Source organism: Salmo salar, chromosome 02 (genome assembly GCF_965601325.2).
Source record: "Salmo salar chromosome 02, fSalSal1, whole genome shotgun sequence".
Taxonomy (NCBI): domain Eukaryota; kingdom Metazoa; phylum Chordata; class Actinopteri; order Salmoniformes; family Salmonidae; genus Salmo; species Salmo salar.
The window spans coordinates 10483783-10555871 of NC_138292.1; the positions used below are offsets into that span (position 1 = coordinate 10483783).

The window sequence follows — 72089 nt, forward strand, 5'->3', positions numbered from 1 at the left end:
ATTTTGTCTTGAATAAAAGTAATAACGGAGAAGAATGGCAGGGTCTTGACAAGTTAATTTCATTGTGTAGGCTCACGTTTAATTTATGCTGTGACTAAATGAATATTAACTTGATAATGTACTTTATTGCTGGAGAACAGATGCAATAGGTAGGCCTGAGAAGATTTGATGTAAATATAGCCGAAGAATGGCACATGATAAACTGCGGGTTTAGATTCACGTGCAATTGATCAACTGTGGCGCTATCCATTGTGCTGAATCTCCGCTACAGCGTAACTGTTAGATTATCAGAGATTCAGATTTGTTTCCTCTGACAAAATCATCACAATAACCGAAGTATAAACAGCCACAACCTTCCCAAATTCCCTTGATAGCCAGGTGTAAGGGGAGAGGAAAGGACCAAAATGCATCTTTCAGTGAAAGGTAGGCTACTGTAATAACCTCATATTTGACCCGTCGGCCAACAGTGCCTCATAGACCGGTTAAAACTAGGCTACATCAATGAAATAGTGTGGTGACTTTGAGTTGATTAAATAGCAACAAATACAAGAACCCATTAGTGTATATTTCTCCATGTAGAGTGGTATAATCATGTTGGATTTTATTCGCTGCTTAACACCCTGCATCCCACAGCTGGCTTGCTTCTGAAGCTAAGCAGGGTTGGTCCTGGTCAGTCCCTAGATTGGAGACCAGTTGCTGCTGGAAGTGGTGTTGGAGGGCCAGTAGGAGTCACTCTTTCCTCTGGTCTAAAATAATATCCCAGGGCAGTGATTGGGGACATGTGCTGTCTTTCGGGTGGGACGTTAAACAGGTGTCCTGACTCTCTGTGGTCACTAAAGATCCCATGGCACTTATTGTTAGAGTAGGGGTGTTAACCCTGGTGTCCTGGCTAAATTCCCAATCTGGCCCTCATACCATCACGGTCACCTAATCATCCCAAGCTTACTATTGGCTCATTCACCCGCCCCATCCCCTGTAACTATTCCTCAGGTCATTGCTGTAAATGAGAATGTGTTCTCAGTCAACTTACCTGGTTAAATAAAACATATGCTTCTAAATAGCACTTTCGGTTTGAACGGGAAGCCTGGTAATTTCTTGCAATTTCCTCAGGAAGGAAAATTGGTAGGTTCTCTGGAAAAGATATGTCTCTACATGACCAATGAGGCCTACCCTCCTCCCCCAGCCATTGGGATGAACTTTGCGGGACCCCCACCCGAATACTCTACCAGGTACGGACGAGACATGGAGACAACTGTTCCTTTAATGTTTTGTACTCGTCTCATTAAAAATGGATTCATACTAAAGACTAGGTCAGAATACATTTGGACTCCCTTGCTCTTTGTCTTTCCCTGTCAAATCAACTCTTTACCGTGAAATGCTTGCTTACGAGCCCACCCCAACGATGCAGAGAAAAAAACTATAGAATATATATATATATATATATAGTACCAATCAAAAGTTTGGACACACCTACTTATTCAAAGGTTTTTCTTTATTTTGACTATTTTCTACATTGTAAAATAATAGTGAAGAACTCAAAACTATGAAATAACACATATGGAATCATGTAGTAACCAAAAAAGTGTTAAACATATCAAAATCTATTTTATATTTATATAGACTCTTCAATGTAGCCACCCTTTGCACACTCTTGGCATTCTCTCAACCAGCTTCACCTGGATTGCTTTTCCAAAAGGACAGATTTCCACCGGTCTAATGTCCATTGCTGGTGTTTCTTGGCCCAAGCAAGTCTCTTCTTCTTATTGGTGTCCTTTAGTAGTGGTTTCTTTGCAGCAATTTGACCATGAAGGCCTGATTCACGTAGTCTCCTCTGAACAGTTGATGTTGAGATGTGTCTGTTACTTGAACTTCACAGCAGAGGTAACTCTGGGTCTTCCTTTCCTGTGGCGGTCCTCATGAGAGACATAGCGCTTGATGGATTTTGCAACTGCACTTGAAGAAACATTCAAAGCTCTTGAAATGTTCCGGATTGACTGAACTTCATGTCTTAAAATAATAATAGACTTTTGTTTCTCTTTGCTTATTTGAGCTGTTCTTGCCATGATATGGACTTGGTATTTTACCAAATAGGGCTATCTTCTGTATACCACCCCTACCTTGTCACAAAACAAGTGATTGGCTCAAACGCACTAAGAAGGAAATAAATTCCACAAATTAACTTTGAACAAGGCACACCTGTTAATTGAAATGCATTCCAGGTGAGTACCTCATGAAGCTGGTTGAGTGAATGCCAAGAGTGTGCAAAGCTGTCATCAAGGCAAAGGGTGGCTACTTTGAAGAATCTCAAATCTCAAATATATTTTGATTTGTTTAACACTTTTTTGGTTACTTCAGGATTCCTTATGTGTTATTTCATACTTTTGATGTTCTACAATGTAGAAAATTTTAAAAAATAAATAAAGAAACCCTGGAATGAGTAGGTGTGTCCAAACTTTTGACTGGTACTGTATATATTGTAACACGAGAAATAAAATACCCAAGAATAAAGCTATATACAAGGAGTACAGGTTCCAGATCAGTGTGCAGGGGTACGAGGTATTTGAAGTAGATATGTACAAGAAGGCTGGGTAAAGTGACTAGGCATCAGGATTGATAATAATAATAATAATAGCAAAATAAAGAACAGAGCAGCAGCTGCAAATGATGAGTGTAAAGTTGTGTGTTTGTGAGAGTGTGTAATGTGGATGCATGTGTGTTTGGGTTGTGTCGGTTTGTGTGTGTGTGTGTGTGTGTGTGTGTGTGTGTGTGTGTGTGTGTGTGTGTGTGTGTGTGTGTGTGTGTGTGTGTGTGTGTGTGTGTGTGTGTGTGGGAGTGTGTGTGTGGGAGTGTGAATGTAGTGTGTGTGAGTGTGCATATGCTTTGTATACAGTCTAGTGATTGTGCGTAGGGTCAGAGCAAGACCCTTTAACTTTTTGAGGATGCGAGTGCCCATGCCACGACTGTGCGGGTGTGTGTGGACCATGTTAGGTCGCCAAGGAACAGCCCTGTTGATGTGGATGGGGACGTGCTCTCCCCTCTTGCTCCTTTAGACCACGATCAGCTCCTTGGTCTTACTGGCATTGAGGGAGAGGTTGTCCTGGCACCACAATGCCAAGTCTCTGACCTCTCATCGCCTTCGTGTCGTCAGCAAACTTGACACACTGGGTCCCGACACACTGGGTCCCAACCCACTGGCTCCAACCTCCTGTCTCCAACCCTCTGGATCCAATCTCCATCTCTTCATTACTTGGTTATGAAAACCCCCTGGCCCCAAAGCACTGGCCCAACCTCTCTTCATTACTTTTTAAGGCAGACAGGTCCAGAGGGTGCGCCCCTGGCTGTCCCTCACGTCTAGATCCAGCAGAGACTGAACCAGGACCTCCATAGCATGGTGGTGGCTGTGGTACGCCTGAATAGAAACACAAACACAGTCTCAAGCAAAGTCCAGTGGTACGCCTGAATAGATATATATTCGATGTCCTATAGTAGACCAGTGGTACGCCTGAACAGAAATACAGTGCTAGACCTCTAAAGTAGACCAGAGTCTTTCAATCGGGAGCCCATTTTTGCTCCCGCCCAGCATCAACATCGGAGGTCCCTGCCAAGCGTGGGATTGAGAAACAAACACTCTACTTCTCCTCTGAGGTTGATTAACTCAAATGGCAAAATAAGGAAATCATCCTCATCATCACTGTGTAGAATATGCATGTATTTTACACGAATCAGGAATAGATAGGAATTTGGTGTGTGAGTCTGTCTGGACAGTCAACTTCCTGTGGAAAATCAACACCATGCCTGCTTCCCAGATAGCACCCTATTCCCTATGTAGTGAACTACTTTTGATCAGGGCCTATAAGGATCTGGTCAAAAGTAGTGTACTAAATAGGGAATAGGGTGCCATTTGTCATATGGAGACCACTACAGGAGCAGGTAGGCTTTACTCACAGCGAGGTGTAGAGGGCTGATGGGAGCTCTGACATCAAAGTCGTTCAGGATGTCTGTCCCTGAGCTTTCAATTAGTTGAGGAAAGACAAGGACGGCCAGTTCAGACTTGTAACATATTTACTTGGAAGGTTAGTCTAGTAGCATGTGTAACATGGTAAATCTCAGTGACCAGCCCCTGCAGACATACTGGGGTGTTGCATCCATACCTTAAACAAGCAAGTGTGAGGAAAAGTTACCAACTGGCACTTACCACATCTAAAGGTGTTTCACTTGCAATCTGGAAAAAGAACATCAAGAGTGACGATGCGTCCACGACAAACATGCAGCCACACCTTAAAACCTACTGTTGGGTTCTGAGAATATGAAATATACTAATTCATGTCACTGAGGGAGAGAGCTTAATGTATAACGTTTACATTATGTCAGGTTAGGGGTCACATCCACTTGAATGTCCTTCATATGACGAACCTCCTACAGAGCAAATGAGGAAAATATGATATATTATGATTTATGTTAGTAACAATACAATATGGGAATTTTATCCCAAAGCTACCTACAGCTAACATATATATATTTAAGTATGTGATCTATGTAAATAAATAAATATATCACAGCTGTAAAACTGTATGGTGGAGGCCTACCCATTTCCCAGGAGCATTGGAAAAAGTGGATTTGGGTACAGTGTTTATTTCCCCCTAATATCTTTGAAGATTCTGAGACCATTAGGGTTAAACATTACAGATATAAATGCAATATATGGAGTAGAAAAGATTGCCTGCCCACCAAAGAATCAACATATGTTCTACATGGTCTATTTCTATCTGAATGTAACACCTCAATCAAGCTTGTTAATTGATCGTTAAGTCATGTTTGTCAGGTAAACGGTCATTAGTGGCCTATATAAGCCTCATACAGGCCATGGGAAGACATTACCTGTTGATAACACAGACTATTCTCATGATCATGGGAGGTGTGAGAGAATTGCTGCTCTTTGTGATGACTGTGGGGGTTGTCAAAGGTTGGTTCACTAACGTTTTATTTGGATTGAAGGGATTTGTTTGGGAAATATGCTTAACTTTATAAGTTGGAGATTCAAATTTGACTGTCTGTTTCTTCCGCATTGGTCATCTATTATTAATATATGTAGCTATTTTGTGTGAACTCAACTTCTGTCAACACTTTCTCCTCAGTTTCTTGTTACCCTGTTGGAAAGTCCCAGAAGCAAGATCAAGTCTCTCTGCAGAGGAGACTTGGAGGTAAGTGTTTCTTTCCACAACCCTTCTAGCTATGTTCTTTGTCACTGTCTATGGTGCTGCTGTGTTTGACACTCATTCAACACCATAGAGTAACTCAGTCTAAATAACGTTGTCAAAGCCTTTGATTTGGTAATTTTGCTTGTGTACCTTAACCTACGTTTTTCAGAGCTGTCATCAAATGACGTCTCCATTGAGCATGCCCTGGCCTTGCTCCGATCCATAGGGTCTGACGCTAAACAAGACAGAGAAGGTACGGCCTGAAACATATACTTTGAAAACTGTTGGGTTCAACATTCGACTGGCAATTCGGCCTAGACCGTGTGGAACAGATGTGTTGCTGTAGAATACCCAACTGTTCCTTTTGTTTTTTCTATAGAGTATTTAGAGACTAACGAAGTAGAATCCCAAGCTTCTCCAAACCATGGTAGCTCTCAGGCAAATGATGCCCTGTCCTCTGAGGAGAAGCTGAGGCGCATGTCCTCTGACGACGCTGCGACTGGCCCGTCTGACGACGCTACCTCTGGAGCTGCGACTGGCCCGTCTGACGACGCTACCTCTGGAGCTGCGACTGGCCCGTCTGACGACGCTACCTCTGGAGCTGCGACTGGCCCGTCTGACGACGCTACCTCTGGAGCTGCGACTGGCCCGTCTGACGACGCTACCTCTGGAGCTGCGACTGGCCCGTCTGACGACGCTACCTCTGGAGCTGCGACTGGCCCGTCTGACGACGCTACCTCTGGAGCTGCGACTGGCCCGTCTGACGACGCTACCTCTGGAGCTGCGACTGGCCCGTCTGACGACGCTACCTCTGGAGCTGCGACTGGCCCGTCTGACGACGCTACCTCTGAAGCTGCGACTGGCCCGTCTGACGACGCTACCTCTGAAGCTGCGACTGGCCCGTCTGACGACGCTACCTCTGAAGCTGCGACTGGCCCGTCTGACGACGCTACCTCTGAAGCTGCGACTGGCCCGTCTGACGACGCTACCTCTGAAGCTGCGACTGGCCCGTCTGACGACGCTACCTCTGAAGCTGCGACTGGCCCGTCTGACGACGCTACCTCTGAAGCTGCGACTGGCCCGTCTGACGACGCTACCTCTGAAGCTGCGACTGGCCCGTCTGACGACGCTACCTCTGAAGCTGCGACTGGCCCGTCTGACGACGCTACCTCTGAAGCTGCGACTGGCCCGTCTGACGACGCTACCTCTGAAGCTGCGACTGGCCCGTCTGACGACGCTACCTCTGAAGCTGCGACTGGCCCGTCTGACGACGCTACCTCTGAAGCTGCGACTGGCCCGTCTGACGACGCTACCTCTGAAGCTGCGACTGGCCCGTCTGACGACGCTACCTCTGAAGCTGCGACTGGCCCGTCTGACGACGCTACCTCTGAAGCTGCGACTGGCCCGTCTGACGACGCTACCTCTGGAGCTGCGACTGGCCCGTCTGACCACGCTACCTCTGGAGCTGCGACTGGCCCGTCTGACCACGCTACCTCTGGAGCTGCGACTGGCCCGTCTGACCACGCTACCTCTGGAGCTGCGACTGGCCCGTCTGACGACGCTACCTCTGGAGCTGCGACTGGCCCGTCTGACGACGCTACCTCTGGAGCTGCGACTGGCCCGTCTGACGACGCTACCTCTGGAGCTGCGACTGGCCCGTCTGACGACGCTACCTCTGGAGCTGCGACTGGCCCCCCGTCTGACGACGCTACCTCTGGAGCTGCGACTGGCCCCCCGTCTGACGACGCTACCTCTGGAGCTGCGACTGGCCCCCCGTCTGACGACGCTACCTCTGAAGCTGCGACTGGCCCCCCGTCTGACGACGCTACCTCTGAAGCTGCGACTGGCCCCCCGTCTGACGACGCTACCTCTGAAGCTGCGACTGGCCCCCCGTCTGACGACGCTACCTCTGAAGCTGCGACTGGCCCCCCGTCTGACGACGCTACCTCTGAAGCTGCGACTGGCCCCCCGTCTGACGACGCTACCTCTGAAGCTGCGACTGGCCCCCCGTCTGACGACGCTACCTCTGAAGCTGCGACTGGCCCCCCGTCTGACGACGCTACCTCTGAAGCTGCGACTGGCCCCCCGTCTGACGACGCTACCTCTGAAGCTGCGACTGGCCCCCCGTCTGACGACGCTACCTCTGAAGCTGCGACTGGCCCCCCGTCTGACGACGCTACCTCTGAAGCTGCGACTGGCCCCCCGTCTGACGACGCTACCTCTGAAGCTGCGACTGGCCCCCCGTCTGACGACGCTACCTCTGAAGCTGCGACTGGCCCCCCGTCTGACGACGCTACCTCTGAAGCTGCGACTGGCCCCCCGTCTGACGACGCTACCTCTGAAGCTGCGACTGGCCCCCCGTCTGACGACGCTACCTCTGAAGCTGCGACTGGCCCCCCGTCTGACGACGCTACCTCTGAAGCTGCGACTGGCCCCCCGTCTGACGACGCTACCTCTGAAGCTGCGACTGGCCCCCCGTCTGACGACGCTACCTCTGAAGCTGCGACTGGCCCCCCGTCTGACGACGCTACCTCTGAAGCTGCGACTGGCCCCCCGTCTGACGACGCTACCTCTGAAGCTGCGACTGGCCCCCCGTCTGACGACGCTACCTCTGAAGCTGCGACTGGCCCCCCGTCTGACGACGCTACCTCTGAAGCTGCGACTGGCCCCCCGTCTGACGACGCTACCTCTGAAGCTGCGACTGGCCCCCCGTCTGACGACGCTACCTCTGAAGCTGCGACTGGCCCCCCGTCTGACGACGCTACCTCTGAAGCTGCGACTGGCCCCCCGTCTGACGACGCTACCTCTGAAGCTGCGACTGGCCCCCCGTCTGACGACGCTACCTCTGAAGCTGCGACTGGCCCCCCGTCTGACGACGCTACCTCTGAAGCTGCGACTGGCCCCCCGTCTGACGACGCTACCTCTGAAGCTGCGACTGGCCCCCCGTCTGACGACGCTACCTCTGAAGCTGCGACTGGCCCCCCGTCTGACGACGCTACCTCTGAAGCTGCCACTGGCCCCCCGTCTGACGACGCTACCTCTGAAGCTGCCACTGGCCCCCCGTCTGACGACGCTACCTCTGAAGCTGCCACTGGCCCCCCGTCTGACGACGCTACCTCTGAAGCTGCCACTGGCCCCCCGTCTGACGACGCTACCTCTGAAGCTGCCACTGGCCCCCCGTCTGACGACGCTACCTCTGAAGCTGCGACTGGCCCCCCGTCTGACGACGCTACCTCTGAAGCTGCGACTGGCCCCCCGTCTGACGACGCTACCTCTGAAGCTGCGACTGGCCCCCCGTCTGACGACGCTACCTCTGAAGCTGCGACTGGCCCCCCCGTCTGACGACGCTACCTCTGAAGCTGCGACTGGCCCCCCGTCTGACGACGCTACCTCTGAAGCTGCGACTGGCCCCCCGTCTGACGACGCTACCTCTAAGGAACTGTTCACCGCTTCATCGGAGCCCCCGTTGACCACAAACATGGATATCTGACGTGGGACATGGTGCTCGGGGTCCATGCAAGAGTTCATGGGTACTCTAGTCCAGGTTGTCTGTGTGTGTAACTGCATTTGCTTGTTTTGGCTCAATTAAACATTAACTGTAATACTTGTGTCCTCAGTATTGTTTTGGCGGTTCCTACTTGGCAACATTTATTTTGCATTATAACCATGCTTTGGCCTCAGCAATATATTAATACTTTGACCCCTGTGTTTAAGCTACATTTGCTCAGTGTTGGTCAATTTATGCTAGTAGCATCACATGATGTGGAATGGGTTCTAGTTCATTTTAACTTGATGGTTGTGGAACACAGTGTCTGGGGTTGGTACATATGAGGATGTTGCTAGAATCGGGGTTTCAGTGCTAACTAATATCACGGTTGTCAACTTGCATTTAAATTACTCTGCTGGGTGTCTTCTCTCCTGACTGACTTGGTTTCCTATTAGTGAATGCTTACATGTGAAACCAGCTCTCGTCTCATTAGCCCATCGTTTTGGCGGTTGGTCTTCATATCCCAGTGACAATCCAAACTTTCAGGTTAAATAAGTCAATGCTAACCTGCTTTAGCTGGCAGGCTGCTATCAGGTCCTAGCTCTCCCAGAGTTGCTTGTAGCGCCTCTAACCTAGGGTTTGATGGGGGGGAACAGTTTTACCAGGATTTCCCACCCACTCCGATTACATGGGAGAAATTAACCGGTTAATTTCTATGAAAAGCGTGAGGTGAAGTCTGTTCATACAGGCCTTCTCTATCCGCATGATCAACGCTCGGGGTGTGCGTCGTACTTATAGTCGCCATGAATTCAAAGAGCATGTACACGCAACCTTTAAATGCAGTTAATACAGCAACAAAATTGGCTCCAACTTTTGAGCTACCGGTAGGTATCTGCTTTAATTCAAAACAATTTCTGTGGCACCGCTTTACTCACTTATGCCAACCTGAATTCAGCCTGTTTTGAAGCAAGTTAAACCGTTACGGCCTATGCAAATATTTTGTTTGCTACAGGGTAGGCCTTCCAGGTTATTTTATGTAGCAGAGGCGAAAATCTGATATTAACTTTGGAGGGGACAATTACATGACATTTTCTGAAGAGCAATTCCTGAGGGGGACACCAAAAGTAGTGCTGTAACACACAGCCTACGTTGTAATATGGTAAATGTATATTGAGGAACCAAAGAAATAAGGTGTTTGCCGTACTCCTAACTACCGGTACCCAAAACTACACAACTAATCACAACAGCAATACCATTGCCTTTAACAGATCTTAGTTCAGTCGAGAGTGGGGGTATCCATGGCATTTTCCAATTATGTTCCTATTTTACAAGTCAAAAAAATGGAGAACCTTTCATAATGTTGCCAAACAAAGACAAACTTACCTGAGACTCCCTGTCTCTGCCAGTCTGTCCCCAGCTCTCCTGTCTGTGTGCCATCTGTTGCCTGCTCTGCCTAATGACATCATTGTGAAACATTTTCATTAGCATTTCACTTCTTTCTTATGAACATTTTATCAACTAGTCTTTGAGATATTAGGTTATAGGGTTCTTATTTTGCATTTTGGTGTACTGAAAAATACTCTGATGTCCGTCTTTTTTCTTTTTTCTGCCATTTTTCTACCTGGCTGGCTACACACAGTGTGTAGGTTATTTACAGTAGGAGATGGGCTTCTATCATATCTTCTATCATTCTATATGGGCTTCGATCTAAAAGGTAGCTAGCAAATGTGAAACGGATTGCAGTGACAAGAGTTGACAGCTGTATGAGTTCACCATTTACACAACATATGCTGCAACCTTTTGTAATTTTAACCGTTTGTTTCAAATTGGCTGGCTTCCAACAATAGCTGAATTTGCAAAGCTAGCGAGCACAAATTCCGTTTCAGTGGTGTTTGCTATAATCTTTGCTACCCGGGTTAAATAAAGGTGAAATAAAATAAATAAAAGTTCCCTTGAGACAATTTAGCTTTTGCAACGAGACCATTACATATATTTAAGACAATGGTAGAAGAGAGTGTAGTTCTGTTCAGTTTGGACTTCAGTTTATCGCTAACCTTATCACAGGGACTTTGAAGCACTAACTTACATTGCTGATCTTGGAATAAATTGACGATAGCAAAGATTCCATCTTTGACGACGCCACATAAATGGAATAGGTACTAGCTAGCTTAATAGTTAATATTTGCGCGCTAGCTCTGCAAATTCAGCTAGTGTGTGTGTGTGTGTGTGTGAACCCTGCCAACATAAAACAAATCATTGCTATGGCGCGATTGACTGGATTAACCTCATGTCAGTCACGTGCATTGAGTGCCTTTCAGACAGTAGATACGAACCCTCTGTTACCTTGCCAACTAAGGAACTGGCAGTGGATCAAACCATTGTGAGGCAAAGGGTGGGGGGTCGCAATCTTTTGAAACTTAAAAAAGCTCTATTAAGTGTCTATAATCAGCACAATTGCTTTCATTGCGTATTATTCATATTATTTAAATTACAGAGTTATGTTTACAGTGATATATTGGGGGGGACAAATCATATTTTTCCCAGGATGGGGGGGTCGTGTACCCCCCGTCCCCCCTGGGATTTCCGCCCCTGTTATGTAGCCTACGTTTGTGTATTGAATGTTATTCTACATTTGTTTGTCTGGGTCTTGAGAATGAGTTACCCTTTCTGACCAAGTCTGTAAAATAATGCGAGAACTGGGGGTATTTTGTCTTGAATAAAAGTAATAACGGAGAAGAATGGCAGGGTCTTGACAAGTTAATTTGATTGTGTAGGCTCACGTTTAATTTATGCTGTGACTAAATGAATATTAACTTGATAATGTACTTTATTGCTGGAGAACAGATGCAATAGGTAGGCCTGAGAAGATTTGATGTAAATATAGACGAAGAATGGCACATGATAAACTGCGGGTTTAGATTCACGTGCAATTGATCAACTGCGACGCTATCCATTGTGCTGAATCTCCGCTACAGCGTAACTGTTAGATTATCAGAGATTCAGATTTGTTTCCTCTGACAAAATCATCACAATAACCGAAGTATAAACAGCCACAACCTTCCCAAATTCCCTTGATAGCCAGGTGTAAGGGGAGAGGAAAGGACCGAAATGCATCTTTCAGTGAAAGGTAGGCTACTGTAATAACCTCATATTTGACCCGTCGGCCAACAGTGCCTCATAGACCGGTTAAAACTAGGCTACATCAATGAAATAGTGTGGTGACTTTGAGTTGATTAAATAGCAACAAATACAAGAACCCATTAGTGTATATTTCTCCATGTAGAGTGTTATAATCATGTTGGATTTTATTCGCTGCTTAACACCCTGCATCCCACAGCTGGCTTGCTTCTGAAGCTAAGCAGGGTTGGTCCTGGTCAGTCCCTAGATTGGAGACCAGTTGCTGCTGGAAGTGGTGTTGGAGGGCCAGTAGGAGTCACTCTTTCCTCTGGTCTAAAATAATATCCCAGGGCAGTGATTGGGGACATGTGCTGTCTTTCGGGTGGGACGTTAAACAGGTGTCCTGACTCTCTGTGGTCACTAAAGATCCCATGGCACTTATTGTTAGAGTAGGGGTGTTAACCCTGGTGTCCTGGCTAAATTCCCAATCTGGCCCTCATACCATCACGGTCACCTAATCATCCCAAGCTTACTATTGGCTCATTCACCCCCCCATCCCCTGTAACTATTCCCCAGGTCATTGCTGTAAATGAGAATGTGTTCTCAGTCAACTTACCTGGTTAAATAAAACATATGCTTCTAAATAGCACTTTCGGTTTGAACGGGAAGCCTGGTAATTTCTTGCAATTTCCTCAGGAAGGAAAATTGGTAGGTTCTCTGGAAAAGATATGTCTCTACATGACCAATGAGGCCTACCCTCCTCCCCCAGCCATTGGGATGAACTTTGCGGGACCCCCACCCGAATACTCTACCAGGTACGGACGAGACATGGAGACAACTGTTCCTTTAATGTTTTGTACTCGTCTCATTAAAAATGGATTCATACTAAAGACTAGGTCAGAATACATTTGGACTCCCTCGCTCTTTGTCTTTCCCTCTCAAATCAACTCTTTACCGTGAAATGCTTGCTTACGAGCCCACCCCAACGATGCAGAGAACAAAACTATAGAATATATATATATATATATATATATATAGTACCAATCAAAAGTTTGGACACACCTACTTATTCAAAGGTTTTTCTTTATTTTGACTATTTTCTACATTGTAAAATAATAGTGAAGAACTCAAAACTATGAAATAACACATATGGAATCATGTAGTAACCAAAAAAGTGTTAAACATATCAAAATCTATTTTATATTTATATAGACTCTTCAATGTAGCCACCCTTTGCACACTCTTGGCATTCTCTCAACCAGCTTCACCTGGATTGCTTTTCCAAAAGGACAGATTTCCACCGGTCTAATGTCCATTGCTGGTGTTTCTTGGCCCAAGCAAGTCTCTTCTTCTTATTGGTGTCCTTTAGTAGTGGTTTCTTTGCAGCAATTTGACCATGAAGGCCTGATTCACGTAGTCTCCTCTGAACAGTTGATGTTGAGATGTGTCTGTTACTTGAACTTTACAGCAGAGGTAACTCTGGGTCTTCCTTTCCTGTGGCGGTCCTCATGAGAGACATAGCGCTTGATGGATTTTGCAACTGCACTTGAAGAAACATTCAAAGTTCTTGAAATTTTCCGGATTCACTGAACTTCATGTCTTAAAATAATAATAGACTTTTGTTTCTCTTTGCTTATTTGAGCTGTTCTTGCCATGATATGGACTTGGTATTTTACCAAATAGGGCTATCTTCTGTATACCACCCCTACCTTGTCACAAAACAAGTGATTGGCTCAAACGCACTAAGAAGGAAATAAATTCCACAAATTAACTTTGAACAAGGCACACCTGTTAATTAAAATGCATTCCAGGTGAGTACCTCATGAAGCTGGTTGAGTGAATGCCAAGAGTGTGCAAAGCTGTCATCAAGGCAAAGGGTGGCTACTTTGAAGAATCTCAAATATAAAATATATTTTGATTTGTTTAACACTTTTTTGGTTACTTCAGGATTCCTTATGTGTTATTTCATACTTTTGATGTTCTACAATGTAGAAAATTGTAAAAAAAATAAAGAAACCCTGGAATGAGTAGGTGTGTCCAAACTTTTGACTGGTACTGTATATATTGTAACACGAGGAATAAAATACCCAAGAATAAAGCTATATACAAGGAGTACAGGTTCCAGATCAGTGTGCAGGGGTACGAGGTATTTGAAGTAGATATGTACAAGAAGGCTGGGTAAAGTGACTAGGCATCAGGATTGATAATAATAATAATAATAGCAAAATAAAGAACAGAGCAGCAGCTGCAAATGATGAGTGTAAAGTTGTGTGTTTGTGAGAGTGTGTAATGTGGATGCATGTGTGTTTGGGTTGTGTCGGTTTGTGTGTGTGTGTGTGTGTGTGTGTGTGTGTGTGTGTGTGTGTGTGTGTGTGTGTGTGTGTGTGTGTGTGTGTGGGAGTGTGAATGTAGTGTGTGTGAGTGTGCATATGCTTTGTATACAGTCTAGTGATTGTGCGTAGGGTCAGAGCAAGACCCTTTAACTTTTTGAGGATGCGAGTGCCCATGCCACGACTGTGCGGGTGTGTGTGGACCATGTTAGGTCGCCAAGGAACAGCCCTGTTGATGTGGATGGGGACGTGCTCTCCCCTCTTGCTCCTGTAGACCACGATCAGCTCCTTGCTCTTACTGGCATTGAGGGAGAGGTTGTCCTGGCACCACAATGCCATGTCTCTGACCTCTCATCGCCTTCGTGTCGTCAGCAAACTTGACACACTGGGTCCCGACACACTGGGTCCCAACCCACTGGCTCCAACCTCCTGTCTCCAACCCTCTGGATCCAATCTCCATCTCTTCATTACTTGGTTATGAAAACCCCCTGGCCCCAAAGCACTGGCCCAACCTCTCTTCATTACTTTCTAAGGCAGACAGGTCCAGAGGGTGCGCCCTGGCTGTCCCTCACGTCTAGATCCAGCAGAGACTGAACCAGGAACTCCATAGCATGGTGGTGGCCGTGGTACGCCTGAATAGAAAGACAAACACAGTCTCAAGCAAAGTCCAGTGGTACGCCTGAATCGATATATAATCAATGTCCTATAGTAGACCAGTGGTACGCCTGAACAGAAATACAGTGCTAGACCTCTAAAGTAGACCAGAGTCTTTCAATCGGGAGCCCATTTTTGCTCCCGCCCAGCATCAACATCGGAGGTCCCTGCCAAGCGTGTGATTGAGAAACAAACACTCTACTTCTCCTCTGAGGTTGATTAACTCAAATGGCAAAATAAGGAAATCATCCTCATCATCACTGTGTAGAATATGCATGTATTTTACACGAATCAGGAATAGATAGGAATTTGGTGTGTGAGTCTGTCTGGACAGTCAACTTCCTGTGGAAAATCAACACCATGTCTGCTTCCCAGATAGCACCCTATTCCCTATGTAGTGAACTACTTTTGATCAGGGCCTATAAGGATCTGGTCAAAAGTAGTGTACTAAATAGGGAATAGGGTGCCATTTGTCATATGGAGACCACTACAGGAGCAGGTAGGCTTTACTCACAGCGAGGTGTAGAGGGCTGATGGGAGCTCTGACATCAAAGTCGTTCAGGATGTCTGTCCCTGAGCTTTCAATTAGTTGAGGAAAGACAAGGACGGCCAGTTCAGACTTGTAACATATTTACTTGGAAGGTTAGTCTAGTAGCATGTGTAACATGGTAAATCTCAGTGACCAGCCCCTGCAGACATACTGGGGTGTTGCATCCATACCTTAAACAAGCAAGTGTGAGGAAAAGTTACCAACTGGCACTTACCACATCTAAAGGTGTTTCACTTGCAATCTGGAAAAAGAACATCAAGAGTGACGATGCGTCCACGACAAACATGCAGCCACACCTTAAAACCTACTGTTGGGTTCTGAGAATATGAAATATACTAATTCATGTCACTGAGGGAGAGAGCTTAATGTATAACGTTTACATTATGTCAGGTTAGGGGTCACATCCACTTGAATGTCCTTCATATGACGAACCTCCTACAGAGCAAATGAGGAAAATATGATATATTATGATTTATGTTAGTAACAATACAATATGGGAATTTTATCCCAAAGCTACCTACAGCTAACATATATATATTTAAGTATGTGATCTATGTAAATAAATAAATATATCACAGCTGTAAAACTGTATGGTGGAGGCCTACCCATTTCCCAGGAGCATTGGAAAAAGTGGATTTGGGTACAGTGTTTATTTCCCCCTAATATCTTTGAAGATTCTGAGACCATTAGGGTTAAACATTACAGATATAAATGCAATATATGGAGTAGAAAAGATTGCCTGCCCACCAAAGAATCAACATATGTTCTACATGGTCTATTTCTATCTGAATGTAACACCTCAATCAAGCTTGTTAATTGATCGTTAAGTCATGTTTGTCAGGTAAACGGTCATTAGTGGCCTATATAAGCCTCATACAGGCCATGGGAAGACATTACCTGTTGATAACACAGACTATTCTCATGATCATGGGAGGTGTGAGAGAATTGCTGCTCTTTGTGATGACTGTGGGGGTTGTCAAAGGTTGGTTCACTAATGTTTTATTTGGATTGAAGGGATTTGTTTGGGAAATATGCTTAACTTTATAAGTTGGAGATTCAAATTTGACTGTCTGTTTCTTCCGCATTGGTCATCTATTATTAATATATGTAGCTATTTTGTGTGAACTCAACTTCTGTCAACACTTTCTCCTCAGTTTCTTGTTACCCTGTTGGAAAGTCCCAGAAGCAAGATCAAGTCTCTCTGCAGAGGAGACTTGGAGGTAAGTGTTTCTTTCCACAACCCTTCTAGCTATGTTCTTTGTCACTGTCTATGGTGCTGCTGTGTTTGACACTCATTCAACACCATAGAGTAACTCAGTCTAAATAACGTTGTCAAAGCCTTTGATTTGGTAATTTTGCTTGTGTACCTTAACCTACGTTTTTCAGAGCTGTCATCAAATGACGTCTCCATTGAGCATGCCCTGGCCTTGCTCCGATCCATAGGGTCTGACGCTAAACAAGACAGAGAAGGTACGGCCTGAAACATATACTTTGAAAACTGTTGGGTTCAACATTCGACTGGCAATTCGGCCTAGACCGTGTGGAACAGATGTGTTGCTGTAGAATACCCAACTGTTCCTTTTGTTTTTTCTATAGAGTATTTAGAGACTAACGAAGTAGAATCCCAAGCTTCTCCAAACCATGGTAGCTCTCAGGCAAATGATGCCCTGTCCTCTGAGGAGAAGCTGAGGCGCATGTCCTCTGACGACGCTGCGACTGGCCCGTCTGACGACGCTACCTCTGAAGCTGCGACTGGCCCGTCTGACGACGCTACCTCTGAAGCTGCGACTGGCCCGTCTGACGACGCTACCTCTGAAGCTGCGACTGGCCCGTCTGACGACGCTACCTCTGAAGCTGCGACTGGCCCGTCTGACGACGCTACCTCTGAAGCTGCGACTGGCCCCCCGTCTGACGACGCTACCTCTGAAGCTGCGACTGGCCCCCCGTCTGACGACGCTACCTCTGAAGCTGCGACTGGCCCCCCGTCTGACGACGCTACCTCTGAAGCTGCGACTGGCCCCCCGTCTGACGACGCTACCTCTGAAGCTGCGACTGGCCCCCCGTCTGACGACGCTACCTCTGAAGCTGCGACTGGCCCCCCGTCTGACGACGCTACCTCTGAAGCTGCGACTGGCCCCCCGTCTGACGACGCTACCTCTGAAGCTGCGACTGGCCCCCCGTCTGACGACGCTACCTCTGAAGCTGCGACTGGCCCCCCGTCTGACGACGCTACCTCTGAAGCTGCGACTGGCCCCCCGTCTGACGACGCTACCTCTGAAGCTGCGACTGGCCCCCCGTCTGACGACGCTACCTCTGAAGCTGCGACTGGCCCCCCGTCTGACGACGCTACCTCTGAAGCTGCGACTGGCCCCCCGTCTGACGACGCTACCTCTGAAGCTGCGACTGGCCCCCCGTCTGACGACGCTACCTCTGAAGCTGCGACTGGCCCCCCGTCTGACGACGCTACCTCTGAAGCTGCGACTGGCCCCCCGTCTGACGACGCTACCTCTGAAGCTGCGACTGGCCCCCCGTCTGACGACGCTACCTCTGAAGCTGCGACTGGCCCCCCGTCTGACGACGCTACCTCTGAAGCTGCGACTGGCCCCCCGTCTGACGACGCTACCTCTGAAGCTGCGACTGGCCCCCCGTCTGACGACGCTACCTCTGAAGCTGCGACTGGCCCCCCGTCTGACGACGCTACCTCTGAAGCTGCGACTGGCCCCCCGTCTGACGACGCTACCTCTGAAGCTGCGACTGGCCCCCCGTCTGACGACGCTACCTCTGAAGCTGCGACTGGCCCCCCGTCTGACGACGCTACCTCTGAAGCTGCGACTGGCCCCCCGTCTGACGACGCTACCTCTGAAGCTGCGACTGGCCCCCCGTCTGACGACGCTACCTCTGAAGCTGCGACTGGCCCCCCGTCTGACGACGCTACCTCTGAAGCTGCGACTGGCCCCCCGTCTGACGACGCTACCTCTGAAGCTGCGACTGGCCCCCCGTCTGACGACGCTACCTCTGAAGCTGCGACTGGCCCCCCGTCTGACGACGCTACCTCTGAAGCTGCCACTGGCCCCCCGTCTGACGACGCTACCTCTGAAGCTGCCACTGGCCCCCCGTCTGACGACGCTACCTCTGAAGCTGCCACTGGCCCCCCGTCTGACGACGCTACCTCTGAAGCTGCGACTGGCCCCCCGTCTGACGACGCTACCTCTGAAGCTGCGACTGGCCCCCCGTCTGACGACGCTACCTCTGAAGCTGCGACTGGCCCCCCGTCTGACGACGCTACCTCTGAAGCTGCGACTGGCCCCCCGTCTGACGACGCTACCTCTGAAGCTGCGACTGGCCCCCCCGTCTGACGACGCTACCTCTGAAGCTGCGACTGGCCCCCCGTCTGACGACGCTACCTCTGAAGCTGCGACTGGCCCCCCGTCTGACGACGCTACCTCTAAGGAACTGTTCACCGCTTCATCGGAGCCCCCGTTGACCACAAACATGGATATCTGACGTGGGACATGGTGCTCGGGGTCCATGCAAGAGTTCATGGGTACTCTAGTCCAGGTTGTCTGTGTGTGTAACTGCATTTGCTTGTTTTGGCTCAATTAAACATTAACTGTAATACTTGTGTCCTCAGTATTGTTTTGGCGGTTCCTACTTGGCAACATTTATTTTGCATTATAACCATGCTTTGGCCTCAGCAATATATTAATACTTTGACCCCTGTGTTTAAGCTACATTTGCTCAGTGTTGGTCAATTTATGCTAGTAGCATCACATGATGTGGAATGGGTTCTAGTTCATTTTAACTTGATGGTTGTGGAACACAGTGTCTGGGGTTGGTACATATGAGGATGTTGCTAGAATCGGGGTTTCAGTGCTAACTAATATCACGGTTGTCAACTTGCATTTAAATTACTCTGCTGGGTGTCTTCTCTCCTGACTGACTTGGTTTCCTATTAGTGAATGCTTACATGTGAAACCAGCTCTCGTCTCATTAGCCCATCGTTTTGGCGGTTGGTCTTCATATCCCAGTGACAATCCAAACTTTCAGGTTAAATAAGTCAATGCTAACCTGCTTTAGCTGGCAGGCTGCTATCAGGTCCTAGCTCTCCCAGAGTTGCTTGTAGCGCCTCTAACCTAGGGTTTGATGGGGGGGAACAGTTTTACCAGGATTTCCCACCCACTCCGATTACATGGGAGAAATTAACCGGTTAATTTCTATGAAAAGCGTGAGGTGAAGTCTGTTCATACAGGCCTTCTCTATCCGCATGATCAACGCTCGGGGTGTGCGTCGTACTTATAGTCGCCATGAATTCAAAGAGCATGTACACGCAACCTTTAAATGCAGTTAATACAGCAACAAAATTGGCTCCAACTTTTGAGCTACCGGTAGGTATCTGCTTTAATTCAAAACAATTTCTGTGGCACCGCTTTACTCACTTATGCCAACCTGAATTCAGCCTGTTTTGAAGCAAGTTAAACCGTTACGGCCTATGCAAATATTTTGTTTGCTACAGGGTAGGCCTTCCAGGTTATTTTATGTAGCAGAGGCGAAAATCTGATATTAACTTTGGAGGGGACAATTACATGACATTTTCTGAAGAGCAATTCCTGAGGGGGACACCAAAAGTAGTGCTGTAACACACAGCCTACGTTGTAATATGGTAAATGTATATTGAGGAACCAAAGAAATAAGGTGTTTGCCGTACTCCTAACTACCGGTACCCAAAACTACACAACTAATCACAACAGCAATACCATTGCCTTTAACAGATCTTAGTTCAGTCGAGAGTGGGGGTATCCATGGCATTTTCCAATTATGTTCCTATTTTACAAGTCAAAAAAATGGAGAACCTTTCATAATGTTGCCAAACAAAGACAAACTTACCTGAGACTCCCTGTCTCTGCCAGTCTGTCCCCAGCTCTCCTGTCTGTGTGCCATCTGTTGCCTGCTCTGCCTAATGACATCATTGTGAAACATTTTCATTAGCATTTCACTTCTTTCTTATGAACATTTTATCAACTAGTCTTTGAGATATTAGGTTATAGGGTTCTTATTTTGCATTTTGGTGTACTGAAAAATACTCTGATGTCCGTCTTTTTTCTTTTTTCTGCCATTTTTCTACCTGGCTGGCTACACACAGTGTGTAGGTTATTTACAGTAGGAGATGGGCTTCTATCATATCTTCTATCATTCTATATGGGCTTCGATCTAAAAGGTAGCTAGCAAATGTGAAACGGATTGCAGTGACAAGAGTTGACAGCTGTATGAGTTCACCATTTACACAACATATGCTGCAACCTTTTGTAATTTTAACCGTTTGTTTCAAATTGGCTGGCTTCCAACAATAGCTGAATTTGCAAAGCTAGCGAGCACAAATTCCGTTTCAGTGGTGTTTGCTATAATCTTTGCTACCCGGGTTAAATAAAGGTGAAATAAAATAAATAAAAGTTCCCTTGAGACAATTTAGCTTTTGCAACGAGACCATTACATATATTTAAGACAATGGTAGAAGAGAGTGTAGTTCTGTTCAGTTTGGACTTCAGTTTATCGCTAACCTTATCACAGGGACTTTGAAGCACTAACTTACATTGCTGATCTTGGAATAAATTGACGATAGCAAAGATTCCATCTTTGACGACGCCACATAAATGGAATAGGTACTAGCTAGCTTAATAGTTAATATTTGCGCGCTAGCTCTGCAAATTCAGCTAGTGTGTGTGTGTGTGTGTGTGAACCCTGCCAACATAAAACAAATCATTGCTATGGCGCGATTGACTGGATTAACCTCATGTCAGTCACGTGCATTGAGTGCCTTTCAGACAGTAGATACGAACCCTCTGTTACCTTGCCAACTAAGGAACTGGCAGTGGATCAAACCATTGTGAGGCAAAGGGTGGGGGGTCGCAATCTTTTGAAACTTAAAAAAGCTCTATTAAGTGTCTATAATCAGCACAATTGCTTTCATTGCGTATTATTCATATTATTTAAATTACAGAGTTATGTTTACAGTGATATATTGGGGGGGACAAATCATATTTTTCCCAGGATGGGGGGGTCGTGTACCCCCCGTCCCCCCTGGGATTTCCGCCCCTGTTATGTAGCCTACGTTTGTGTATTGAATGTTATTCTACATTTGTTTGTCTGGGTCTTGAGAATGAGTTACCCTTTCTGACCAAGTCTGTAAAATAATGCGAGAACTGGGGGTATTTTGTCTTGAATAAAAGTAATAACGGAGAAGAATGGCAGGGTCTTGACAAGTTAATTTGATTGTGTAGGCTCACGTTTAATTTATGCTGTGACTAAATGAATATTAACTTGATAATGTACTTTATTGCTGGAGAACAGATGCAATAGGTAGGCCTGAGAAGATTTGATGTAAATATAGACGAAGAATGGCACATGATAAACTGCGGGTTTAGATTCACGTGCAATTGATCAACTGCGACGCTATCCATTGTGCTGAATCTCCGCTACAGCGTAACTGTTAGATTATCAGAGATTCAGATTTGTTTCCTCTGACAAAATCATCACAATAACCGAAGTATAAACAGCCACAACCTTCCCAAATTCCCTTGATAGCCAGGTGTAAGGGGAGAGGAAAGGACCGAAATGCATCTTTCAGTGAAAGGTAGGCTACTGTAATAACCTCATATTTGACCCGTCGGCCAACAGTGCCTCATAGACCGGTTAAAACTAGGCTACATCAATGAAATAGTGTGGTGACTTTGAGTTGATTAAATAGCAACAAATACAAGAACCCATTAGTGTATATTTCTCCATGTAGAGTGTTATAATCATGTTGGATTTTATTCGCTGCTTAACACCCTGCATCCCACAGCTGGCTTGCTTCTGAAGCTAAGCAGGGTTGGTCCTGGTCAGTCCCTAGATTGGAGACCAGTTGCTGCTGGAAGTGGTGTTGGAGGGCCAGTAGGAGTCACTCTTTCCTCTGGTCTAAAATAATATCCCAGGGCAGTGATTGGGGACATGTGCTGTCTTTCGGGTGGGACGTTAAACAGGTGTCCTGACTCTCTGTGGTCACTAAAGATCCCATGGCACTTATTGTTAGAGTAGGGGTGTTAACCCTGGTGTCCTGGCTAAATTCCCAATCTGGCCCTCATACCATCACGGTCACCTAATCATCCCAAGCTTACTATTGGCTCATTCACCCCCCCATCCCCTGTAACTATTCCCCAGGTCATTGCTGTAAATGAGAATGTGTTCTCAGTCAACTTACCTGGTTAAATAAAACATATGCTTCTAAATAGCACTTTCGGTTTGAACGGGAAGCCTGGTAATTTCTTGCAATTTCCTCAGGAAGGAAAATTGGTAGGTTCTCTGGAAAAGATATGTCTCTACATGACCAATGAGGCCTACCCTCCTCCCCCAGCCATTGGGATGAACTTTGCGGGACCCCCATCCGAATACTCTACCAGGTACGGACGAGACATGGAGACAACTGTTCCTTTAATGTTTTGTACTCGTCTCATTAAAAATGGATTCATACTAAAGACTAGGTCAGAATACATTTGGACTCCCTCGCTCTTTGTCTTTCCCTCTCAAATCAACTCTTTACCGTGAAATGCTTGCTTACGAGCCCACCCCAACGATGCAGAGAACAAAACTATAGAATATATATATATATATATATATATATAGTACCAATCAAAAGTTTGGACACACCTACTTATTCAAAGGTTTTTCTTTATTTTGACTATTTTCTACATTGTAAAATAATAGTGAAGAACTCAAAACTATGAAATAACACATATGGAATCATGTAGTAACCAAAAAAGTGTTAAACATATCAAAATCTATTTTATATTTATATAGACTCTTCAATGTAGCCACCCTTTGCACACTCTTGGCATTCTCTCAACCAGCTTCACCTGGATTGCTTTTCCAAAAGGACAGATTTCCACCGGTCTAATGTCCATTGCTGGTGTTTCTTGGCCCAAGCAAGTCTCTTCTTCTTATTGGTGTCCTTTAGTAGTGGTTTCTTTGCAGCAATTTGACCATGAAGGCCTGATTCACGTAGTCTCCTCTGAACAGTTGATGTTGAGATGTGTCTGTTACTTGAACTTTACAGCAGAGGTAACTCTGGGTCTTCCTTTCCTGTGGCGGTCCTCATGAGAGACATAGCGCTTGATGGATTTTGCAACTGCACTTGAAGAAACATTCAAAGTTCTTGAAATTTTCCGGATTCACTGAACTTCATGTCTTAAAATAATAATAGACTTTTGTTTCTCTTTGCTTATTTGAGCTGTTCTTGCCATGATATGGACTTGGTATTTTACCAAATAGGGCTATCTTCTGTATACCACCCCTACCTTGTCACAAAACAAGTGATTGGCTCAAACGCACTAAGAAGGAAATAAATTCCACAAATTAACTTTGAACAAGGCACACCTGTTAATTAAAATGCATTCCAGGTGAGTACCTCATGAAGCTGGTTGAGTGAATGCCAAGAGTGTGCAAAGCTGTCATCAAGGCAAAGGGTGGCTACTTTGAAGAATCTCAAATATAAAATATATTTTGATTTGTTTAACACTTTTTTGGTTACTTCAGGATTCCTTATGTGTTATTTCATACTTTTGATGTTCTACAATGTAGAAAATTGTAAAAAAAATAAAGAAACCCTGGAATGAGTAGGTGTGTCCAAACTTTTGACTGGTACTGTATATATTGTAACACGAGGAATAAAATACCCAAGAATAAAGCTATATACAAGGAGTACAGGTTCCAGATCAGTGTGCAGGGGTACGAGGTATTTGAAGTAGATATGTACAAGAAGGCTGGGTAAAGTGACTAGGCATCAGGATTGATAATAATAATAATAATAGCAAAATAAAGAACAGAGCAGCAGCTGCAAATGATGAGTGTAAAGTTGTGTGTTTGTGAGAGTGTGTAATGTGGATGCATGTGTGTTTGGGTTGTGTCGGTTTGTGTGTGTGTGTGTGTGTGTGTGTGGGAGTGTGTGTGTGTGTGTGTGTGTGTGTGTGTGTGTGTGGGAGTGTGAATGTAGTGTGTGTGAGTGTGCATATGCTTTGTATACAGTCTAGTGATTGTGCGTAGGGTCAGAGCAAGACCCTTTAACTTTTTGAGGATGCGAGTGCCCATGCCACGACTGTGCGGGTGTGTGTGGACCATGTTAGGTCGCCAAGGAACAGCCCTGTTGATGTGGATGGGGACGTGCTCTCCCCTCTTGCTCCTTTAGACCACGATCAGCTCCTTGGTCTTACTGGCATTGAGGGAGAGGTTGTCCTGGCACCACAATGCCAAGTCTCTGACCTCTCATCGCCTTCGTGTCGTCAGCAAACTTGACACACTGGGTCCCGACACACTGGGTCCCAACCCACTGGCTCCAACCTCCTGTCTCCAACCCTCTGGATCCAATCTCCATCTCTTCATTACTTGGTTATGAAAACCCCCTGGCCCCAAAGCACTGGCCCAACCTCTCTTCATTACTTTTTAAGGCAGACAGGTCCAGAGGGTGCGCCCCTGGCTGTCCCTCACGTCTAGATCCAGCAGAGACTGAACCAGGACCTCCATAGCATGGTGGTGGCTGTGGTACGCCTGAATAGAAACACAAACACAGTCTCAAGCAAAGTCCAGTGGTACGCCTGAATAGATATATATTCGATGTCCTATAGTAGACCAGTGGTACGCCTGAACAGAAATACAGTGCTAGACCTCTAAAGTAGACCAGAGTCTTTCAATCGGGAGCCCATTTTTGCTCCCGCCCAGCATCAACATCGGAGGTCCCTGCCAAGCGTGGGATTGAGAAACAAACACTCTACTTCTCCCCTGAGGTTGATTAACTCAAATGGCAAAATAAGGAAATCATCCTCATCATCACTGTGTAGAATATGCATGTATTTTACACGAATCAGGAATAGATAGGAATTTGGTGTGTGAGTCTGTCTGGACAGTCAACTTCCTGTGGAAAATCAACACCATGCCTGCTTCCCAGATAGCACCCTATTCCCTATGTAGTGAACTACTTTTGATCAGGGCCTATAAGGATCTGGTCAAAAGTAGTGTACTAAATAGGGAATAGGGTGCCATTTGTCATATGGAGACCACTACAGGAGCAGGTAGGCTTTACTCACAGCGAGGTGTAGAGGGCTGATGGGAGCTCTGACATCAAAGTCGTTCAGGATGTCTGTCCCTGAGCTTTCAATTAGTTGAGGAAAGACAAGGACGGCCAGTTCAGACTTGTAACATATTTACTTGGAAGGTTAGTCTAGTAGCATGTGTAACATGGTAAATCTCAGTGACCAGCCCCTGCAGACATACTGGGGTGTTGCATCCATACCTTAAACAAGCAAGTGTGAGGAAAAGTTACCAACTGGCACTTACCACATCTAAAGGTGTTTCACTTGCAATCTGGAAAAAGAACATCAAGAGTGACGATGCGTCCACGACAAACATGCAGCCACACCTTAAAACCTACTGTTGGGTTCTGAGAATATGAAATATACTAATTCATGTCACTGAGGGAGAGAGCTTAATGTATAACGTTTACATTATGTCAGGTTAGGGGTCACATCCACTTGAATGTCCTTCATATGACGAACCTCCTACAGAGCAAATGAGGAAAATATGATATATTATGATTTATGTTAGTAACAATACAATATGGGAATTTTATCCCAAAGCTACCTACAGCTAACATATATATATTTAAGTATGTGATCTATGTAAATAAATAAATATATCACAGCTGTAAAACTGTATGGTGGAGGCCTACCCATTTCCCAGGAGCATTGGAAAAAGTGGATTTGGGTACAGTGTTTATTTCCCCCTAATATCTTTGAAGATTCTGAGACCATTAGGGTTAAACATTACAGATATAAATGCAATATATGGAGTAGAAAAGATTGCCTGCCCACCAAAGAATCAACATATGTTCTACATGGTCTATTTCTATCTGAATGTAACACCTCAATCAAGCTTGTTAATTGATCGTTAAGTCATGTTTGTCAGGTAAACGGTCATTAGTGGCCTATATAAGCCTCATACAGGCCATGGGAAGACATTACCTGTTGATAACACAGACTATTCTCATGATCATGGGAGGTGTGAGAGAATTGCTGCTCTTTGTGATGACTGTGGGGGTTGTCAAAGGTTGGTTCACTAACGTTTTATTTGGATTGAAGGGATTTGTTTGGGAAATATGCTTAACTTTATAAGTTGGAGATTCAAATTTGACTGTCTGTTTCTTCCGCATTGGTCATCTATTATTAATATATGTAGCTATTTTGTGTGAACTCAACTTCTGTCAACACTTTCTCCTCAGTTTCTTGTTACCCTGTTGGAAAGTCCCAGAAGCAAGATCAAGTCTCTCTGCAGAGGAGACTTGGAGGTAAGTGTTTCTTTCCACAACCCTTCTAGCTATGTTCTTTGTCACTGTCTATGGTGCTGCTGTGTTTGACACTCATTCAACACCATAGAGTAACTCAGTCTAAATAACGTTGTCAAAGCCTTTGATTTGGTAATTTTGCTTGTGTACCTTAACCTACGTTTTTCAGAGCTGTCATCAAATGACGTCTCCATTGAGCATGCCCTGGCCTTGCTCCGATCCATAGGGTCTGACGCTAAACAAGACAGAGAAGGTACGGCCTGAAACATATACTTTGAAAACTGTTGGGTTCAACATTCGACTGGCAATTCGGCCTAGACCGTGTGGAACAGATGTGTTGCTGTAGAATACCCAACTGTTCCTTTTGTTTTTTCTATAGAGTATTTAGAGACTAACGAAGTAGAATCCCAAGCTTCTCCAAACCATGGTAGCTCTCAGGCAAATGATGCCCTGTCCTCTGAGGAGAAGCTGAGGCGCATGTCCTCTGACGACGCTGCGACTGGCCCGTCTGACGACGCTACCTCTGGAGCTGCGACTGGCCCCCCGTCTGACGACGCTACCTCTGGAGCTGCGACTGGCCCCCCCGTCTGACGACGCTACCTCTGGAGCTGCGACTGGCCCCCCGTCTGACGACGCTACCTCTGAAGCTGCGACTGGCCCCCCGTCTGACGACGCTACCTCTGAAGCTGCGACTGGCCCCCCGTCTGACGACGCTACCTCTGAAGCTGCGACTGGCCCCCCGTCTGACGACGCTACCTCTGAAGCTGCGACTGGCCCCCCGTCTGACGACGCTACCTCTGAAGCTGCGACTGGCCCCCCGTCTGACGACGCTACCTCTGAAGCTGCGACTGGCCCCCCGTCTGACGACGCTACCTCTGAAGCTGCGACTGGCCCCCCGTCTGACGACGCTACCTCTGAAGCTGCGACTGGCCCCCCGTCTGACGACGCTACCTCTGAAGCTGCGACTGGCCCCCCGTCTGACGACGCTACCTCTGAAGCTGCGACTGGCCCCCCGTCTGACGACGCTACCTCTGAAGCTGCGACTGGCCCCCCGTCTGACGACGCTACCTCTGAAGCTGCGACTGGCCCCCCGTCTGACGACGCTACCTCTGAAGCTGCGACTGGCCCCCCGTCTGACGACGCTACCTCTGAAGCTGCGACTGGCCCCCCGTCTGACGACGCTACCTCTGAAGCTGCGACTGGCCCCCCGTCTGACGACGCTACCTCTGAAGCTGCGACTGGCCCCCCGTCTGACGACGCTACCTCTGAAGCTGCGACTGGCCCCCCGTCTGACGACGCTACCTCTGAAGCTGCGACTGGCCCCCCGTCTGACGACGCTACCTCTGAAGCTGCGACTGGCCCCCCGTCTGACGACGCTACCCCTGAAGCTGCGACTGGCCCCCCGTCTGACGACGCTACCCCTGAAGCTGCGACTGGCCCCCCGTCTGACGACGCAACCTCTGAAGCTGCGACTGGCCCCCCGTCTGACGACGCTACCTCTGAAGCTGCGACTGGCCCCCCGTCTGACGACGCTACCTCTGAAGCTGCGACTGGCCCCCCGTCTGACGACGCTACCTCTGAAGCTGCGACTGGCCCCCCGTCTGACGACGCTACCTCTGAAGCTGCGACTGGCCCCCCGTCTGACGACGCTACCTCTGAAGCTGCGACTGGCCCCCCGTCTGACGACGCTACCTCTGAAGCTGCGACTGGCCCCCCGTCTGACGACGCTACCTCTGAAGCTGCGACTGGCCCCCCGTCTGACGACGCTACCTCTGAAGCTGCGACTGGCCCCCCGTCTGACGACGCTACCTCTGAAGCTGCGACTGGCCCCCCGTCTGACGACGCTACCTCTGAAGCTGCGACTGGCCCCCCGTCTGACGACGCTACCTCTGAAGCTGCGACTGGCCCCCCGTCTGACGACGCTACCTCTGAAGCTGCGACTGGCCCCCCGTCTGACGACGCTACCTCTGAAGCTGCGACTGGCCCCCCGTCTGACGACGCTACCTCTGAAGCTGCGACTGGCCCCCCGTCTGACGACGCTACCTCTGAAGCTGCGACTGGCCCCCCGTCTGACGACGCTACCTCTGAAGCTGCGACTGGCCCCCCGTCTGACGACGCTACCTCTGAAGCTGCGACTGGCCCCCCGTCTGACGACGCTACCTCTGAAGCTGCGACTGGCCCCCCGTCTGACGACGCTACCTCTGAAGCTGCGACTGGCCCCCCGTCTGACGACGCTACCTCTGAAGCTGCGACTGGCCCCCCGTCTGACGACGCTACCTCTGAAGCTGCGACTGGCCCCCCGTCTGACGACGCTACCTCTGAAGCTGCGACTGGCCCCCCGTCTGACGACGCTACCTCTGAAGCTGCGACTGGCCCCCCGTCTGACGACGCTACCTCTGAAGCTGCGACTGGCCCCCCGTCTGACGACGCTACCTCTGAAGCTGCGACTGGCCCCCCGTCTGACGACGCTACCTCTGAAGCTGCGACTGGCCCCCCGTCTGACGACGCTACCTCTGAAGCTGCGACTGGCCCCCCGTCTGACGACGCTACCTCTGAAGCTGCGACTGGCCCCCCGTCTGACGACGCTACCTCTGAAGCTGCGACTGGCCCCCCGTCTGACGACGCTACCTCTGAAGCTGCGACTGGCCCCCCGTCTGACGACGCTACCTCTGAAGCTGCGACTGGCCCCCCGTCTGACGACGCTACCTCTGAAGCTGCGACTGGCCCCCCGTCTGACGACGCTACCTCTGAAGCTGCGACTGGCCCCCCGTCTGACGACGCTACCTCTGAAGCTGCGACTGGCCCCCCGTCTGACGACGCTACCTCTGAAGCTGCGACTGGCCCCCCGTCTGACGACGCTACCTCTGAAGCTGCGACTGGCCCGTCTGACGACGCTACCTCTGAAGCTGCGACTGGCCCGTCTGACGACGCTACCTCTGAAGCTGCGACTGGCCCGTCTGACGACGCTACCTCTAAGGAACTGTTCACCGCTTCATCGGAGCCCCCGTTGACCACAAACATGGATATCTGACGTGGGACATGGTGCTCGGGGTCCATGCAAGAGTTCATGGGTACTCTAGTCCAGGTTGTCTGTGTGTGTAACTGCATTTGCTTGTTTTGGCTCAATTAAACATTAACTGTAATACTTGTGTCCTCAGTATTGTTTTGGCGGTTCCTACTTGGCAACATTTATTTTGCATTATAACCATGCTTTGGCCTCAGCAATATATTAATACTTTGACCCCTGTGTTTAAGCTACATTTGCTCAGTGTTGGTCAATTTATGCTAGTAGCATCACATGATGTGGAATGGGTTCTAGTTCATTTTAACTTGATGGTTGTGGAACACAGTGTCTGGGGTTGGTACATATGAGGATGTTGCTAGAATCGGGGTTTCAGTGCTAACTAATATCACGGTTGTCAACTTGCATTTAAATTACTCTGCTGGGTGTCTTCTCTCCTGACTGACTTGGTTTCCTATTAGTGAATGCTTACATGTGAAACCAGCTCTCGTCTCATTAGCCCATCGTTTTGGCGGTTGGTCTTCATATCCCAGTGACAATCCAAACTTTCAGGTTAAATAAGTCAATGCTAACCTGCTTTAGCTGGCAGGCTGCTATCAGGTCCTAGCTCTCCCAGAGTTGCTTGTAGCGCCTCTAACCTAGGGTTTGATGGGGGGGAACAGTTTTACCAGGATTTCCCACCCACTCCGATTACATGGGAGAAATTAACCGGTTAATTTCTATGAAAAGCGTGAGGTGAAGTCTGTTCATACAGGCCTTCTCTATCCGCATGATCAACGCTCGGGGTGTGCGTCGTACTTATAGTCGCCATGAATTCAAAGAGCATGTACACGCAACCTTTAAATGCAGTTAATACAGCAACAAAATTGGCTCCAACTTTTGAGCTACCGGTAGGTATCTGCTTTAATTCAAAACAATTTCTGTGGCACCGCTTTACTCACTTATGCCAACCTGAATTCAGCCTGTTTTGAAGCAAGTTAAACCGTTACGGCCTATGCAAATATTTTGTTTGCTACAGGGTAGGCCTTCCAGGTTATTTTATGTAGCAGGGGCGAAAATCTGATATCAACTTTGGAGGGGACAATTACATGACATTTTCTGAAGAGCAATTCCTGAGGGGGACACCAAAAGTAGTGCTGTAACACACAGCCTACGTTGTAATATGGTAAATGTATATTGAGGAACCAAAGAAATAAGGTGTTTGCCGTACTCCTAACTACCGGTACCCAAAACTACACAACTAATCACAACAGCAATACCATTGCCTTTAACAGATCTTAGTTCAGTCGAGAGTGGGGGTATCCATGGCATTTTCCAATTATGTTCCTATTTTACAAGTCAAAAAAATGGAGAACCTTTCATAATGTTGCCAAACAAAGACAACAAACTTACCTGAGACTCCCTGTCTCTGCCAGTCTGTCCCCAGCTCTCCTGTCTGTGTGCCATCTGTTGCCTGCTCTGCCTAATGACATCATTGTGAAACATTTTCATTAGCATTTCACTTCTTTCTTATGAACATTTTATCAACTAGTCTTTGAGATATTAGGTTATAGGGTTCTTATTTTGCATTTTGGTGTACTGAAAAATACTCTGATGTGCGTCTTTTTTCTTTTTTCTGCCATTTTTCTACCTGGCTGGCTACACACAGTGTGTAGGTTATTTACAGTAGGAGATGGGCTTCTATCATATCTTCTATCATTCTATATGGGCTTCGATCTAAAAGGTAGCTAGCAAATGTGAAACGGATTGCAGTGACAAGAGTTGACAGCTGTATGAGTTCACCATTTACACAACATATGCTGCAACCTTTTGTAATTTTAACCGTTTGTTTCAAATTGGCTGGCTTCCAACAATAGCTGAATTTGCAAAGCTAGCGAGCACAAATTCCGTTTCAGTGGTGTTTGCTATAATCTTTGCTACCCGGGTTAAATAAAGGTGAAATAAAATAAATAAAAGTTCCCTTGAGACAATTTAGCTTTTGCAACAAGACCATTACATATATTTAAGACAATGGTAGAAGAGAGTGTAGTTCTGTTCAGTTTGGACTTCAGTTTATCGCTAACCTTATCACAGGGACTTTGAAGCACTAACTTACATTGCTGATCTTGGAATAAATTGACGATAGCAAAGATTCCATCTTTGACGACGCCACATAAATGGAATAGGTACTAGCTAGCTTAATAGTTAATATTTGCGCGCTAGCTCTGCAAATTCAGCTAGTGTGTGTGTGTGTGTGTGTGTGAACCCTGCCAACATAAAACAAATCATTGCTATGGAGCGATTGACTGGATTAACCTCATGTCAGTCACGTGCATTGAGTGCCTTTCAGACAGTAGATACGAACCCTCTGTTACCTTGCCAACTAAGGAACTGGCAGTGGATCAAACCATTGTGAGGCAAAGGGTGGGGGGTCGCAATCTTTTGAAACTTAAAAAAGCTCTATTAACCTCTTGGGGCTAGGTGGGACGCTAGCGTGCCACCTGTGGTGCACTCCATCAACAGCAGGTGCATTTCAAGAGCGGCAAATTTGAATCCAAATAAATGTCAAAATTCAAATTTTTCAAAAATACAACTATGTTACACCATTTGAAAGATAAACATCTCCTTAATCTAACCACGTTTTACGATTTCAAAAAGGTTTTACGGCGAAAGCATAAATTTAGAGTATGTTAGGACAGTACATTTACAAGAGTTGTGTGTAATGTTTTGTCAAGTCAAAGACAGGGTCACCAAAACCATAAAACCAGCTAAAATGATACACTAACCTTTTACAATCTCCATCAGATGACACTCCTAGGACATTATGTTAGACAATGCATGCATTTTTAGTTCTATCAAGTTCATATTTATATACAAAAACAGCGTTTTACTATGGCATTGATGTTGAGGAAATCGTTTCCCTCCAATAACCGGCAGTCAAGTCAGCGTCACAAATTAAATAATTAAAATTAGAAAACATTGGTAAAATATTATATTGTCATTTAAAGAATTATAGATTTACATCTTTTGAACGCAATCAACTTGCCAGATTTAAAAATAACCTTACTGGGAAATCACACTTTGCAATAATCTGAGCACTGTGCCCAGAAAAATACGCGTTGCGATACAGACTAGACGTCATGTTGGGGAGATCTAAAATCGAAAATACTATGTAAATAATCCATTACCTTTGATTCTCTTCATCAGATGTCACTTCCAGGTATCACAGGTCCATAACGAATGTAGTTTTGTTCAAAAAAGCTCATCATTTATGTCCAAAAATCTCCGTCTCGTTAGCACATGATGTAAGCCAGCCGGACTTCTCGTCATGAACGAGGGGAAAAAATATATTTCCGTTCGTTCAAACATGTCAAACGTTGTATAGCATAAATCATTAGGGCCTTTTTTAACCAGAACATGAATAATATTCAAGGTGGACGAATGCATAGCCTTTTATAACGTATTGGAACGAGGGTACCCAACATGAAGTAGCGCGCCAGGTGTCTAATGGGACATCACCGTTCCATGGCTCTTGTTCGGTCAGATCTCCCTCCAGAAGACTCAAAACACTTTGTAAAGGCTGGTGACATCTAGTGGAAGCAATAGGAAGTGCCAAAATATTCCTAAACCCCTGTGTTTTTCAATGGGATAGGTTTAAAATCAATACAACACATCAGGTATCCACTTCCTGTCAGAAAATGTCTCAGGGTTTTGCCTGCCAAATGAGTTCTGTTATACTCACAGACACCATTCAAACAGTTTTGGAAACTTTAGAGTGTTTTCTATCCATATATAATAAGTATATGCATATTCTAGTTACTGGGTAGGATTAGTAACCAGATTAAATCGGGTACATTTTTTTTATCCAGACGTGCAAATGCTGCCCCCTAGACCCAACAGGTTAAGTGTCTATAATCAGCACAATTGCTTTCATTGCGTATTATTCATATTATTTAAATTACAGAGTTATGTTTACAGTGATATATTGGGGGGGACAAATCATATGTTTTCCCAGGATGGGGGGGTCGTGTACCCCCCGTCCCCCCTGGGATTTCCGCCCCTGTTATGTAGCCTACGTTTGTGTATTGAATGTTATTCTACATTTGTTTGTCTGGGTCTTGAGAATGAGTTACCCTTTCTGACCAAGTCTGTAAAATAATGCGAGAACTGGGGGTATTTTGTCTTGAATAAAAGTAATAACGGAGAAGAATGGCAGGGTCTTGACAAGTTAATTTGATTGTGTAGGCTCACGTTTAATTTATGCTGTGACTAAATGAATATTAACTTGATAATGTACTTTATTGCTGGAGAACAGATGCAATAGGTAGGCCTGAGAAGATTTGATGTAAATATAGCCGAAGAATGGCACATGATAAACTGCGGGTTTAGATTCACGTGCAATTGATCAACTGCGACGCTATCCATTGTGCTGAATCTCCGCTACAGCGTAACTGTTAGATTATCAGAGATTCAGATTTGTTTCCTCTGACAAAATCATCACAATAACCGAAGTATAAACAGCCACAATCTTCCCAAATTCCCTTGATAGCCAGGTGTAAGGGGAGAGGAAAGGACCGAAATGCATCTTTCAGTGAAAGGTAGGCTACTGTAATAACCTCATATTTGACCCGTCGCCAACAGTGCCTCATAGACCGGTTAAAACTAGGCTACATCAATGAAATAGTGTGGTGACTTTGAGTTGATTAAATAGTAACAAATACAAGAACCCATTAGTGTATATTTCTCCATGTAGAGTGGTATAATCATGTTGGATTTTATTCGCTGCTTAACACCCTGCATCCCACAGCTGGCTTGCTTCTGAAGCTAAGCAGGGTTGGTCCTGGTCAGTCCCTAGATTGGAGACCAGTTGCTGCTGGAAGTGGTGTTGGAGGGCCAGTAGGAGTCACTCTTTCCTCTGGTCTAAAATAATATCCCAGGGCAGTGATTGGGGACATGTGCTGTCTTTCGGGTGGGACGTTAAACAGGTGTCCTGACTCTCTGTGGTCACTAAAGATCCCATGGCACTTATTGTTAGAGTAGGGGTGTTAACCCTGGTGTCCTGGCTAAATTCCCAATCTGGCCCTCATACCATCACGGTCACCTAATCATCCCAAGCTTACTATTGGCTCATTCACCCCCCCATCCCCTGTAACTATTCCCCAGGTCATTGCTGTAAATGAGAATGTGTTCTCAGTCAACTTACCTGGTTAAATAAAACATATGCTTCTAAATAGCACTTTCGGTTTGAACGGGAAGCCTGGTAATTTCTTGCAATTTCCTCAGGAAGGAAAATTGGTAGGTTCTCTGGAAAAGATATGTCTCTACATGACCAATGAGGCCTACCCTCCTCCCCCAGCCATTGGGATGAACTTTGCGGGACCCCCATCCGAATACTCTACCAGGTACGGACGAGACATGGAGACAACTGTTCCTTTAATGTTTTGTACTCGTCTCATTAAAAATGGATTCATACTAAAGACTAGGTCAGAATACATTTGGACTCCCTCGCTCTTTGTCTTTCCCTCTCAAATCAACTCTTTACCGTGAAATGCTTGCTTACGAGCCCACCCCAACGATGCAGAGAACAAAACTATAGAATATATATATATATATATATATATATATATAGTACCAATCAAAAGTTTGGACACACCTACTTATTCAAAGGTTTTTCTTTATTTTGACTATTTTCTACATTGTAAAATAATAGTGAAGAACTCAAAACTATGAAATAACACATATGGAATCATGTAGTAACCAAAAAAGTGTTAAACATATCAAAATCTATTTTATATTTATATAGACTCTTCAATGTAGCCACCCTTTGCACACTCTTGGCATTCTCTCAACCAGCTTCACCTGGATTGCTTTTCCAAAAGGACAGATTTCCACCGGTCTAATGTCCATTGCTGGTGTTTCTTGGCCCAAGCAAGTCTCTTCTTCTTATTGGTGTCCTTTAGTAGTGGTTTCTTTGCAGCAATTTGACCATGAAGGCCTGATTCACGTAGTCTCCTCTGAACAGTTGATGTTGAGATGTGTCTGTTACTTGAACTTTACAGCAGAGGTAACTCTGGGTCTTCCTTTCCTGTGGCGGTCCTCATGAGAGACATAGCGCTTGATGGATTTTGCAACTGCACTTGAAGAAACATTCAAAGTTCTTGAAATTTTCCGGATTCACTGAACTTCATGTCTTAAAATAATAATAGACTTTTGTTTCTCTTTGCTTATTTGAGCTGTTCTTGCCATGATATGGACTTGGTATTTTACCAAATAGGGCTATCTTCTGTATACCACCCCTACCTTGTCACAAAACAAGTGATTGGCTCAAACGCACTAAGAAGGAAATAAATTCCACAAATTAACTTTGAACAAGGCACACCTGTTAATTAAAATGCATTCCAGGTGAGTACCTCATGAAGCTGGTTGAGTGAATGCCAAGAGTGTGCAAAGCTGTCATCAAGGCAAAGGGTGGCTACTTTGAAGAATCTCAAATATAAAATATATTTTGATTTGTTTAACACTTTTTTGGTTACTTCAGGATTCCTTATGTGTTATTTCATACTTTTGATGTTCTACAATGTAGAAAATTGTAAAAAAAATAAAGAAACCCTGGAATGAGTAGGTGTGTCCAAACTTTTGACTGGTACTGTATATATTGTAACACGAGGAATAAAATACCCAAGAATAAAGCTATATACAAGGAGTACAGGTTCCAGATCAGTGTGCAGGGGTACGAGGTATTTGAAGTAGATATGTACAAGAAGGCTGGGTAAAGTGACTAGGCATCAGGATTGATAATAATAATAATAATAGCAAAATAAAGAACAGAGCAGCAGCTGCAAATGATGAGTGTAAAGTTGTGTGTTTGTGAGAGTGTGTAATGTGGATGCATGTGTGTTTGGGTTGTGTCGGTTTGTGTGTGTGTGTGGTGTGTGTGTGTGTGTGTGTGTGTGTGTGTGTGTGTGTGTGTGTGTGTGTGTGTGTGTGTGTGTGTGTGGGAGTGTGAATGTAGTGTGTGTGAGTGTGCATATGCTTTGTATACAGTCTAGTGATTGTGCGTAGGGTCAGAGCAAGACCCTTTAACTTTTTGAGGATGCAAGTGCCCATGCCAAATATTTCAGCCTCCTGGCGCGCCCTCTTCACGACTGTGCGGGTGTGTGTGGACCATGTTAGGTCGCCAAGGAACAGCCCTGTTGATGTGGCTGGGGACGTGCTCTCCCCTCTTGCTCCTTTAGACCACGATCAGCTCCTTGGTCTTACTGGCATTGAGGGAGAGGTTGTCCTGGCACCACAATGCCAAGTCTCTGACCTCTCATCGCCTTCGTGTCGTCAGCAAACTTGACACACTGGGTCCCGACACACTGGGTCCCAACCCACTGGCTCCAACCTCCTGTCTCCAACCCTCTGGATCCAATCTCCATCTCTTCATTACTTGGTTATGAAAACCCCCTGGCCCCAAAGCACTGGCCCAACCTCTCTTCATTACTTTTTAAGGCAGACAGGTCCAGAGGGTGCGCCCCTGGCTGTCCCTCACGTCTAGATCCAGCAGAGACTGAACCAGGACCTCCATAGCATGGTGGTGGCTGTGGTACGCCTGAATAGAAACACAAACACAGTCTCAAGCAAAGTCCAGTGGTACGCCTGAATAGATATATATTCGATGTCCTATAGTAGACCAGTGGTACGCCTGAACAGAAATACAGTGCTAGACCTCTAAAGTAGACCAGAGTCTTTCAATCGGGAGCCCATTTTTGCTCCCGCCCAGCATCAACATCGGAGGTCCCTGCCAAGCGTGGGATTGAGAAACAAACACTCTACTTCTCCTCTGAGGTTGATTAACTCAAATGGCAAAATAAGGAAATCATCCTCATCATCACTGTGTAGAATATGCATGTATTTTACACGAATCAGGAATAGATAGGAATTTGGTGTGTGAGTCTGTCTGGACAGTCAACTTCCTGTGGAAAATCAACACCATGCCTGCTTCCCAGATAGCACCCTATTCCCTATGTAGTGAACTACTTTTGATCAGGGCCTATAAGGATCTGGTCAAAAGTAGTGTACTAAATAGGGAATAGGGTGCCATTTGTCATATGGAGACCACTACAGGAGCAGGTAGGCTTTACTCACAGCGAGGTGTAGAGGGCTGATGGGAGCTCTGACATCAAAGTCGTTCAGGATGTCTGTCCCTGAGCTTTCAATTAGTTGAGGAAAGACAAGGACGGCCAGTTCAGACTTGTAACATATTTACTTGGAAGGTTAGTCTAGTAGCATGTGTAACATGGTAAATCTCAGTGACCAGCCCCTGCAGACATACTGGGGTGTTGCATCCATACCTTAAACAAGCAAGTGTGAGGAAAAGTTACCAACTGGCACTTACCACATCTAAAGGTGTTTCACTTGCAATCTGGAAAAAGAACATCAAGAGTGACGATGCGTCCACGACAAACATGCAGCCACACCTTAAAACCTACTGTTGGGTTCTGAGAATATGAAATATACTAATTCATGTCACTGAGGGAGAGAGCTTAATGTATAACGTTTACATTATGTCAGGTTAGGGGTCACATCCACTTGAATGTCCTTCATATGACGAACCTCCTACAGAGCAAATGAGGAAAATATGATATATTATGATTTATGTTAGTAACAATACAATATGGGAATTTTATCCCAAAGCTACCTACAGCTAACATATATATATTTAAGTATGTGATCTATGTAAATAAATAAATATATCACAGCTGTAAAACTGTATGGTGGAGGCCTACCCATTTCCCAGGAGCATTGTAAAAAGTGGATTTGGGTACAGTGTTTATTTCCCCCTAATATCTTTGAAGATTCTGAGACCATTAGGGTTAAACATTACAGATATAAATGCAATATATGGAGTAGAAAAGATTGCCTGCCCACCAAAGAATCAACATATGTTCTACATGGTCTATTTCTATCTGAATGTAACACCTCAATCAAGCTTGTTAATTGATCGTTAAGTCATGTTTGTCAGGTAAACGGTCATTAGTGGCCTATATAAGCCTCATACAGGCCATGGGAAGACATTACCTGTTGATAACACAGACTATTCTCATGATCATGGGAGGTGTGAGAGAATTGCTGCTCTTTGTGATGACTGTGGGGGTTGTCAAAGGTTGGTTCACTAACGTTTTATTTGGATTGAAGGGATTTGTTTGGGAAATATGCTTAACTTTATAAGTTGGAGATTCAAATTTGACTGTCTGTTTCTTCCGCATTGGTCATCTATTATTAATATATGTAGCTATTTTGTGTGAACTCAACTTCTGTCAACACTTTCTCCTCAGTTTCTTGTTACCCTGTTGGAAAGTCCCAGAAGCAAGATCAAGTCTCTCTGCAGAGGAGACTTGGAGGTAAGTGTTTCTTTCCACAACCCTTCTAGCTATGTTCTTTGTCACTGTCTATGGTGCTGCTGTGTTTGACACTCATTCAACACCATAGAGTAACTCAGTCTAAATAACGTTGTCAAAGCCTTTGATTTGGTAATTTTGCTTGTGTACCTTAACCTACGTTTTTCAGAGCTGTCATCAAATGACGTCTCCATTGAGCATGCCCTGGCCTTGCTCCGATCCATAGGGTCTGACGCTAAACAAGACAGAGAAGGTACGGCCTGAAACATATACTTTGAAAACTGTTGGGTTCAACATTCGACTGGCAATTCGGCCTAGACCGTGTGGAACAGATGTGTTGCTGTAGAATACCCAACTGTTCCTTTTGTTTTTTTCTATAGAGTATTTAGAGACTAACGAAGTAGAATCCCAAGCTTCTCCAAACCATGGTAGCTCTCAGGCAAATGATGCCCTGTCCTCTGAGGAGAAGCTGAGGCGCATGTCCTCTGACGACGCTGCGACTGGCCCGTCTGACGACGTTACCTCTGAAGCTGCGACTGGCCCGTCTGACGACGCTACCTCTGGAGCTGCGACTGGCCCGTCTGACGACGCTACCTCTGGAGCTGCGACTGGCCCGTCTGACGACGCTACCTCTGGAGCTGCGACTGGCCCGTCTGACGACGCTACCTCTGGAGCTGCGACTGGCCCGTCTGACGACGCTACCTCTGGAGCTGCGACTGGCCCGTCTGACGACGCTACCTCTGGAGCTGCGACTGGCCCGTCTGACGACGCTACCTCTGGAGCTGCGACTGGCCCGTCTGACGACGCTACCTCTGGAGCTGCGACTGGCCCGTCTGACGACGCTACCTCTGGAGCTGCGACTGGCCCGTCTGACGACGCTACCTCTGGAGCTGCGACTGGCCCGTCTGACGACGCTACCTCTGGAGCTGCGACTGGCCCGTCTGACGACGCTACCTCTGGAGCTGCGACTGGCCCGTCTGACGACGCTACCTCTGGAGCTGCGACTGGCCCCCCGTCTGACGACGCTACCTCTGGAGCTGCGACTGGCCCCCCCGTCTGACGACGCTACCTCTGGAGCTGCGACTGGCCCCCCCGTCTGACGACGCTACCTCTGAAGCTGCGACTGGCCCCCCGTCTGACGACGCTACCTCTGAAGCTGCGACTGGCCCCCCGTCTGACGACGCTACCTCTGAAGCTGCGACTGGCCCCCCGTCTGACGACGCTACCTCTGAAGCTGCGACTGGCCCCCCGTCTGACGACGCTACCTCTGAAGCTGCGACTGGCCCCCCGTCTGACGACGCTACCTCTGAAGCTGCGACTGGCCCCCCGTCTGACGACGCTACCTCTGAAGCTGCGACTGGCCCCCCGTCTGACGACGCTACCTCTGAAGCTGCGACTGGCCCCCCGTCTGACGACGCTACCTCTGAAGCTGCGACTGGCCCCCCGTCTGACGACGCTACCTCTGAAGCTGCGACTGGCCCCCCGTCTGACGACGCTACCTCTGAAGCTGCGACTGGCCCCCCGTCTGACGACGCTACCTCTGAAGCTGCGACTGGCCCCCCGTCTGACGACGCTACCTCTGAAGCTGCGACTGGCCCCCCGTCTGACGACGCTACCTCTGAAGCTGCGACTGGCCCCCCGTCTGACGACGCTACCTCTGAAGCTGCGACTGGCCCCCCGTCTGACGACGCTACCTCTGAAGCTGCGACTGGCCCCCCGTCTGACGACGCTACCTCTGAAGCTGCGACTGGCCCCCCGTCTGACGACGCTACCTCTGAAGCTGCGACTGGCCCCCCGTCTGACGACGCTACCTCTGAAGCTGCGACTGGCCCCCCGTCTGACGACGCTACCTCTGAAGCTGCGACTGGCCCCCCGTCTGACGACGCTACCTCTGAAGCTGCGACTGGCCCCCCGTCTGACGACGCTACCTCTGAAGCTGCGACTGGCCCCCCGTCTGACGACGCTACCTCTGAAGCTGCGACTGGCCCCCCGTCTGACGACGCTACCTCTGAAGCTGCGACTGGCCCCCCGTCTGACGACGCTACCTCTGAAGCTGCGACTGGCCCCCCGTCTGACGACGCTACCTCTGAAGCTGCGACTGGCCCCCCGTCTGACGACGCTACCTCTGAAGCTGCGACTGGCCCCCCGTCTGACGACGCTACCTCTGAAGCTGCGACTGGCCCCCCGTCTGACGACGCTACCTCTGAAGCTGCGACTGGCCCCCCGTCTGACGACGCTACCTCTGAAGCTGCGACTGGCCCCCCGTCTGACGACGCTACCTCTGAAGCTGCGACTGGCCCCCCGTCTGACGACGCTACCTCTGAAGCTGCGACTGGCCCCCCGTCTGACGACGCTACCTCTGAAGCTGCGACTGGCCCCCCGTCTGACGACGCTACCTCTGAAGCTGCGACTGGCCCCCCGTCTGACGACGCTACCTCTGAAGCTGCGACTGGCCCCCCGTCTGACGACGCTACCTCTGAAGCTGCGACTGGCCCCCCGTCTGACGACGCTACCTCTGAAGCTGCGACTGGCCCCCCGTCTGACGACGCTACCTCTGAAGCTGCGACTGGCCCGTCTGACGACGCTACCTCTGAAGCTGCGACTGGCCCGTCTGACGACGCTACCTCTGAAGCTGCGACTGGCCCGTCTGACGACGCTACCTCTGAAGCTGCGACTGGCCCGTCTGACGACGCTACCTCTGAAGCTGCGACTGGCCCGTCTGACGACGCTACCTCTAAGGAACTGTTCACCGCTTCATCGGAGCCCCCGTTGACCACAAACATGGATATCTGACGTGGGACATGGTGCTCGGGGTCCATGCAAGAGTTCATGGGTACTCTAGTCCAGGTTGTCTGTGTGTGTAACTGCATTTGCTTGTTTTGGCTCAATTAAACATTAACTGTAATACTTGTGTCCTCAGTATTGTTTTGGCGGTTCCTACTTGGCAACATTTATTTTGCATTATAACCATGCTTTGGCCTCAGCAATATATTAATACTTTGACCCCTGTGTTTAAGCTACATTTGCTCAGTGTTGGTCAATTTATGCTAGTAGCATCACATGATGTGGAATGGGTTCTAGTTCATTTTAACTTGATGGTTGTGGAACACAGTGTCTGGGGTTGGTACATATGAGGATGTTGCTAGAATCGGGGTTTCAGTGCTAACTAATATCACGGTTGTCAACTTGCATTTAAATTACTCTGCTGGGTGTCTTCTCTCCTGACTGACTTGGTTTCCTATTAGTGAATGCTTACATGTGAAACCAGCTCTCGTCTCATTAGCCCATCGTTTTGGCGGTTGGTCTTCATATCCCAGTGACAATCCAAACTTTCAGGTTAAATAAGTCAATGCTAACCTGCTTTAGCTGGCAGGCTGCTATCAGGTCCTAGCTCTCCCAGAGTTGCTTGTAGCGCCTCTAACCTAGGGTTTGATGGGGGGGAACAGTTTTACCAGGATTTCCCACCCACTCCGATTACATGGGAGAAATTAACCGGTTAATTTCTATGAAAAGCGTGAGGTGAAGTCTGTTCATACAGGCCTTCTCTATCCGCATGATCAACGCTCGGGGTGTGCGTCGTACTTATAGTCGCCATGAATTCAAAGAGCGTGTACACGCAACCTTTAAATGCAGTTAATACAGCAACAAAATTGGCTCCAACTTTTGAGCTACCGGTAGGTATCTGCTTTAATTCAAAACAATTTCTGTGGCACCGCTTTACTCACTTATGCCAACCTGAATTCAGCCTGTTTTGAAGCAAGTTAAACCGTTACGGCCTATGCAAATATTTTGTTTGCTACAGGGTAGGCCTTCCAGGTTATTTTATGTAGCAGGGGCGAAAATCTGATATCAACTTTGGAGGGGACAATTACATGACATTTTCTGAAGAGCAATTCCTGAGGGGGACACCAAAAGTAGTGCTGTAACACACACAGCCTACGTTGTAATATGGTAAATGTATATTGAGGAACCAAAGAAATAAGGTGTTTGCCGTACTCCTAACTACCGGTACCCAAAACTACACAACTAATCACAACAGCAATACCATTGCCTTTAACAGATCTTAGTTCAGTCACCAGTGTAAGTTGAGAGTGGGGGTATCCATGGCATTTTCCAATTATGTTCCTATTTTACAATTTAAAAAAATGGAGAACCTTTCATAATGTTGCCAAACAAAGACTCAACAAACTTACCTGAGACTCCCTGTCTCTGCCAGTCTGTCCCCAGCTCTGCCGTCTGTGTGCCATCTGTTGCCTGCTCTGCCTAATGACATCATTGTGAAACATTTTCATTAGCATTTCACTTCTTTCTTATGAACATTTTATCAACTAGTCTTTGAGATATTAGGCTACTAGGGTTCTTACTTTGCGTTTTGGTGTACTGAAAAATACTCTGATGTCCGTCTTTTTTCTGCCATTTTTCTACCTGGCTGGCCACACACACACACACACACACAGTGTGTAGGTTATTTACAGTAGGAGATGGGCTTCTATCATATCTTCTATCATTCTATATGGGCTTCGATCTAAAAGGTAGCTAGCAAATGTGAAACGGATTGCAGTGACAAGAGTTGACAGCTGTATGAGTTCACCATTTACACAACATATCCTGCAACCTTTTGTAATTTTAACCGTTTGTTTCATATTGGCTGGCTTCCAACAATAGCTGAATTTGCAAAGCTAGCGAGCACAAATTCCGTTTCAGTGGTGTTTGCTATAATCTTTGCTACCCGGGTTAAATAAAGGTGAAATAAAATAAATAAAAGTTCCCTTGCGACAATTTAGCTTTTGCAACGAGACCATTACATATATTTAAGACAATGGTAGAAGAGAGTGTAGTTCTGTTGAGTTTGGACTTCAGTTTATCGCTAACCTTATCACAGGGACTTTGAAGCACTAACTTACATTGCTGATCTTGGAATAAATTGACGATAGCAAAGATTCCATCTTTGACGACGCCACATAAATGGAATAGGTACTAGCTAGCTTAATAGTTAATATTTGCGCGCTAGCTCTGCAAATTCAGCTAGTGTGTGTGTGTGTGTGTGAACCCTGCCAACATAAAACAAATCATTGCTATGGCGCGATTGACTGGATTAACCTCATGTCAGTCACGTGCATTGAGTGCCTTTCAGACAGTAGATACGAACCCTCTGTTACCTTGCCAACTAAGGAACTGGCAGTGGATCAAACCATTGTGAGGCAAAGGGTGGGGGGTCGCAATCTTTTGAAACTTAAAAAAGCTCTATTAAGTGTCTATAATCAGCACAATTGCTTTCATTGCGTATTATTCATATTATTTAAATTACAGAGTTATGTTTACAGTGATATATTGGGGGGGACAAATCATATTTTTCCCAGGATGGGGGGGTCGTGTACCCCCCGTCCCCCCTGGGATTTCCGCCCCTGTTATGTAGCCTACGTTTGTGTATTGAATGTTATTCTACATTTGTTTGTCTGGGTCTTGAGAATGAGTTACCCTTTCTGACCAAGTCTGTAAAATAATGCGAGAACTGGGGGTATTTTGTCTTGAATAAAAGTAATAACGGAGAAGAATGGCAGGGTCTTGACAAGTTAATTTGATTGTGTAGGCTCACGTTTAATTTATGCTGTGACTAAATGAATATTAACTTGATAATGTACTTTATTGCTGGAGAACAGATGCAATAGGTAGGCCTGAGAAGATTTGATGTAAATATAGCCGAAGAATGGCACATGATAAACTGCGGGTTTAGATTCACGTGCAATTGATCAACTGCGGCGCTATCCATTGTGCTGAATCTCCGCTACAGCGTAACTGTTAGATTATCAGAGATTCAGATTTGTTTCCTCTGACAAAATCATCACAATAACCGAAGTATAAACAGCCACAACCTTCCCAAATTCCCTTGATAGCCAGGTGTAAGGGGAGAGGAAAGGACCGAAATGCATCTTTCAGTGAAAGGTAGGCTACTGTAATAACCTCATATTTGACCCGTCGGCCAACAGTGCCTCATAGACCGGTTAAAACTAGGCTACATCAATGAAATAGTGTGGTGACTTTGAGTTGATTAAATAGCAACAAATACAAGAACCCATTAGTGTATATTTCTCCATGTAGAGTGTTATAATCATGTTGGATTTTATTCGCTGCTTAACACCCTGCATCCCACAGCTGGCTTGCTTCTGAAGCTAAGCAGGGTTGGTCCTGGTCAGTCCCTAGATTGGAGACCAGTTGCTGCTGGAAGTGGTGTTGGAGGGCCAGTAGGAGTCACTCTTTCCTCTGGTCTAAAATAATATCCCAGGGCAGTGATTGGGGACATGTGCTGTCTTTCGGGTGGGACGTTAAACAGGTGTCCTGACTCTCTGTGGTCACTAAAGATCCCATGGCACTTATTGTTAGAGTAGGGGTGTTAACCCTGGTGTCCTGGCTAAATTCCCAATCTGGCCCTCATACCATCACGGTCACCTAATCATCCCAAGCTTACTATTGGCTCATTCACCCGCCCCATCCCCTGTAACTATTCCCCAGGTCATTGCTGTAAATGAGAATGTGTTCTCAGTCAACTTACCTGGTTAAATAAAACATATGCTTCTAAATAGCACTTTCGGTTTGAACGGGAAGCCTGGTAATTTCTTGCAATTTCCTCAGGAAGGAAAATTGGTAGGTTCTCTGGAAAAGATATGTCTCTACATGACCAATGAGGCCTACCCTCCTCCCCCAGCCATTGGGATGAACTTTGCGGGACCCCCACCCGAATACTCTACCAGGTACGGACGAGACATGGAGACAACTGTTCCTTTAATGTTTTGTACTCGTCTCATTAAAAATGGATTCATACTAAAGACTAGGTCAGAATACATTTGGACTCCCTCGCTCTTTGTCTTTCCCTCTCAAATCAACTCTTTACCGTGAAATGCTTGCTTACGAGCCCACCCCAACGATGTAGAGAACAAAACTATAGAATATATATATATATATATATATATATATATATAGTACCAATCAAAAGTTTGGACACACCTACTTATTCAAAGGTTTTTCTTTATTTTGACTATTTTCTACATTGTAAAATAGTAGTGAAGAACTCAAAACTATGAAATAACACATATGGAATCATGTAGTAACCAAAAAAGTGTTAAACATATCAAAATCTATTTTATATTTATATAGACTTCAATGTAGCCACCCTTTGCACACTCTTGGCATTCTCTCAACCAGCTTCACCTGGATTGCTTTTCCAAAAGGACAGATTTCCACCGGTCTAATGTCCATTGCTGGTGTTTCTTGGCCCAAGCAAGTCTCTTCTTCTTATTGGTGTCCTTTAGTAGTGGTTTCTTTGCAGCAATTTGACCATGAAGGCCTGATTCACGTAGTCTCCTCTAAACAGTTGATGTTGAGATGTGTCTGTTACTTGAACTTTACAGCAGAGGTAACTCTGGGTCTTCCTTTCCTGTGGCGGTCCTCATGAGAGACATAGCGCTTGATGGATTTTGCAACTGCACTTGAAGAAACATTTAAAGCTCTTGAAATTTTCCGGATTGACTGAACTTCATGTCTTAAAATAATAATAGACTTTTGTTTCTCTTTGCTTATTTGAGCTGTTCTTGCCATGATATGGACTTGGTATTTTACCAAATAGGGCTATCTTCTGTATACCACCCCTACCTTGTCACAAAACAAGTGATTGGCTCAAACGCACTAAGAAGGAAATAAATTCCACAAATTAACTTTGAACAAGGCACACCTGTTAATTAAAATGCATTCCAGGTGAGTACCTCATGAAGCTGGTTGAGTGAATGCCAAGAGTGTGCAAAGCTGTCATCAAGGCAAAGGGTGGCTACTTTGAAGAATCTCAAATATAAAATATATTTTGATTTGTTTAACACTTTTTTGGTTACTTCAGGATTCCTTATGTGTTATTTCATACTTTTGATGTTCTACAATGTAGAAAATTGTAAAAAAAATAAAGAAACCCTGGAATGAGTAGGTGTGTCCAAACTTTTGACTGGTACTGTATATATTGTAACACGAGGAATAAAATACCCAAGAATAAAGCTATATACAAGGAGTACAGGTTCCAGATCAGTGTGCAGGGGTACGAGGTATTTGAAGTAGATATGTACAAGAAGGCTGGGTAAAGTGACTAGGCATCAGGATTGATAATAATAATAATAATAGCAAAATAAAGAACAGAGCAGCAGCTGCAAATGATGAGTGTAAAGGTGTGTGTTTGTGAGAGTGTGTAATGTGGATGCATGTGTGTTTGGGTTGTGTGTGTGTGTGTGTGTGTGTGTGTGTGTGTGTGTGTGTGTGTGTGTGTGTGTGTGTGTGTGTGTGTGTGTGTGTGTGTGTGTGTGTGTGTGTGTGTGTGGTGTGTGTGTGTGTGGGAGTGTGAATGTAGTGTGTGTGAGTGTGCATATGCTTTGTATACAGTCTAGTGATTGTGCGTAGGGTCAGAGCAAGACCCTTTAACTTTTTGAGGATGCGAGTGCCCATGCCAAATATTTCAGCCTCCTGGCGCGCCCTCTTCACGACTGTGCGGGTGTGTGTGGACCATGTTAGGTCGCCAAGGAACAGCCCTGTTGATGTGGATGGGGACGTGCTCTCCCCTCTTGCTCCTTTAGACCACGATCAGCTCCTTGGTCTTACTGGCATTGAGGGAGAGGTTGTCCTGGCACCACAATGCCAAGTCTCTGACCTCTCATCGCCTTCGTGTCGTCAGCAAACTTGACACACTGGGTCCCGACACACTGGGTCCCAACCCACTGGCTCCAACCTCCTGTCTCCAACCCTCTGGATCCAATCTCCATCTCTTCATTACTTGGTTATGAAAACCCCCTGGCCCCAAAGCACTGGCCCAACCTCTCTTCATTACTTTTTAAGGCAGACAGGTCCAGAGGGTGCGCCCCTGGCTGTCCCTCACGTCTAGATCCAGCAGAGACTGAACCAGGACCTCCATAGCATGGTGGTGGCTGTGGTACGCCTGAATAGAAACACAAACACAGTCTCAAGCAAAGTCCAGTGGTACGCCTGAATAGATATATATTCGATGTCCTATAGTAGACCAGTGGTACGCCTGAACAGAAATACAGTGCTAGACCTCTAAAGTAGACCAGAGTCTTTCAATCGGGAGCCCATTTTTGCTCCCGCCCAGCATCAACATCGGAGGTCCCTGCCAAGCGTGGGATTGAGAAACAAACACTCTACTTCTCCTCTGAGGTTGATTAACTCAAATGGCAAAATAAGGAAATCATCCTCATCATCACTGTGTAGAATATGCATGTATTTTACACGAATCAGGAATAGATAGGAATTTGGTGTGTGAGTCTGTCTGGACAGTCAACTTCCTGTGGAAAATCAACACCATGCCTGCTTCCCAGATAGCACCCTATTCCCTATGTAGTGAACTACTTTTGATCAGGGCCTATAAGGATCTGGTCAAAAGTAGTGTACTAAATAGGGAATAGGGTGCCATTTGTCATATGGAGACCACTACAGGAGCAGGTAGGCTTTACTCACAGCGAGGTGTAGAGGGCTGATGGGAGCTCTGACATCAAAGTCGTTCAGGATGTCTGTCCCTGAGCTTTCAATTAGTTGAGGAAAGACAAGGACGGCCAGTTCAGACATGTAACATATTTACTTGGAAGGTTAGTCTAGTAGCATGTGTAACATGGTAAATCTCAGTGACCAGCCCCTGCAGACATACTGGGGTGTTGCATCCATACCTTAAACAAGCAAGTGTGAGGAAAAGTTACCAACTGGCACTTACCACATCTAAAGGTGTTTCACTTGCAATCTGGAAAAAGAACATCAAGAGTGACGATGCGTCCACGACAAACATGCAGCCACACCTTAAAACCTACTGTTGGGTTCTGAGAATATGAAATATACTAATTCATGTCACTGAGGGAGAGAGCTTAATGTATAACGTTTACATTATGTCAGGTTAGGGGTCACATCCACTTGAATGTCCTTCATATGACGAACCTCCTACAGAGCAAATGAGGAAAATATGATATATTATGATTTATGTTAGTAACAATACAATATGGGAATTTTATCCCAAAGCTACCTACAGCTAACATATATATATTTAAGTATGTGATCTATGTAAATAAATAAATATATCACAGCTGTAAAACTGTATGGTGGAGGCCTACCCATTTCCCAGGAGCATTGTAAAAAGTGGATTTGGGTACAGTGTTTATTTCCCCCTAATATCTTTGAAGATTCTGAGACCATTAGGGTTAAACATTACAGATATAAATGCAATATATGGAGTAGAAAAGATTGCCTGCCCACCAAAGAATCAACATATGTTCTACATGGTCTATTTCTATCTGAATGTAACACCTCAATCAAGCTTGTTAATTGATCGTTAAGTCATGTTTGTCAGGTAAACGGTCATTAGTGGCCTATATAAGCCTCATACAGGCCATGGGAAGACATTACCTGTTGATAACACAGACTATTCTCATGATCATGGGAGGTGTGAGAGAATTGCTGCTCTTTGTGATGACTGTGGGGGTTGTCAAAGGTTGGTTCACTAACGTTTTATTTGGATTGAAGGGATTTGTTTGGGAAATATGCTTAACTTTATAAGTTGGAGATTCAAATTTGACTGTCTGTTTCTTCCGCATTGGTCATCTATTATTAATATATGTAGCTATTTTGTGTGAACTCAACTTCTGTCAACACTTTCTCCTCAGTTTCTTGTTACCCTGTTGGAAAGTCCCAGAAGCAAGATCAAGTCTCTCTGCAGAGGAGACTTGGAGGTAAGTGTTTCTTTCCACAACCCTTCTAGCTATGTTCTTTGTCACTGTCTATGGTGCTGCTGTGTTTGACACTCATTCAACACCATAGAGTAACTCAGTCTAAATAACGTTGTCAAAGCCTTTGATTTGGTAATTTTGCTTGTGTACCTTAACCTACGTTTTTCAGAGCTGTCATCAAATGACGTCTCCATTGAGCATGCCCTGGCCTTGCTCCGATCCATAGGGTCTGACGCTAAACAAGACAGAGAAGGTACGGCCTGAAACATATACTTTGAAAACTGTTGGGTTCAACATTCGACTGGCAATTCGGCCTAGACCGTGTGGAACAGATGTGTTGCTGTAGAATACCCAACTGTTCCTTTTGTTTTTTCTATAGAGTATTTAGAGACTAACGAAGTAGAATCCCAAGCTTCTCCAAACCATGGTAGCTCTCAGGCAAATGATGCCCTGTCCTCTGAGGAGAAGCTGAGGCGCATGTCCTCTGACGACGCTGCGACTGGCCCGTCTGACGACGCTACCTCTGGAGCTGCGACTGGCCCGTCTGACGACGCTACCTCTGGAGCTGCGACTGGCCCGTCTGACGACGCTACCTCTGGAGCTGCGACTGGCCCGTCTGACGACGCTACCTCTGGAGCTGCGACTGGCCCGTCTGACGACGCTACCTCTGGAGCTGCGACTGGCCCGTCTGACGACGCTACCTCTGGAGCTGCGACTGGCCCGTCTGACGACGCTACCTCTGGAGCTGCGACTGGCCCGTCTGACGACGCTACCTCTGGAGCTGCGACTGGCCCGTCTGACGACGCTACCTCTGGAGCTGCGACTGGCCCGTCTGACGACGCTACCTCTGGAGCTGCGACTGGCCCGTCTGACGACGCTACCTCTGGAGCTGCGACTGGCCCGTCTGACGACGCTACCTCTGGAGCTGCGACTGGCCCGTCTGACGACGCTACCTCTGGAGCTGCGACTGGCCCGTCTGACGACGCTACCTCTGGAGCTGCGACTGGCCCGTCTGACGACGCTACCTCTGGAGCTGCGACTGGCCCGTCTGACGACGCTACCTCTGGAGCTGCGACTGGCCCGTCTGACGACGCTACCTCTGGAGCTGCGACTGGCCCGTCTGACGACGCTACCTCTGGAGCTGCGACTGGCCCGTCTGACGACGCTACCTCTGGAGCTGCGACTGGCCCGTCTGACGACGCTACCTCTGGAGCTGCGACTGGCCCGTCTGACGACGCTACCTCTGGAGCTGCGACTGGCCCGTCTGACGACGCTACCTCTGGAGCTGCGACTGGCCCGTCTGACGACGCTACCTCTGGAGCTGCGACTGGCCCGTCTGACGACGCTACCTCTGGAGCTGCGACTGGCCCGTCTGACGACGCTACCTCTGAAGCTGCGACTGGCCCGTCTGACGACGCTACCTCTGAAGCTGCGACTGGCCCGTCTGACGACGCTACCTCTGAAGCTGCGACTGGCCCGTCTGACGACGCTACCTCTGAAGCTGCGACTGGCCCGTCTGACGACGCTACCTCTGAAGCTGCGACTGGCCCGTCTGACGACGCTACCTCTGAAGCTGCGACTGGCCCGTCTGACGACGCTACCTCTAAGGAACTGTTCACCTCTTCATCGGAGCCCCCGTTGACCACAAACATGGATATCTGACGTGGGACATGGTGCTCGGGGTCCATGCAAGAGTTCATGGGTACTCTAGTCCAGGTTGTCTGTGTGTGTAACTGCATTTGCTTGTTTTGGCTCAATTAAACATTAACTGTAATACTTGTGTCCTCAGTATTGTTTTGGCGGTTCCTACTTGGCAACATTTATTTTGCATTATAACCATGCTTTGGCCTCAGCAATATATTAATACTTTGACCCCTGTGTTTAAGCTACATTTGCTCAGTGTTGGTCAATTTATGCTAGTAGCATCACATGATGTGGAATGGGTTCTAGTTCATTTTAACTTGATGGTTGTGGAACACAGTGTCTGGGGTTGGTACATATGAGGATGTTGCTAGAATCGGGGTTTCAGTGCTAACTAATATCACGGTTGTCAACTTGCATTTAAATTACTCTGCTGGGTGTCTTCTCTCCTGACTGACTTGGTTTCCTATTAGTGAATGCTTACATGTGAAACCAGCTCTCGTCTCATTAGCCCATCGTTTTGGCGGTTGGTCTTCATATCCCAGTGACAATCCAAACTTTCAGGTTAAATAAGTCAATGCTAACCTGCTTTAGCTGGCAGGCTGCTATCAGGTCCTAGCTCTCCCAGAGTTGCTTGTAGCGCCTCTAACCTAGGGTTTGATGGGGGGGAACAGTTTTACCAGGATTTCCCACCCACTCCGATTACATGGGAGAAATTAACCGGTTAATTTCTATGAAAAGCGTGAGGTGAAGTCTGTTCATACAGGCCTTCTCTATCCGCATGATCAACGCTCGGGGTGTGCGTCGTACTTATAGTCGCCATGAATTCAAAGAGCATGTACACGCAACCTTTAAATGCAGTTAATACAGCAACAAAATTGGCTCCAACTTTTGAGCTACCGGTAGGTATCTGCTTTAATTCAAAACAATTTCTGTGGCACCGCTTTACTCACTTATGCCAACCTGAATTCAGCCTGTTTTGAAGCAAGTTAAACCGTTACGGCCTATGCAAATATTTTGTTTGCTACAGGGTAGGCCTTCCAGGTTATTTTATGTAGCAGGGGCGAAAATCTGATATCAACTTTGGAGGGGACAATTACATGACATTTTCTGAAGAGCAATTCCTGAGGGGGACACCAAAAGTAGTGCTGTAACACACAGCCTACGTTGTAATATGGTAAATGTATATTGAGGAACCAAAGAAATAAGGTGTTTGCCGTACTCCTAACTACCGGTACCCAAAACTACACAACTAATCACAACAGCAATACCATTGCCTTTAACAGATCTTAGTTCAGTCACCAGTGTAAGTTGAGAGTGGGGGTATCCATGGCATTTTCCAATTATGTTCCTATTTTACAATTTAAAAAAATGGAGAACCTTTCATAATGTTGCCAAACAAAGACTCAACAAACTTACCTGAGACTCCCTGTCTCTGCCAGTCTGTCCCCAGCTCTGCCGTCTGTGTGCCATCTGTTGCCTGCTCTGCCTAATGACATCATTGTGAAACATTTTCATTAGCATTTCACTTCTTTCTTATGAACATTTTATCAACTAGTCTTTGAGATATTAGGCTACTAGGGTTCTTACTTTGCGTTTTGGTGTACTGAAAAATACTCTGATGTCCGTCTTTTTTCTGCCATTTTTCTACCTGGCTGGCCACACACACACACACACACACACACAGTGTGTAGGTTATTTACAGTAGGAGATGGGCTTCTATCATACCTTCTATCATTCTATATGGGCTTCGATCTAAAAGGTAGCTAGCAAATGTGAAACGGATTGCAGTGACAAGAGTTGACAGCTGTATGAGTTCAGATTTTACACAACATATGCTGCAACCTTTTGTAATTTTAACCGTTTGTTTCATATTGGCTGGCTTCCAACAATAGCTGAATTTGCAAAGCTAGCGAGCACAAATTCCGTTTCAGTGGTGTTTGCTATAATCTTTGCTACCCGGGTTAAATACAGGTGAAATAAAATAAATAAATAAAAGTTCCCTTGCGACAATTTAGCTTTTGCAACGAGACCATTACATATATTTAAGACAATGGTAGAAGAGAGTGTAGTTCTGTTCAGTTTGGACTTCAGTTTATCGCTAACCTTATCACAGGGACTTTGAAGCACTAACTTACATTGCTGATCTTGGAATAAATTGACGATAGCAAAGATTCCATCTTTGACGACGCCACATAAATGGAATAGGTACTAGCTAGCTTAATAGTTAATATTTGCGCGCTAGCTCTGCAAATTCAGCTAGTGTGTGTGTGTGTGTGAACCCTGCCAACATAAAACAAATCATTGCTATGGCGCGATTGACTGGATTAACCTCATGTCAGTCACGTGCATTGAGTGCCTTTCAGACAGTAGATACGAACCCTCTGTTACCTTGCCAACTAAGGAACTGGCAGTGGATCAAACCATTGTGAGGCAAAGGGTGGGGGGTCGCAATCTTTTGAAACTTAAAAAAGCGTGTCTATAAGTGTCTATAATCAGCACAATTGCTTTCATTGCGTATTATTCATATTATTTAAATTACAGAGTTATGTTTACAGTGATATATTGGGGGGGACAAATCATATTTTTCCCAGGATGGGGGGGTCGTGTACCCCCCGTCCCCCCTGGGATTTCCGCCCCTGTTATGTAGCCTACGTTTGTGTATTGAATGTTATTCTACATTTGTTTGTCTGGGTCTTGAGAATCAGTTACCCTTTCTGACCAAGTCTGTAAAATAATGCGAGAACTGGGGGTATTTTGTCTTGAATAAAAGTAATAACGGAGAAGAATGGCAGGGTCTTGACAAGTTAATTTGATTGTGTAGGCTCACGTTTAATTTATGCTGTGACTAAATGAATATTAACTTGATAATGTACTTTATTGCTGGAGAACAGATGCAATAGGTAGGCCTGAGAAGATTTGATGTAAATATAGCCGAAGAATGGCACATGATAAACTGCGGGTTTAGATTCACGTGCAATTGATCAACTGTGGCGCTATCCATTGTGCTGAATCTCCGCTACAGCGTAACTGTTAGATTATCAGAGATTCAGATTTGTTTCCTCTGACAAAATCATCACAATAACCGAAGTATAAACAGCCACAACCTTCCCAAATTCCCTTGATAGCCAGGTGTAAGGGGAGAGGAAAGGACCAAAATGCATCTTTCAGTGAAAGGTAGGCTACTGTAATAACCTCATATTTGACCCGTCGGCCAACAGTGCCTCATAGACCGGTTAAAACTAGGCTACATCAATGAAATAGTGTGGTGACTTTGAGTTGATTAAATAGCAACAAATACAAGAACCCATTAGTGTATATTTCTCCATGTAGAGTGGTATAATCATGTTGGATTTTATTCGCTGCTTAACACCCTGCATCCCACAGCTGGCTTGCTTCTGAAGCTAAGCAGGGTTGGTCCTGGTCAGTCCCTAGATTGGAGACCAGTTGCTGCTGGAAGTGGTGTTGGAGGGCCAGTAGGAGTCACTCTTTCCTCTGGTCTAAAATAATATCCCAGGGCAGTGATTGGGGACATGTGCTGTCTTTCGGGTGGGACGTTAAACAGGTGTCCTGACTCTCTGTGGTCACTAAAGATCCCATGGCACTTATTGTTAGAGTAGGGGTGTTAACCCTGGTGTCCTGGCTAAATTCCCAATCTGGCCCTCATACCATCACGGTCACCTAATCATCCCAAGCTTACTATTGGCTCATTCACCCCCCCATCCCCTGTAACTATTCCTCAGGTCATTGCTGTAAATGAGAATGTGTTCTCAGTCAACTTACCTGGTTAAATAAAACATATGCTTCTAAATAGCACTTTCGGTTTGAACGGGAAGCCTGGTAATTTCTTGCAATTTCCTCAGGAAGGAAAATTGGTAGGTTCTCTGGAAAAGATATGTCTCTACATGACCAATGAGGCCTACCCTCCTCCCCCAGCCATTGGGATGAACTTTGCGGGACCCCCACCCGAATACTCTACCAGGTACGGACGAGACATGGAGACAACTGTTCCTTTAATGTTTTGTACTCGTCTCATTAAAAATGGATTCATACTAAAGACTAGGTCAGAATACATTTGGACTCCCTCGCTCTTTGTCTTTCCCTGTCAAATCAACTCTTTACCGTGAAATGCTTGCTTACGAGCCCACCCCAACGATGCAGAGAACAAAACTATAGAATATATATATATATATATATAGTACCAATCAAAAGTTTGGACACACCTACTTATTCAAAGGTTTTTCTTTATTTTGACTATTTTCTACATTGTAAAATAATAGTGAAGAACTCAAAACTATGAAATAACACATATGGAATCATGTAGTAACCAAAAAAGTGTTAAACATATCAAAATCTATTTTATATTTATATAGACTCTTCAATGTAGCCACCCTTTGCACACTCTTGGCATTCTCTCAACCAGCTTCACCTGGATTGCTTTTCCAAAAGGACAGATTTCCACCGGTCTAATGTCCATTGCTGGTGTTTCTTGGCCCAAGCAAGTCTCTTCTTCTTATTGGTGTCCTTTAGTAGTGGTTTCTTTGCAGCAATTTGACCATGAAGGCCTGATTCACGTAGTCTCCTCTGAACAGTTGATGTTGAGATGTGTCTGTTACTTGAACTTCACAGCAGAGGTAACTCTGGGTCTTCCTTTCCTGTGGCGGTCCTCATGAGAGACATAGCGCTTGATGGATTTTGCAACTGCACTTGAAGAAACATTCAAAGCTCTTGAAATGTTCCGGATTGACTGAACTTCATGTCTTAAAATAATAATAGACTTTTGTTTCTCTTTGCTTATTTGAGCTGTTCTTGCCATGATATGGACTTGGTATTTTACCAAATAGGGCTATCTTCTGTATACCACCCCTACCTTGTCACAAAACAAGTGATTGGCTCAAACGCACTAAGAAGGAAATAAATTCCACAAATTAACTTTGAACAAGGCACACCTGTTAATTAAAATGCATTCCAGGTGAGTACCTCATGAAGCTGGTTGAGTGAATGCCAAGAGTGTGCAAAGCTGTCATCAAGGCAAAGGGTGGCTACTTTGAAGAATCTCAAATATAAAATATATTTTGATTTGTTTAACACTTTTTTGGTTACTTCAGGATTCCTTATGTGTTATTTCATACTTTTGATGTTCTACAATGTAGAAAATTGTAAAAAAAAATAAAGAAACCCTGGAATGAGTAGGTGTGTCCAAACTTTTGACTGGTACTGTATATATTGTAACACGAGGAATAAAATACCCAAGAATAAAGCTATATACAAGGAGTACAGGTTCCAGATCAGTGTGCAGGGGTACGAGGTATTTGAAGTAGATATGTACAAGAAGGCTGGGTAAAGTGACTAGGCATCAGGATTGATAATAATAATAATAATAGCAAAATAAAGAACAGAGCAGCAGCTGCAAATGATGAGTGTAAAGTTGTGTGTTTGTGAGAGTGTGTAATGTGGATGCATGTGTGTTTGGGTTGTGTCGGTTTGTGTGTGTGTGTGTGTGTGTGTGTGTGTGTGTGTGTGTGTGTGTGTGTGTGTGTGTGTGTGTGTGTGTGTGTGTGTGTGTGTGTGTGTGTGTGTGTGGGAGTGTGTGTGTGGGAGTGTGAATGTAGTGTGTGTGAGTGTGCATATGCTTTGTATACAGTCTAGTGATTGTGCGTAGGGTCAGAGCAAGACCCTTTAACTTTTTGAGGATGCGAGTGCCCATGCCACGACTGTGCGGGTGTGTGTGGACCATGTTAGGTCGCCAAGGAACAGCCCTGTTGATGTGGATGGGGACGTGCTCTCCCCTCTTGCTCCTTTAGACCACGATCAGCTCCTTGGTCTTACTGGCATTGAGGGAGAGGTTGTCCTGGCACCACAATGCCAAGTCTCTGACCTCTCATCGCCTTCGTGTCGTCAGCAAACTTGACACACTGGGTCCCGACACACTGGGTCCCAACCCACTGGCTCCAACCTCCTGTCTCCAACCCTCTGGATCCAATCTCCATCTCTTCATTACTTGGTTATGAAAACCCCCTGGCCCCAAAGCACTGGCCCAACCTCTCTTCATTACTTTTTAAGGCAGACAGGTCCAGAGGGTGCGCCCCTGGCTGTCCCTCACGTCTAGATCCAGCAGAGACTGAACCAGGACCTCCATAGCATGGTGGTGGCTGTGGTACGCCTGAATAGAAACACAAACACAGTCTCAAGCAAAGTCCAGTGGTACGCCTGAATAGATATATATTCGATGTCCTATAGTAGACCAGTGGTACGCCTGAACAGAAATACAGTGCTAGACCTCTAAAGTAGACCAGAGTCTTTCAATCGGGAGCCCATTTTTGCTCCCGCCCAGCATCAACATCGGAGGTCCCTGCCAAGCGTGGGATTGAGAAACAAACACTCTACTTCTCCTCTGAGGTTGATTAACTCAAATGGCAAAATAAGGAAATCATCCTCATCATCACTGTGTAGAATATGCATGTATTTTACACGAATCAGGAATAGATAGGAATTTGGTGTGTGAGTCTGTCTGGACAGTCAACTTCCTGTGGAAAATCAACACCATGCCTGCTTCCCAGATAGCACCCTATTCCCTATGTAGTGAACTACTTTTGATCAGGGCCTATAAGGATCTGGTCAAAAGTAGTGTACTAAATAGGGAATAGGGTGCCATTTGTCATATGGAGACCACTACAGGAGCAGGTAGGCTTTACTCACAGCGAGGTGTAGAGGGCTGATGGGAGCTCTGACATCAAAGTCGTTCAGGATGTCTGTCCCTGAGCTTTCAATTAGTTGAGGAAAGACAAGGACGGCCAGTTCAGACTTGTAACATATTTACTTGGAAGGTTAGTCTAGTAGCATGTGTAACATGGTAAATCTCAGTGACCAGCCCCTGCAGACATACTGGGGTGTTGCATCCATACCTTAAACAAGCAAGTGTGAGGAAAAGTTACCAACTGGCACTTACCACATCTAAAGGTGTTTCACTTGCAATCTGGAAAAAGAACATCAAGAGTGACGATGCGTCCACGACAAACATGCAGCCACACCTTAAAACCTACTGTTGGGTTCTGAGAATATGAAATATACTAATTCATGTCACTGAGGGAGAGAGCTTAATGTATAACGTTTACATTATGTCAGGTTAGGGGTCACATCCACTTGAATGTCCTTCATATGACGAACCTCCTACAGAGCAAATGAGGAAAATATGATATATTATGATTTATGTTAGTAACAATACAATATGGGAATTTTATCCCAAAGCTACCTACAGCTAACATATATATATTTAAGTATGTGATCTATGTAAATAAATAAATATATCACAGCTGTAAAACTGTATGGTGGAGGCCTACCCATTTCCCAGGAGCATTGGAAAAAGTGGATTTGGGTACAGTGTTTATTTCCCCCTAATATCTTTGAAGATTCTGAGACCATTAGGGTTAAACATTACAGATATAAATGCAATATATGGAGTAGAAAAGATTGCCTGCCCACCAAAGAATCAACATATGTTCTACATGGTCTATTTCTATCTGAATGTAACACCTCAATCAAGCTTGTTAATTGATCGTTAAGTCATGTTTGTCAGGTAAACGGTCATTAGTGGCCTATATAAGCCTCATACAGGCCATGGGAAGACATTACCTGTTGATAACACAGACTATTCTCATGATCATGGGAGGTGTGAGAGAATTGCTGCTCTTTGTGATGACTGTGGGGGTTGTCAAAGGTTGGTTCACTAACGTTTTATTTGGATTGAAGGGATTTGTTTGGGAAATATGCTTAACTTTATAAGTTGGAGATTCAAATTTGACTGTCTGTTTCTTCCGCATTGGTCATCTATTATTAATATATGTAGCTATTTTGTGTGAACTCAACTTCTGTCAACACTTTCTCCTCAGTTTCTTGTTACCCTGTTGGAAAGTCCCAGAAGCAAGATCAAGTCTCTCTGCAGAGGAGACTTGGAGGTAAGTGTTTCTTTCCACAACCCTTCTAGCTATGTTCTTTGTCACTGTCTATGGTGCTGCTGTGTTTGACACTCATTCAACACCATAGAGTAACTCAGTCTAAATAACGTTGTCAAAGCCTTTGATTTGGTAATTTTGCTTGTGTACCTTAACCTACGTTTTTCAGAGCTGTCATCAAATGACGTCTCCATTGAGCATGCCCTGGCCTTGCTCCGATCCATAGGGTCTGACGCTAAACAAGACAGAGAAGGTACGGCCTGAAACATATACTTTGAAAACTGTTGGGTTCAACATTCGACTGGCAATTCGGCCTAGACCGTGTGGAACAGATGTGTTGCTGTAGAATACCCAACTGTTCCTTTTGTTTTTTCTATAGAGTATTTAGAGACTAACGAAGTAGAATCCCAAGCTTCTCCAAACCATGGTAGCTCTCAGGCAAATGATGCCCTGTCCTCTGAGGAGAAGCTGAGGCGCATGTCCTCTGACGACGCTGCGACTGGCCCGTCTGACGACGCTACCTCTGAAGCTGCGACTGGCCCGTCTGACGACGCTACCTCTGGAGCTGCGACTGGCCCGTCTGACGACGCTACCTCTGGAGCTGCGACTGGCCCGTCTGACGACGCTACCTCTGGAGCTGCGACTGGCCCGTCTGACGACGCTACCTCTGGAGCTGCGACTGGCCCGTCTGACGACGCTACCTCTGGAGCTGCGACTGGCCCGTCTGACGACGCTACCTCTGGAGCTGCGACTGGCCCGTCTGACGACGCTACCTCTGGAGCTGCGACTGGCCCGTCTGACGACGCTACCTCTGGAGCTGCGACTGGCCCGTCTGACGACGCTACCTCTGGAGCTGCGACTGGCCCGTCTGACGACGCTACCTCTGGAGCTGCGACTGGCCCGTCTGACGACGCTACCTCTGGAGCTGCGACTGGCCCGTCTGACGACGCTACCTCTGGAGCTGCGACTGGCCCGTCTGACGACGCTACCTCTGAAGCTGCGACTGGCCCGTCTGACGACGCTACCTCTGAAGCTGCGACTGGCCCGTCTGACGACGCTACCTCTGAAGCTGCGACTGGCCCGTCTGACGACGCTACCTCTGAAGCTGCGACTGGCCCGTCTGACGACGCTACCTCTGAAGCTGCGACTGGCCCGTCTGACGACGCTACCTCTGAAGCTGCGACTGGCCCGTCTGACGACGCTACCTCTGAAGCTGCGACTGGCCCGTCTGACGACGCTACCTCTGAAGCTGCGACTGGCCCGTCTGACGACGCTACCTCTGAAGCTGCGACTGGCCCGTCTGACGACGCTACCTCTGAAGCTGCGACTGGCCCGTCTGACGACGCTACCTCTGAAGCTGCGACTGGCCCGTCTGACGACGCTACCTCTGAAGCTGCGACTGGCCCGTCTGACGACGCTACCTCTGAAGCTGCGACTGGCCCGTCTGACGACGCTACCTCTGAAGCTGCGACTGGCCCGTCTGACGACGCTACCTCTGAAGCTGCGACTGGCCCGTCTGACGACGCTACCTCTGAAGCTGCGACTGGCCCGTCTGACGACGCTACCTCTGAAGCTGCGACTGGCCCGTCTGACGACGCTACCTCTGAAGCTGCGACTGGCCCGTCTGACGACGCTACCTCTGAAGCTGCGACTGGCCCGTCTGACGACGCTACCTCTGAAGCTGCGACTGGCCCGTCTGACGACGCTACCTCTGAAGCTGCGACTGGCCCGTCTGACGACGCTACCTCTAAGGAACTGTTCACCGCTTCATCGGAGCCCCCGTTGACCACAAACATGGATATCTGACGTGGGACATGGTGCTCGGGGTCCATGCAAGAGTTCATGGGTACTCTAGTCCAGGTTGTCTGTGTGTGTAACTGCATTTGCTTGTTTTGGCTCAATTAAACATTAACTGTAATACTTGTGTCCTCAGTATTGTTTTGGCGGTTCCTACTTGGCAACATTTATTTTGCATTATAACCATGCTTTGGCCTCAGCAATATATTAATACTTTGACCCCTGTGTTTAAGCTACATTTGCTCAGTGTTGGTCAATTTATGCTAGTAGCATCACATGATGTGGAATGGGTTCTAGTTCATTTTAACTTGATGGTTGTGGAACACAGTGTCTGGGGTTGGTACATATGAGGATGTTGCTAGAATCGGGGTTTCAGTGCTAACTAATATCACGGTTGTCAACTTGCATTTAAATTACTCTGCTGGGTGTCTTCTCTCCTGACTGACTTGGTTTCCTATTAGTGAATGCTTACATGTGAAACCAGCTCTCGTCTCATTAGCCCATCGTTTTGGCGGTTGGTCTTCATATCCCAGTGACAATCCAAACTTTCAGGTTAAATAAGTCAATGCTAACCTGCTTTAGCTGGCAGGCTGCTATCAGGTCCTAGCTCTCCCAGAGTTGCTTGTAGCGCCTCTAACCTAGGGTTTGATGGGGGGGAACAGTTTTACCAGGATTTCCCACCCACTCCGATTACATGGGAGAAATTAACCGGTTAATTTCTATGAAAAGCGTGAGGTGAAGTCTGTTCATACAGGCCTTCTCTATCCGCATGATCAACGCTCGGGGTGTGCGTCGTACTTATAGTCGCCATGAATTCAAAGAGCATGTACACGCAACCTTTAAATGCAGTTAATACAGCAACAAAATTGGCTCCAACTTTTGAGCTACCGGTAGGTATCTGCTTTAATTCAAAACAATTTCTGTGGCACCGCTTTACTCACTTATGCCAACCTGAATTCAGCCTGTTTTGAAGCAAGTTAAACCGTTACGGCCTATGCAAATATTTTGTTTGCTACAGGGTAGGCCTTCCAGGTTATTTTATGTAGCAGGGGCGAAAATCTGATATCAACTTTGGAGGGGACAATTACATGACATTTTCTGAAGAGCAATTCCTGAGGGGGACACCAAAAGTAGTGCTGTAACACAGCCTACGTTGTAATATGGTAAATGTATATTGAGGAACCAAAGAAATAAGGTGTTTGCCGTACTCCTAACTACCGGTACCCAAAACTACACAACTAATCACAACAGCAATACCATTGCCTTTAACAGATCTTAGTTCAGTCACCAGTGTAAGTTGAGAGTGGGGGTATCCATGGCATTTTCCAATTATGTTCCTATTTTACAAGTCAAAAAAATGGAGAACCTTTCATAATGTTGCCAAACAAAGACTCAACAAACTTACCTGAGACTCCCTGTCTCTGCCAGTCTGTCCCCAGCTCTGCCGTCTGTGTGCCATCTGTTGCCTGCTCTGCCTAATGACATCATTGTGAAACATTTTCATTAGCATTTCACTTCTTTCTTATGAACATTTTATCAACTAGTCTTTGAGATATTAGGCTACTAGGGTTCTTACTTTGCGTTTTGGTGTACTGAAAAATACTCTGATGTCCGTCTTTTTTCTGCCATTTTTCTACCTGGCTGGCCACACACACACACACACACACACAGTGTGTAGGTTATTTACAGTAGGAGATGGGCTTCTATCATACCTTCTATCATTCTATATGGGCTTCGATCTAAAAGGTAGCTAGCAAATGTGAAACGGATTGCAGTGACAAGAGTTGACAGCTGTATGAGTTCAGATTTTACACAACATATGCTGCAACCTTTTGTAATTTTAACCGTTTGTTTCATATTGGCTGGCTTCCAACAATAGCTGAATTTGCAAAGCTAGCGAGCACAAATTCCGTTTCAGTGGTGTTTGCTATAATCTTTGCTACCCGGGTTAAATACAGGTGAAATAAAATAAATAAATAAAAGTTCCCTTGCGACAATTTAGCTTTTGCAACGAGACCATTACATATATTTAAGACAATGGTAGAAGAGAGTGTAGTTCTGTTCAGTTTGGACTTCAGTTTATCGCTAACCTTATCACAGGGACTTTGAAGCACTAACTTACATTGCTGATCTTGGAATAAATTGACGATAGCAAAGATTCCATCTTTGACGACGCCACATAAATGGAATAGGTACTAGCTAGCTTAATAGTTAATATTTGCGCGCTAGCTCTGCAAATTCAGCTAGTGTGTGTGTGTGTGTGAACCCTGCCAACATAAAACAAATCATTGCTATGGCGCGATTGACTGGATTAACCTCATGTCAGTCACGTGCATTGAGTGCCTTTCAGACAGTAGATACGAACCCTCTGTTACCTTGCCAACTAAGGAACTGGCAGTGGATCAAACCATTGTGAGGCAAAGGGTGGGGGGTCGCAATCTTTTGAAACTTAAAAAAGCGTGTCTATAAGTGTCTATAATCAGCACAATTGCTTTCATTGCGTATTATTCATATTATTTAAATTACAGAGTTATGTTTACAGTGATATATTGGGGGGGACAAATCATATTTTTCCCAGGATGGGGGGGTCGTGTACCCCCCGTCCCCCCTGGGATTTCCGCCCCTGTTATGTAGCCTACGTTTGTGTATTGAATGTTATTCTACATTTGTTTGTCTGGGTCTTGAGAATCAGTTACCCTTTCTGACCAAGTCTGTAAAATAATGCGAGAACTGGGGGTATTTTGTCTTGAATAAAAGTAATAACGGAGAAGAATGGCAGGGTCTTGACAAGTTAATTTGATTGTGTAGGCTCACGTTTAATTTATGCTGTGACTAAATGAATATTAACTTGATAATGTACTTTATTGCTGGAGAACAGATGCAATAGGTAGGCCTGAGAAGATTTGATGTAAATATAGCCGAAGAATGGCACATGATAAACTGCGGGTTTAGATTCACGTGCAATTGATCAACTGTGGCGCTATCCATTGTGCTGAATCTCCGCTACAGCGTAACTGTTAGATTATCAGAGATTCAGATTTGTTTCCTCTGACAAAATCATCACAATAACCGAAGTATAAACAGCCACAACCTTCCCAAATTCCCTTGATAGCCAGGTGTAAGGGGAGAGGAAAGGACCAAAATGCATCTTTCAGTGAAAGGTAGGCTACTGTAATAACCTCATATTTGACCCGTCGGCCAACAGTGCCTCATAGACCGGTTAAAACTAGGCTACATCAATGAAATAGTGTGGTGACTTTGAGTTGATTAAATAGCAACAAATACAAGAACCCATTAGTGTATATTTCTCCATGTAGAGTGGTATAATCATGTTGGATTTTATTCGCTGCTTAACACCCTGCATCCCACAGCTGGCTTGCTTCTGAAGCTAAGCAGGGTTGGTCCTGGTCAGTCCCTAGATTGGAGACCAGTTGCTGCTGGAAGTGGTGTTGGAGGGCCAGTAGGAGTCACTCTTTCCTCTGGTCTAAAATAATATCCCAGGGCAGTGATTGGGGACATGTGCTGTCTTTCGGGTGGGACGTTAAACAGGTGTCCTGACTCTCTGTGGTCACTAAAGATCCCATGGCACTTATTGTTAGAGTAGGGGTGTTAACCCTGGTGTCCTGGCTAAATTCCCAATCTGGCCCTCATACCATCACGGTCACCTAATCATCCCAAGCTTACTATTGGCTCATTCACCCCCCCATCCCCTGTAACTATTCCTCAGGTCATTGCTGTAAATGAGAATGTGTTCTCAGTCAACTTACCTGGTTAAATAAAACATATGCTTCTAAATAGCACTTTCGGTTTGAACGGGAAGCCTGGTAATTTCTTGCAATTTCCTCAGGAAGGAAAATTGGTAGGTTCTCTGGAAAAGATATGTCTCTACATGACCAATGAGGCCTACCCTCCTCCCCCAGCCATTGGGATGAACTTTGCGGGACCCCCACCCGAATACTCTACCAGGTACGGACGAGACATGGAGACAACTGTTCCTTTAATGTTTTGTACTCGTCTCATTAAAAATGGATTCATACTAAAGACTAGGTCAGAATACATTTGGACTCCCTCGCTCTTTGTCTTTCCCTGTCAAATCAACTCTTTACCGTGAAATGCTTGCTTACGAGCCCACCCCAACGATGCAGAGAACAAAACTATAGAATATATATATATATATATATAGTACCAATCAAAAGTTTGGACACACCTACTTATTCAAAGGTTTTTCTTTATTTTGACTATTTTCTACATTGTAAAATAATAGTGAAGAACTCAAAACTATGAAATAACACATATGGAATCATGTAGTAACCAAAAAAGTGTTAAACATATCAAAATCTATTTTATATTTATATAGACTCTTCAATGTAGCCACCCTTTGCACACTCTTGGCATTCTCTCAACCAGCTTCACCTGGATTGCTTTTCCAAAAGGACAGATTTCCACCGGTCTAATGTCCATTGCTGGTGTTTCTTGGCCCAAGCAAGTCTCTTCTTCTTATTGGTGTCCTTTAGTAGTGGTTTCTTTGCAGCAATTTGACCATGAAGGCCTGATTCACGTAGTCTCCTCTGAACAGTTGATGTTGAGATGTGTCTGTTACTTGAACTTCACAGCAGAGGTAACTCTGGGTCTTCCTTTCCTGTGGCGGTCCTCATGAGAGACATAGCGCTTGATGGATTTTGCAACTGCACTTGAAGAAACATTCAAAGCTCTTGAAATGTTCCGGATTGACTGAACTTCATGTCTTAAAATAATAATAGACTTTTGTTTCTCTTTGCTTATTTGAGCTGTTCTTGCCATGATATGGACTTGGTATTTTACCAAATAGGGCTATCTTCTGTATACCACCCCTACCTTGTCACAAAACAAGTGATTGGCTCAAACGCACTAAGAAGGAAATAAATTCCACAAATTAACTTTGAACAAGGCACACCTGTTAATTAAAATGCATTCCAGGTGAGTACCTCATGAAGCTGGTTGAGTGAATGCCAAGAGTGTGCAAAGCTGTCATCAAGGCAAAGGGTGGCTACTTTGAAGAATCTCAAATATAAAATATATTTTGATTTGTTTAACACTTTTTTGGTTACTTCAGGATTCCTTATGTGTTATTTCATACTTTTGATGTTCTACAATGTAGAAAATTGTAAAAAAAAATAAAGAAACCCTGGAATGAGTAGGTGTGTCCAAACTTTTGACTGGTACTGTATATATTGTAACACAAGGAATAAAATACCCAAGAATAAAGCTATATACAAGGAGTACAGGTTCCAGATCAGTGTGCAGGGGTACGAGGTATTTGAAGTAGATATGTACAAGAAGGCTGGGTAAAGTGACTAGGCATCAGGATTGATAATAATAATAATAATAGCAAAATAAAGAACAGAGCAGCAGCTGCAAATGATGAGTGTAAAGTTGTGTGTTTGTGAGAGTGTGTAATGTGGATGCATGTGTGTTTGGGTTGTGTCGGTTTGTGTGTGTGTGTGTGTGTGTGTGTGTGTGTGTGTGTGTGTGTGTGTGTGTGTGTGTGTGTGTGTGTGTGTGTGTGTGTGTGTGTGTGTGTGGGAGTGTGTGTGTGGGAGTGTGAATGTAGTGTGTGTGAGTGTGCATATGCTTTGTATACAGTCTAGTGATTGTGCGTAGGGTCAGAGCAAGACCCTTTAACTTTTTGAGGATGCGAGTGCCCATGCCACGACTGTGCGGGTGTGTGTGGACCATGTTAGGTCGCCAAGGAACAGCCCTGTTGATGTGGATGGGGACGTGCTCTCCCCTCTTGCTCCTTTAGACCACGATCAGCTCCTTGGTCTTACTGGCATTGAGGGAGAGGTTGTCCTGGCACCACAATGCCAAGTCTCTGACCTCTCATCGCCTTCGTGTCGTCAGCAAACTTGACACACTGGGTCCCGACACACTGGGTCCCAACCCACTGGCTCCAACCTCCTGTCTCCAACCCTCTGGATCCAATCTCCATCTCTTCATTACTTGGTTATGAAAACCCCCTGGCCCCAAAGCACTGGCCCAACCTCTCTTCATTACTTTTTAAGGCAGACAGGTCCAGAGGGTGCGCCCCTGGCTGTCCCTCACGTCTAGATCCAGCAGAGACTGAACCAGGACCTCCATAGCATGGTGGTGGCTGTGGTACGCCTGAATAGAAACACAAACACAGTCTCAAGCAAAGTCCAGTGGTACGCCTGAATAGATATATATTCGATGTCCTATAGTAGACCAGTGGTACGCCTGAACAGAAATACAGTGCTAGACCTCTAAAGTAGACCAGAGTCTTTCAATCGGGAGCCCATTTTTGCTCCCGCCCAGCATCAACATCGGAGGTCCCTGCCAAGCGTGGGATTGAGAAACAAACACTCTACTTCTCCTCTGAGGTTGATTAACTCAAATGGCAAAATAAGGAAATCATCCTCATCATCACTGTGTAGAATATGCATGTATTTTACACGAATCAGGAATAGATAGGAATTTGGTGTGTGAGTCTGTCTGGACAGTCAACTTCCTGTGGAAAATCAACACCATGCCTGCTTCCCAGATAGCACCCTATTCCCTATGTAGTGAACTACTTTTGATCAGGGCCTATAAGGATCTGGTCAAAAGTAGTGTACTAAATAGGGAATAGGGTGCCATTTGTCATATGGAGACCACTACAGGAGCAGGTAGGCTTTACTCACAGCGAGGTGTAGAGGGCTGATGGGAGCTCTGACATCAAAGTCGTTCAGGATGTCTGTCCCTGAGCTTTCAATTAGTTGAGGAAAGACAAGGACGGCCAGTTCAGACTTGTAACATATTTACTTGGAAGGTTAGTCTAGTAGCATGTGTAACATGGTAAATCTCAGTGACCAGCCCCTGCAGACATACTGGGGTGTTGCATCCATACCTTAAACAAGCAAGTGTGAGGAAAAGTTACCAACTGGCACTTACCACATCTAAAGGTGTTTCACTTGCAATCTGGAAAAAGAACATCAAGAGTGACGATGCGTCCACGACAAACATGCAGCCACACCTTAAAACCTACTGTTGGGTTCTGAGAATATGAAATATACTAATTCATGTCACTGAGGGAGAGAGCTTAATGTATAACGTTTACATTATGTCAGGTTAGGGGTCACATCCACTTGAATGTCCTTCATATGACGAACCTCCTACAGAGCAAATGAGGAAAATATGATATATTATGATTTATGTTAGTAACAATACAATATGGGAATTTTATCCCAAAGCTACCTACAGCTAACATATATATATTTAAGTATGTGATCTATGTAAATAAATAAATATATCACAGCTGTAAAACTGTATGGTGGAGGCCTACCCATTTCCCAGGAGCATTGTAAAAAGTGGATTTGGGTACAGTGTTTATTTCCCCCTAATATCTTTGAAGATTCTGAGACCATTAGGGTTAAACATTACAGATATAAATGCAATATATGGAGTAGAAAAGATTGCCTGCCCACCAAAGAATCAACATATGTTCTACATGGTCTATTTCTATCTGAATGTAACACCTCAATCAAGCTTGTTAATTGATCGTTAAGTCATGTTTGTCAGGTAAACGGTCATTAGTGGCCTATATAAGCCTCATACAGGCCATGAGAAGACATTACCTGTTGATAACACAGACTATTCTCATGATCATGGGAGGTGTGAGAGAATTGCTGCTCTTTGTAATGACTGTGGGGGTTGTCAAAGGTTGGTTCACTAACGTTTTATTTGGATTGAAGGGATTTGTTTGGGAAATATGCTTAACTTTATAAGTTGGAGATTCAAATTTGACTGTCTGTTTCTTCCGCATTGGTCATCTATTATTAATATATGTAGCTATTTTGTGTGAACTCAACTTCTGTCAACACTTTCTCCTCAGTTTCTTGTTACCCTGTTGGAAAGTCCCAGAAGCAAGATCAAGTCTCTCTGCAGAGGAGACTTGGAGGTAAGTGTTTCTTTCCACAACCCTTCTAGCTATGTTCTTTGTCACTGTCTATGGTGCTGCTGTGTTTGACACTCATTCAACACCATAGAGTAACTCAGTCTAAATAACGTTGTCAAAGCCTTTGATTTGGTAATTTTGCTTGTGTACCTTAACCTACGTTTTTCAGAGCTGTCATCAAATGACGTCTCCATTGAGCATGCCCTGGCCTTGCTCCGATCCATAGGGTCTGACGCTAAACAAGACAGAGAAGGTACGGCCTGAAACATATACTTTGAAAACTGTTGGGTTCAACATTCGACTGGCAATTCGGCCTAGACCGTGTGGAACAGATGTGTTGCTGTAGAATACCCAACTGTTCCTTTTGTTTTTTTCTATAGAGTATTTAGAGACTAACGAAGTAGAATCCCAAGCTTCTCCAAACCATGGTAGCTCTCAGGCAAATGATGCCCTGTCCTCTGAGGAGAAGCTGAGGCGCATGTCCTCTGACGACGCTGCGACTGGCCCGTCTGACGACGCTACCTCTGAAGCTGCGACTGGCCCGTCTGACGACGCTACCTCTGGAGCTGCGACTGGCCCGTCTGACGACGCTACCTCTGGAGCTGCGACTGGCCCGTCTGACGACGCTACCTCTGGAGCTGCGACTGGCCCGTCTGACGACGCTACCTCTGGAGCTGCGACTGGCCCGTCTGACGACGCTACCTCTGGAGCTGCGACTGGCCCGTCTGACGACGCTACCTCTGGAGCTGCGACTGGCCCGTCTGACGACGCTACCTCTGGAGCTGCGACTGGCCCGTCTGACGACGCTACCTCTGGAGCTGCGACTGGCCCGTCTGACGACGCTACCTCTGGAGCTGCGACTGGCCCGTCTGACGACGCTACCTCTGAAGCTGCGACTGGCCCGTCTGACGACGCTACCTCTGAAGCTGCGACTGGCCCGTCTGACGACGCTACCTCTGAAGCTGCGACTGGCCCGTCTGACGACGCTACCTCTGAAGCTGCGACTGGCCCGTCTGACGACGCTACCTCTGAAGCTGCGACTGGCCCGTCTGACGACGCTACCTCTGAAGCTGCGACTGGCCCGTCTGACGACGCTACCTCTGAAGCTGCGACTGGCCCGTCTGACGACGCTACCTCTGAAGCTGCGACTGGCCCGTCTGACGACGCTACCTCTGAAGCTGCGACTGGCCCGTCTGACGACGCTACCTCTGAAGCTGCGACTGGCCCGTCTGACGACGCTACCTCTGAAGCTGCGACTGGCCCGTCTGACGACGCTACCTCTGAAGCTGCGACTGGCCCGTCTGACGACGCTACCTCTGAAGCTGCGACTGGCCCGTCTGACGACGCTACCTCTGAAGCTGCGACTGGCCCGTCTGACGACGCTACCTCTGAAGCTGCGACTGGCCCGTCTGACGACGCTACCTCTGAAGCTGCGACTGGCCCGTCTGACGACGCTACCTCTGAAGCTGCGACTGGCCCGTCTGACGACGCTACCTCTGAAGCTGCGACTGGCCCGTCTGACGACGCTACCTCTGAAGCTGCGACTGGCCCGTCTGACGACGCTACCTCTGAAGCTGCGACTGGCCCGTCTGACGACGCTACCTCTGAAGCTGCGACTGGCCCGTCTGACGACGCTACCTCTGAAGCTGCGACTGGCCCGTCTGACGACGCTACCTCTGAAGCTGCGACTGGCCCGTCTGACGACGCTACCTCTGAAGCTGCGACTGGCCCGTCTGACGACGCTACCTCTGAAGCTGCGACTGGCCCGTCTGACGACGCTACCTCTGAAGCTGCGACTGGCCCGTCTGACGACGCTACCTCTGAAGCTGCGACTGGCCCGTCTGACGACGCTACCTCTGAAGCTGCGACTGGCCCGTCTGACGACGCTACCTCTGAAGCTGCGACTGGCCCGTCTGACGACGCTACCTCTGAAGCTGCGACTGGCCCGTCTGACGACGCTACCTCTGAAGCTGCGACTGGCCCGTCTGACGACGCTACCTCTGAAGCTGCGACTGGCCCGTCTGACGACGCTACCTCTGAAGCTGCGACTGGCCCGTCTGACGACGCTACCTCTGAAGCTGCGACTGGCCCGTCTGACGACGCTACCTCTGAAGCTGCGACTGGCCCGTCTGACGACGCTACCTCTGAAGCTGCGACTGGCCCGTCTGACGACGCTACCTCTGAAGCTGCGACTGGCCCGTCTGACGACGCTACCTCTGAAGCTGCGACTGGCCCGTCTGACGACGCTACCTCTGAAGCTGCGACTGGCCCGTCTGACGACGCTACCTCTGAAGCTGCGACTGGCCCGTCTGACGACGCTACCTCTGAAGCTGCGACTGGCCCGTCTGACGACGCTACCTCTGAAGCTGCGACTGGCCCGTCTGACGACGCTACCTCTGAAGCTGCGACTGGCCCGTCTGACGACGCTACCTCTGAAGCTGCGACTGGCCCGTCTGACGACGCTACCTCTGAAGCTGCGACTGGCCCGTCTGACGACGCTACCTCTGAAGCTGCGACTGGCCCGTCTGACGACGCTACCTCTAAGGAACTGTTCACCGCTTCATCGGAGCCCCCGTTGACCACAAACATGGATATCTGACGTGGGACATGGTGCTCGGGGTCCATGCAAGAGTTCATGGGTACTCTAGTCCAGGTTGTCTGTGTGTGTAACTGCATTTGCTTGTTTTGGCTCAATTAAACATTAACTGTAATACTTGTGTCCTCAGTATTGTTTTGGCGGTTCCTACTTGGCAACATTTATTTTGCATTATAACCATGCTTTGGCCTCAGCAATATATTAATACTTTGACCCCTGTGTTTAAGCTACATTTGCTCAGTGTTGGTCAATTTATGCTAGTAGCATCACATGATGTGGAATGGGTTCTAGTTCATTTTAACTTGATGGTTGTGGAACACAGTGTCTGGGGTTGGTA

The 72089-nt window shown here is 46.4% G+C and overlaps 4 protein-coding genes across 4 annotated transcripts; all 4 read left to right on the plus strand.

Moving 5' to 3' along the window:
• Window positions 1-4902: 4902 nt before the first annotated feature.
• On the plus strand, window positions 4903-8773 carry LOC123733366 (uncharacterized). The gene is made up of 5 exons (XM_082968569.1): window positions 4903-4963; window positions 5136-5201; window positions 5368-5451; window positions 5578-6642; window positions 6856-8773. Exons 1-5 carry the CDS (start codon window positions 4903-4905, stop codon window positions 8538-8540), a joined length of 2961 nt encoding a protein of 986 aa, XP_082824695.1. The 3' UTR covers window positions 8541-8773.
• Window positions 8774-16257: 7484 nt separating this feature from the next.
• On the plus strand, window positions 16258-18840 carry LOC123743192 (uncharacterized). The gene is made up of 6 exons (XM_082968571.1): window positions 16258-16318; window positions 16491-16556; window positions 16723-16806; window positions 16933-17047; window positions 17213-18632; window positions 18787-18840. Exons 1-6 carry the CDS (start codon window positions 16258-16260, stop codon window positions 18838-18840), a joined length of 1800 nt encoding a protein of 599 aa, XP_082824697.1.
• A 7562-nt stretch (window positions 18841-26402) lies between these two features.
• LOC123743195 (uncharacterized) lies at window positions 26403-29477 on the plus strand (the record flags this gene model as incomplete). The annotated part of the gene is made up of 5 exons (XM_082968573.1): window positions 26403-26463; window positions 26636-26701; window positions 26868-26951; window positions 27078-27192; window positions 28151-29477. Coding segments are annotated over exons 1-5 (1653 nt in total), but the record flags the coding sequence as incomplete, so codon positions are not given.
• Window positions 29478-38786: 9309 nt separating this feature from the next.
• LOC123743196 (uncharacterized) lies at window positions 38787-45079 on the plus strand. Its single transcript, XM_082968574.1, has 6 exons — window positions 38787-38847; window positions 39020-39085; window positions 39252-39335; window positions 39463-39577; window positions 40186-41541; window positions 45070-45079. Exons 1-6 carry the CDS (start codon window positions 38787-38789, stop codon window positions 45077-45079), a joined length of 1692 nt encoding a protein of 563 aa, XP_082824700.1.
• Window positions 45080-72089: the final 27010 nt, after the last annotated feature.

Bases quoted from the DNA above. Each gene is read 5' to 3' on its own strand.
- LOC123733366 (XM_082968569.1), top strand. From the start codon at position 4,903: ATGATCATGGGAGGTGTGAGAGAATTGCTGCTCTTTGTGATGACTGTG. The intron at 4,964-5,135 runs GTTGGTTCACTA...CTTTCTCCTCAG, and splicing joins GACTGTGGGGGTTGTCAAAG to TTTCTTGTTACCCTGTTGGA. The intron at 6,643-6,855 runs CTGACCACGCTA...CTGCGACTGGCC, and splicing joins TGGAGCTGCGACTGGCCCGT to CGTCTGACGACGCTACCTCT.
- LOC123743192 (XM_082968571.1), top strand. From the start codon at position 16,258: ATGATCATGGGAGGTGTGAGAGAATTGCTGCTCTTTGTGATGACTGTG. The intron at 16,557-16,722 runs GTAAGTGTTTCT...TACGTTTTTCAG, and splicing joins TCTGCAGAGGAGACTTGGAG to AGCTGTCATCAAATGACGTC. The intron at 18,633-18,786 runs GCGACTGGCCCC...GCTACCTCTAAG, and splicing joins ACGACGCTACCTCTGAAGCT to GAACTGTTCACCGCTTCATC.
- LOC123743196 (XM_082968574.1), top strand. From the start codon at position 38,787: ATGATCATGGGAGGTGTGAGAGAATTGCTGCTCTTTGTGATGACTGTG. The intron at 38,848-39,019 runs GTTGGTTCACTA...CTTTCTCCTCAG, and splicing joins GACTGTGGGGGTTGTCAAAG to TTTCTTGTTACCCTGTTGGA. The intron at 39,086-39,251 runs GTAAGTGTTTCT...TACGTTTTTCAG, and splicing joins TCTGCAGAGGAGACTTGGAG to AGCTGTCATCAAATGACGTC.